Source organism: Mesoplodon bidens (genome assembly GCF_964165515.1).
Source record: "Mesoplodon bidens genome assembly, chromosome: 20".
In the NCBI taxonomy this organism is placed as follows: domain Eukaryota; kingdom Metazoa; phylum Chordata; class Mammalia; order Artiodactyla; family Ziphiidae; genus Mesoplodon; species Mesoplodon bidens.
This window is the reverse complement of record NC_138181.1, coordinates 4,451,839-4,523,927: the sequence shown is the minus strand read 5'-3', so window position 1 is coordinate 4,523,927 and position 72,089 is coordinate 4,451,839.

The following is a 72,089-nucleotide window of genomic DNA, read 5'->3' as shown; positions in this document are numbered from 1 at the left end:
TGAACCCTGACCCTAACTCCTTTCCATAAGCTCACCTGTACCCTAAATGTTACCTATTCGCTAACCCTAACCCCAACCCTACACCTAAACATAACCCTAACCCTACACCTTTCCCTAACCCATACCCTAATCCTAACCCGTACACTAACACTAACCCATTCCCTAACCCGTACACTGACCCTAACACTTTTCCGAATCCTCTCCAGTACCCTAAATCTTACCGTTCGCTAAACCTAGCCCGATCCCTAAACATAACGCTAACACCAACCTTACAGCGTACCCTAACCCATACACTAATCTTAACCCGTACACCAAAATTAAGCAATGCCCTCACATGTACTTTGACCCTAACAAGTTTCCATACCCTCCTGTGTACCGTAAACCTTACCTGTTCGCTAACACTAACCCTAGGTCTAAGCCTAACACTATCCACAACCCTACACAAAATCCTAACCCATACCCTAATCCTAACCCGTACACTAACACTAACCAGTGCCCTGAAACGTACCCTGTCCCTAACACTTTTCCATACCCTCACCTGTACACTAAACCCAATCATTAGCTAACCATAACTTTAGACTTAAACCTAACCCTAACACCAACCCTACACCTTATTCTAACCCGTATCCTATTTTTCACCCCTACACTAACACTAACCCATGCCCTCACACGTACTTTGACACTAACACGTCTCCATACACTCACATGTACCATAAGCCTTAACCGTGCGCTAAGCCTATCCCTAACCCTAACGTCAACCCTAACCATTACTCTAACCCATACCCTAATCCTAACCATACATTAACACTAACACGTTTCCTAACACATAACCTGACACAAACGCTTTTCCTTACCCTCAACTGTACCCTACAACTTACCCGTTGGCTAACCCTAAGCCTAGCCCTAAACCTAACCCTAACCCCAACCCGACACCTTACCCTAAACTGTATGCTAATCCTGACACGTACACTAACACTAACTGGTGTCCTAACACATACCCTGACGCTAAAAGTTTTCCGTACCCTCACCTGTACCCTAAACCTTACTGGTTCACTAACCGTAACCCTAGCCCTAAACATATCACTAACACCAACCCTACACCATACTCTAACCCGTACCCTAATGTTAACCCATACACCAAAATTATGCAATGCCCTCACACGTACTTTGACCCTAACACGTTTCTGTACACTCATGTACCATAAAACTTACCTGTTCGCTAACCCTAACCCTAGCCCTAAACTTAAACCTATCGTCAAACCTACACATTACCCTAACCCGTACCCTAACCCTAACACATACACTAACACTACCCGTGCCCTAACAGGTACCCTGACTGTAACCATTTTCCTCACACTCACCTGTACCCTAAACCATACCGTTTGCTATACTTAACCCTAGACCTAAACGTAAACCTAACCCCATCCCTAAACCTTACCCTAACGCGTACCCAATCCTAACCAGTACACTAACACTAATCCGTGCCCTAACATGTTCCCTGATCCTAACACATTTCTGGACCATCACCTGTAACGTAAACCTACATTTCGCTAACCCTAACCATCGCCCTAAACCTAACCCTAAACCCAACCCTACCCATTACCCTAACCCATACCGTAATCCTAACAAGTTCACTAATACTAATCCATGTCCTGAAACGTATCCTTAACCTAACACTTTTCTGTACCCTCACCTATACCCTATACTTTACCGTTCGCTAACCCGAAACATACCCGTAAACCAAGCCGTAACAACAACCCAAAACCTTAGGCTAACCGTACCATAATCCTAACCGGTACACAAACACTAATCCATGCCCTGACACGTACCGTGCCCCTAACTCTTTACCCTACTCTCTCCTGTACCCTAAATCTTACCGTTCGCTAACCATAACCATAGCCCTAAAGCTAAATCTAACTACAACCCTACACATTACCCTATCACGTACACTACTCTTAATGCATACACTAACACTAACCGATTCCCGCACACTTACTTTGTCACTAAAAACATTACCGTACACTCACCTGTAACCTAAACCTTACCCATTCAACTAAACTTAACCCTACCCCTAACACTAACCATAACGCCAACCCTACCAATTACCCTAAACCATACCCTAATCCTAACCTGTAAACCCACACTAACCCCTGCCCTAACACGTACCCTGACCCTAACACTTTTTCGTAACCTCACATGTACCCTAAACCTTACCGTTCTCTAACCCTAACCCTAGCCCTAAACCTAGACCAAACCCCAACCGTACACCTTTCCCTAACCAGTATGCTAATCCTAAGCCATACACTAACACTGACACGTGTCCTAACACATACACTAACCCTAAAACTTTTCTGTACCATCACCTGTACCCTAAACCTGACATTTTGTTAACCCTAACCCTAGTTATAAAGCAACCCCTAATCCCATCCCTGAACCTTACCCAAACCGTATCCTAATCCTAACCAGTATACTACTACTAAGCCATGCCCTGACAGGTACCCTGACCCTAACACTTTTCCGTACCGTCACATGTACCATTAATCTTATCCATTCGCTAACCCTAACACTAGCCCTAGCCATAGCCCTAAACCTAACCACAACCCTACCACTTACCCTAACCCGTACCCTAATCCCAACCCATACACTAACACTAACCCATGCCCTAACACGTACCCTAACCCTAACACTTTTCCGTATCCTCTACTGTACCCTAAATCTTACCGTTCGCTAACCCTAACCCTAGCCCTGAACATAACGCTAACACCAACCCTACAGCATACCCTAACCCGTACACTAAACTTAACCCGTACAAAAAAACTAACGCATGCCCTCACATGTACTTTGACACTAACACGTTTCCGTACCCTCCCGTGTACCGTAAACCTTACCCGTTCTCTAACTCTAACCCTGGCCCTAACCCTAACCATAACACCAACCCTACCCATTTCCCTAACCCGTACCCTAATCCTTACCCGTACACTAACACTAATCCATGCCCTAACACGTACCCAGAACCTAACACTTTTCCATACCCACTCCTGTACCCTAAATCTTACCATTCGCTTACCCTAACCCTATGTCTAAACGTCACCATATCCCCAACCCTACACTTAACCCTAACCCGTACCCTAATCCGAATCCATACACTAACAATAACCTGTGCACTACCATGAACCCTGACCCTAACTCCTTTCCATAAGCTCACCTGTACCCTAAATGTTACCTATTCGCTAACCCTAACCCCAACCCTACACCTAAACATAACCCTAACCCTACACCTTTCCCTAACCCATACCCTAATCCTAACCCGTACACTAACACTAACCCATTCCCTAACCCGTACACTGACCCTAACACTTTTCCGAATCCTCTCCAGTACCCTAAATCTTACCGTTCGCTAAACCTAGCCCGATCCCTAAACATAACGCTAACACCAACCTTACAGCGTACCCTAACCCATACACTAATCTTAACCCGTACACCAAAATTAAGCAATGCCCTCACATGTACTTTGACCCTAACAAGTTTCCATACCCTCCTGTGTACCGTAAACCTTACCTGTTCGCTAACACTAACCCTAGGTCTAAGCCTAACACTATCCACAACCCTACACAAAATCCTAACCCATACCCTAATCCTAACCCGTACACTAACACTAACCAGTGCCCTGAAACGTACCCTGTCCCTAACACTTTTCCATACCCTCACCTGTACACTAAACCCAATCATTAGCTAACCATAACTTTAGACTTAAACCTAACCCTAACACCAACCCTACACCTTATTCTAACCCGTATCCTATTTTTCACCCCTACACTAACACTAACCCATGCCCTCACACGTACTTTGACACTAACACGTCTCCATACACTCACATGTACCATAAGCCTTAACCGTGCGCTAAGCCTATCCCTAACCCTAACGTCAACCCTAACCATTACTCTAACCCATACCCTAATCCTAACCATACATTAACACTAACACTTTTCCTAACACATAACCTGACACAAACGCTTTTCCTTACCCTCAACTGTACCCTACAACTTACCCGTTGGCTAACCCTAAGCCTAGCCCTAAACCTAACCCTAACCCCAACCCGACACCTTACCCTAAACTGTATGCTAATCCTGACACGTACACTAACACTAACTGGTGTCCTAACACATACCCTGACGCTAAAAGTTTTCCGTACCCTCACCTGTACCCTAAACCTTACTGGTTCACTAACCGTAACCCTAGCCCTAAACATATCACTAACACCAACCCTACACCATACTCTAACCCGTACCCTAATGTTAACCCATACACCAAAATTATGCAATGCCCTCACACGTACTTTGACCCTAACACGTTTCTGTACACTCATGTACCATAAAACTTACCTGTTCGCTAACCCTAACCCTAGCCCTAAACTTAAACCTATCGTCAAACCTACACATTACCCTAACCCGTACCCTAACCCTAACACATACACTAACACTACCCGTGCCCTAACAGGTACCCTGACCGTAACCATTTTCCTCACACTCACCTGTACCCTAAACCATACCGTTTGCTATACTTAACCCTAGACCTAAACGTAAACCTAACCCCATCCCTAAACCTTACCCTAACGCGTACCCAATCCTAACCAGTACACTAACACTAATCCGTGCCCTAACATGTTCCCTGATCCTAACACATTTCTGGACCATCACCTGTAACGTAAACCTACATTTCGCTAACCCTAACCATCGCCCTAAACCTAACCCTAAACCCAACCCTACCCATTACCCTAACCCATACCGTAATCCTAACAAGTTCACTAATACTAATCCATGTCCTGAAACGTATCCTTAACCTAACACTTTTCTGTACCCTCACCTATACCCTATACTTTACCGTTCGCTAACCCGAAACATACCCGTAAACCAAGCCGTAACAACAACCCAAAACCTTAGGCTAACCGTACCATAATCCTAACCGGTACACAAACACTAATCCATGCCCTGACACGTACCGTGCCCCTAACTCTTTACCCTACTCTCTCCTGTACCCTAAATCTTACCGTTCGCTAACCATAACCATAGCCCTAAAGCTAAATCTAACTACAACCCTACACATTACCCTATCACGTACACTACTCTTAATGCATACACTAACACTAACCGATTCCCGCACACTTACTTTGTCACTAAAAACATTACCGTACACTCACCTGTAACCTAAACCTTACCCATTCAACTAAACTTAACCCTACCCCTAACACTAACCATAACGCCAACCCTACCAATTACCCTAAACCATACCCTAATCCTAACCTGTAAACCCACACTAACCCCTGCCCTAACACGTACCCTGACCCTAACACTTTTTCGTAACCTCACATGTACCCTAAACCTTACCGTTCTCTAACCCTAACCCTAGCCCTAAACCTAGACCAAACCCCAACCGTACACCTTTCCCTAACCAGTATGCTAATCCTAAGCCATACACTAACACTGACACGTGTCCTAACACATACACTAACCCTAAAACTTTTCTGTACCATCACCTGTACCCTAAACCTGACATTTTGTTAACCCTAACCCTAGTTATAAAGCAACCCCTAATCCCATCCCTGAACCTTACCCAAACCGTATCCTAATCCTAACCAGTATACTACTACTAAGCCATGCCCTGACAGGTACCCTGACCCTAACACTTTTCCGTACCGTCACATGTACCATTAATCTTATCCATTCGCTAACCCTAACACTAGCCCTAGCCATAGCCCTAAACCTAACCACAACCCTACCACTTACCCTAACCCGTACCCTAATCCCAACCCATACACTAACACTAACCCATGCCCTAACACGTACCCTAACCCTAACACTTTTCCGTATCCTCTACTGTACCCTAAATCTTACCGTTCGCTAACCCTAACCCTAGCCCTGAACATAACGCTAACACCAACCCTACAGCATACCCTAACCCGTACACTAAACTTAACCCGTACAAAAAAACTAACGCATGCCCTCACATGTACTTTGACACTAACACGTTTCCGTACCCTCCCGTGTACCGTAAACCTTACCCGTTCTCTAACTCTAACCCTGGCCCTAACCCTAACCATAACACCAACCCTACCCATTTCCCTAACCCGTACCCTAATCCTTACCCGTACACTAACACTAATCCATGCCCTAACACGTACCCAGAACCTAACACTTTTCCATACCCACTCCTGTACCCTAAATCTTACCATTCGCTTACCCTAACCCTATGTCTAAACGTCACCATATCCCCAACCCTACACTTAACCCTAACCCGTACCCTAATCCGAATCCATACACTAACAATAACCTGTGCACTACCATGAACCCTGACCCTAACTCCTTTCCATAAGCTCACCTGTACCCTAAATGTTACCTATTCGCTAACCCTAACCCCAACCCTACACCTAAACATAACCCTAACCCTACACCTTTCCCTAACCCATACCCTAATCCTAACCCGTACACTAACACTAACCCATTCCCTAACCCGTACACTGACCCTAACACTTTTCCGAATCCTCTCCAGTACCCTAAATCTTACCGTTCGCTAAACCTAGCCCGATCCCTAAACATAACGCTAACACCAACCTTACAGCGTACCCTAACCCATACACTAATCTTAACCCGTACACCAAAATTAAGCAATGCCCTCACATGTACTTTGACCCTAACAAGTTTCCATACCCTCCTGTGTACCGTAAACCTTACCTGTTCGCTAACACTAACCCTAGGTCTAAGCCTAACACTATCCACAACCCTACACAAAATCCTAACCCATACCCTAATCCTAACCCGTACACTAACACTAACCAGTGCCCTGAAACGTACCCTGTCCCTAACACTTTTCCATACCCTCACCTGTACACTAAACCCAATCATTAGCTAACCATAACTTTAGACTTAAACCTAACCCTAACACCAACCCTACACCTTATTCTAACCCGTATCCTATTTTTCACCCCTACACTAACACTAACCCATGCCCTCACACGTACTTTGACACTAACACGTCTCCATACACTCACATGTACCATAAGCCTTAACCGTGCGCTAAGCCTATCCCTAACCCTAACGTCAACCCTAACCATTACTCTAACCCATACCCTAATCCTAACCATACATTAACACTAACACTTTTCCTAACACATAACCTGACACAAACGCTTTTCCTTACCCTCAACTGTACCCTACAACTTACCCGTTGGCTAACCCTAAGCCTAGCCCTAAACCTAACCCTAACCCCAACCCGACACCTTACCCTAAACTGTATGCTAATCCTGACACGTACACTAACACTAACTGGTGTCCTAACACATACCCTGACGCTAAAAGTTTTCCGTACCCTCACCTGTACCCTAAACCTTACTGGTTCACTAACCGTAACCCTAGCCCTAAACATATCACTAACACCAACCCTACACCATACTCTAACCCGTACCCTAATGTTAACCCATACACCAAAATTATGCAATGCCCTCACACGTACTTTGACCCTAACACGTTTCTGTACACTCATGTACCATAAAACTTACCTGTTCGCTAACCCTAACCCTAGCCCTAAACTTAAACCTATCGTCAAACCTACACATTACCCTAACCCGTACCCTAACCCTAACACATACACTAACACTACCCGTGCCCTAACAGGTACCCTGACCGTAACCATTTTCCTCACACTCACCTGTACCCTAAACCATACCGTTTGCTATACTTAACCCTAGACCTAAACGTAAACCTAACCCCATCCCTAAACCTTACCCTAACGCGTACCCAATCCTAACCAGTACACTAACACTAATCCGTGCCCTAACATGTTCCCTGATCCTAACACATTTCTGGACCATCACCTGTAACGTAAACCTACATTTCGCTAACCCTAACCATCGCCCTAAACCTAACCCTAAACCCAACCCTACCCATTACCCTAACCCATACCGTAATCCTAACAAGTTCACTAATACTAATCCATGTCCTGAAACGTATCCTTAACCTAACACTTTTCTGTACCCTCACCTATACCCTATACTTTACCGTTCGCTAACCCGAAACATACCCGTAAACCAAGCCGTAACAACAACCCAAAACCTTAGGCTAACCGTACCATAATCCTAACCGGTACACAAACACTAATCCATGCCCTGACACGTACCGTGCCCCTAACTCTTTACCCTACTCTCTCCTGTACCCTAAATCTTACCGTTCGCTAACCATAACCATAGCCCTAAAGCTAAATCTAACTACAACCCTACACATTACCCTATCACGTACACTACTCTTAATGCATACACTAACACTAACCGATTCCCGCACACTTACTTTGTCACTAAAAACATTACCGTACACTCACCTGTAACCTAAACCTTACCCATTCAACTAAACTTAACCCTACCCCTAACACTAACCATAACGCCAACCCTACCAATTACCCTAAACCATACCCTAATCCTAACCTGTAAACCCACACTAACCCCTGCCCTAACACGTACCCTGACCCTAACACTTTTTCGTAACCTCACATGTACCCTAAACCTTACCGTTCTCTAACCCTAACCCTAGCCCTAAACCTAGACCAAACCCCAACCGTACACCTTTCCCTAACCAGTATGCTAATCCTAAGCCATACACTAACACTGACACGTGTCCTAACACATACACTAACCCTAAAACTTTTCTGTACCATCACCTGTACCCTAAACCTGACATTTTGTTAACCCTAACCCTAGTTATAAAGCAACCCCTAATCCCATCCCTGAACCTTACCCAAACCGTATCCTAATCCTAACCAGTATACTACTACTAAGCCATGCCCTGACAGGTACCCTGACCCTAACACTTTTCCGTACCGTCACATGTACCATTAATCTTATCCATTCGCTAACCCTAACACTAGCCCTAGCCATAGCCCTAAACCTAACCACAACCCTACCACTTACCCTAACCCGTACCCTAATCCCAACCCATACACTAACACTAACCCATGCCCTAACACGTACCCTAACCCTAACACTTTTCCGTATCCTCTACTGTACCCTAAATCTTACCGTTCGCTAACCCTAACCCTAGCCCTGAACATAACGCTAACACCAACCCTACAGCATACCCTAACCCGTCCACTAAACTTAACCCGTACAAAAAAACTAACGCATGCCCTCACATGTACTTTGACACTAACACGTTTCCGTACCCTCCCGTGTACCGTAAACCTTACCCGTTCTCTAACTCTAACCCTGGCCCTAACCCTAACCATAACACCAACCCTACCCATTTCCCTAACCCGTACCCTAATCCTTACCCGTACACTAACACTAATCCATGCCCTAACACGTACCCAGAACCTAACACTTTTCCATACCCACTCCTGTACCCTAAATCTTACCATTCGCTTACCCTAACCCTATGTCTAAACGTCACCATATCCCCAACCCTACACTTAACCCTAACCCGTACCCTAATCCGAATCCATACACTAACAATAACCTGTGCACTACCATGAACCCTGACCCTAACTCCTTTCCATAAGCTCACCTGTACCCTAAATGTTACCTATTCGCTAACCCTAACCCCAACCCTACACCTAAACATAACCCCAACCCTACACCTTTCCCTAACCCATACCCTAATCCTAACCCGTACACTAACACTAACCCATTCCCTAACCCGTACACTGACCCTAACACTTTTCCGAATCCTCTCCAGTACCCTAAATCTTACCGTTCGCTAAACCTAGCCCGATCCCTAAACATAACGCTAACACCAACCTTACAGCATACCCTAACCCATACACTAATCTTAACCCGTACACCAAAATTAAGCAATGCCCTCACATGTACTTTGACCCTAACAAGTTTCCATACCCTCCTGTGTACCGTAAACCTTACCTGTTCGCTAACACTAACCCTAGGTCTAAGCCTAACACTATCCACAACCCTACACAAAATCCTAACCCATACCCTAATCCTAACCCGTACACTAACACTAACCAGTGCCCTGAAACGTACCCTGTCCCTAACACTTTTCCATACCCTCACCTGTACACTAAACCCAATCGTTAGCTAACCATAACTTTAGACTTAAACCTAACCCTAACACCAACCCTACACCTTATTCTAACCCGTATCCTATTTTTAACCCCTACACTAACACTAACCCATGCCCTCACACGTACTTTGACACTAACACGTCTCCATACACTCACATGTACCATAAGCCTTAACCGTGCGCTAAGCCTATCCCTAACCCTAACGTCAACCCTAACCATTACTCTAACCCATACCCTAATCCTAACCATACATTAACACTAACACGTTTCCTAACACATAACCTGACACAAACGCTTTTCCTTACCCTCAATTGTACCCTACAACTTACCCGTTGGCTAACCCTAAGCCTAGCCCTAAACCTAACCCTAACCCCAACCCGACACCTTACCCTAAACTGTATGCTAATCCTGACACGTACACTAACACTAACTGGTGTCCTAACACATACCCTGACGCTAAAAGTTTTCTGTACCCTCACCTGTACCCTAAACCTTACTGGTTCACTAACCGTAACCCTAGCCCTAAACATATCACTAACACCAACCCTACACCATACTCTAACCCGTACCCTAATGTTAACCATACACCAAAATTATGCAATGCCCTCACACGTACTTTGACCCTAACACGTTTCTGTACACTCATGTACCATAAAACTTACCTGTTCGCTAACCCTAACCCTAGCCCTAAACTTAAACCTATCGTCAAACCTACACATTACCCTAACCCGTACCCTAACCCTAACACATACACTAACACTACCCGTGCCCTAACAGGTACCCTGACCGTAACCATTTTCCTCACACTCACCTGTACCCTAAACCATACCGTTTGCTATACTTAACCCTAGACCTAAACGTAAACCTAACCCCATCCCTAAACCTTACCCTAACGCGTACCCAATCCTAACCAGTACACTAACACTAATCCGTGCCCTAACATGTTCCCTGATCCTAACACATTTCTGGACCATCACCTGTAACGTAAACCTACATTTCGCTAACCCTAACCATCGCCCTAAACCTAACCCTAAACCCAACCCTACCCATTACCCTAACCCATACCGTAATCCTAACAAGTTCACTAATACTAATCCATGTCCTGAAACGTATCCTTAACCTAACACTTTTCTGTACCCTCACCTATACCCTATACTTTACCGTTCGCTAACCCGAAACATACCCGTAAACCAAGCCGTAACAACAACCCAAAACCTTAGGCTAACCGTACCATAATCCTAACCGGTACACAAACACTAATCCATGCCCTGACACGTACCGTGCCCCTAACTCTTTACCCTACTCTCTCCTGTACCCTAAATCTTACCGTTCGCTAACCATAACCATAGCCCTAAAGCTAAATCTAACTACAACCCTACACATTACCCTATCACGTACACTACTCTTAATGCGTACACTAACACTAACCGATTCCCGCACACTTACTTTGACACTAAAAACATTACCGTACACTCACCTGTAACCTAAACCTTACCCATTCAACTAAACTTAACCCTACCCCTAACACTAAACATAACGCCAACCCTACCAATTACCCTAAACCATACCCTAATCCTAACCTGTAAACCCACACTAACCCCTGCCCTAACACGTACCCTGACCCTAACACTTTTCCGTAACCTCACATGTACCCTAAACCTTACCGTTCTCTAACCCTAACCCTAGCCCTAAACCTAGACCAAACCCCAACCGTACACCTTTCCCTAACCAGTATGCTAATCCTAAGCCATACACTAACACTGACACGTGTCCTAACACATACACTAACCCTAAAACTTTTCTGTACCATCACCTGTACCCTAAACCTGACATTTTGTTAACCCTAACCCTAGTTATAAAGCTACCCCTAATCCCATCCCTGAACCTTACCCAAACCGTATCCTAATCCTAACCAGTATACTACTACTAAGCCATGCCCTGACAGGTACCCTGACCCTAACACTTTTCCGTACCGTCACATGTACCATTAATCTTATCCATTCGCTAACCCTAACCCTAGCCCTAGCCATAGCCCTAAACCTAACCACAACCCTACCACTTACCCTAACCCGTACCCTAATCCCAACCCATACACTAACACTAACCCATGCCCTAACACGTACCCTAACCCTAACACTTTTCCGTATCCTCTACTGTACCCTAAATCTTACCGTTCGCTAACCCTAACCCTAGCCCTGAACATAACGCTAACACCAACCCTACAGCATACCCTAACCCGTCCACTAAACTTAACCCGTACAAAAAAACTAACGCATGCCCTCACATGTACTTTGACACTAACACGTTTCCGTACCCTCCCGTGTACCGTAAACCTTACCCGTTCTCTAACTCTAACCCTGGCCCTAACCCTAACCATAACACCAACCCTACCCATTTCCCTAACCCGTACCCTAATCCTTACCCGTACACTAACACTAATCCATGCCCTAACACGTACCCAGAACCTAACACTTTTCCATACCCACTCCTGTACCCTAAATCTTACCATTCGCTTACCCTAACCCTATGTCTAAACGTCACCATATCCCCAACCCTACACTTAACCCTAACCCGTACCCTAATCCGAATCCATACACTAACAATAACCTGTGCACTACCATGAACCCTGACCCTAACTCCTTTCCATAAGCTCACCTGTACCCTAAATGTTACCTATTCGCTAACCCTAACCCCAACCCTACACCTAAACATAACCCCAACCCTACACCTTTCCCTAACCCATACCCTAATCCTAACCCGTACACTAACACTAACCCATTCCCTAACCCGTACACTGACCCTAACACTTTTCCGAATCCTCTCCAGTACCCTAAATCTTACCGTTCGCTAAACCTAGCCCGATCCCTAAACATAACGCTAACACCAACCTTACAGCATACCCTAACCCATACACTAATCTTAATCCGTACACCAAAATTAAGCAATGCCCTCACATGTACTTTGACCCTAACAAGTTTCCATACCCTCCTGTGTACCGTAAACCTTACCTGTTCGCTAACACTAACCCTAGGTCTAAGCCTAACACTATCCACAACCCTACACAAAATCCTAACCCATACCCTAATCCTAACCCGTACACTAACACTAACCAGTGCCCTGAAACGTACCCTGTCCCTAACACTTTTCCATACCCTCACCTGTACACTAAACCCAATCGTTAGCTAACCATAACTTTAGACTTAAACCTAACCCTAACACCAACCCTACACCTTATTCTAACCCGTATCCTATTTTTAACCCCTACACTAACACTAACCCATGCCCTCACACGTACTTTGACACTAACACGTCTCCATACACTCACATGTACCATAAGCCTTAACCGTGCGCTAAGCCTATCCCTAACCCTAACGTCAACCCTAACCATTACTCTAACCCATACCCTAATCCTAACCATACATTAACACTAACACGTTTCCTAACACATAACCTGACACAAACGCTTTTCCTTACCCTCAATTGTACCCTACAACTTACCCGTTGGCTAACCCTAAGCCTAGCCCTAAACCTAACCCTAACCCCAACCCGACACCTTACCCTAAACTGTATGCTAATCCTGACACGTACACTAACACTAACTGGTGTCCTAACACATACCCTGACGCTAAAAGTTTTCTGTACCCTCACCTGTACCCTAAACCTTACTGGTTCACTAACCGTAACCCTAGCCCTAAACATATCACTAACACCAACCCTACACCATACTCTAACCCGTACCCTAATGTTAACCATACACCAAAATTATGCAATGCCCTCACACGTACTTTGACCCTAACACGTTTCTGTACACTCATGTACCATAAAACTTACCTGTTCGCTAACCCTAACCCTAGCCCTAAACTTAAACCTATCGTCAAACCTACACATTACCCTAACCCGTACCCTAACCCTAACACATACACTAACACTACCCGTGCCCTAACAGGTACCCTGACCGTAACCATTTTCCTCACACTCACCTGTACCCTAAACCATACCGTTTGCTATACTTAACCCTAGACCTAAACGTAAACCTAACCCCATCCCTAAACCTTACCCTAACGCGTACCCAATCCTAACCAGTACACTAACACTAATCCGTGCCCTAACATGTTCCCTGATCCTAACACATTTCTGGACCATCACCTGTAACGTAAACCTACATTTCGCTAACCCTAACCATCGCCCTAAACCTAACCCTAAACCCAACCCTACCCATTACCCTAACCCATACCGTAATCCTAACAAGTTCACTAATACTAATCCATGTCCTGAAACGTATCCTTAACCTAACACTTTTCTGTACCCTCACCTATACCCTATACTTTACCGTTCGCTAACCCGAAACATACCCGTAAACCAAGCCGTAACAACAACCCAAAACCTTAGGCTAACCGTACCATAATCCTAACCGGTACACAAACACTAATCCATGCCCTGACACGTACCGTGCCCCTAACTCTTTACCCTACTCTCTCCTGTACCCTAAATCTTACCGTTCGCTAACCATAACCATAGCCCTAAAGCTAAATCTAACTACAACCCTACACATTACCCTATCACGTACACTACTCTTAATGCGTACACTAACACTAACCGATTCCCGCACACTTACTTTGACACTAAAAACATTACCGTACACTCACCTGTAACCTAAACCTTACCCATTCAACTAAACTTAACCCTACCCCTAACACTAAACATAACGCCAACCCTACCAATTACCCTAAACCATACCCTAATCCTAACCTGTAAACCCACACTAACCCCTGCCCTAACACGTACCCTGACCCTAACACTTTTCCGTAACCTCACATGTACCCTAAACCTTACCGTTCTCTAACCCTAACCCTAGCCCTAAACCTAGACCAAACCCCAACCGTACACCTTTCCCTAACCAGTATGCTAATCCTAAGCCATACACTAACACTGACACGTGTCCTAACACATACACTAACCCTAAAACTTTTCTGTACCATCACCTGTACCCTAAACCTGACATTTTGTTAACCCTAACCCTAGTTATAAAGCTACCCCTAATCCCATCCCTGAACCTTACCCAAACCGTATCCTAATCCTAACCAGTATACTACTACTAAGCCATGCCCTGACAGGTACCCTGACCCTAACACTTTTCCGTACCGTCACATGTACCATTAATCTTATCCATTCGCTAACCCTAACCCTAGCCCTAGCCATAGCCCTAAACCTAACCACAACCCTACCACTTACCCTAACCCGTACCCTAATCCCAACCCATACACTAACACTAACCCATGCCCTAACACGTACCCTAACCCTAACACTTTTCCGTATCCTCTACTGTACCCTAAATCTTACCGTTCGCTAACCCTAACCCTAGCCCTGAACATAACGCTAACACCAACCCTACAGCATACCCTAACCCGTCCACTAAACTTAACCCGTACAAAAAAACTAACGCATGCCCTCACATGTACTTTGACACTAACACGTTTCCGTACCCTCCCGTGTACCGTAAACCTTACCCGTTCTCTAACTCTAACCCTGGCCCTAACCCTAACCATAACACCAACCCTACCCATTTCCCTAACCCGTACCCTAATCCTTACCCGTACACTAACACTAATCCATGCCCTAACACGTACCCAGAACCTAACACTTTTCCATACCCACTCCTGTACCCTAAATCTTACCATTCGCTTACCCTAACCCTATGTCTAAACGTCACCATATCCCCAACCCTACACTTAACCCTAACCCGTACCCTAATCCGAATCCATACACTAACAATAACCTGTGCACTACCATGAACCCTGACCCTAACTCCTTTCCATAAGCTCACCTGTACCCTAAATGTTACCTATTCGCTAACCCTAACCCCAACCCTACACCTAAACATAACCCCAACCCTACACCTTTCCCTAACCCATACCCTAATCCTAACCCGTACACTAACACTAACCCATTCCCTAACCCGTACACTGACCCTAACACTTTTCCGAATCCTCTCCAGTACCCTAAATCTTACCGTTCGCTAAACCTAGCCCGATCCCTAAACATAACGCTAACACCAACCTTACAGCATACCCTAACCCATACACTAATCTTAATCCGTACACCAAAATTAAGCAATGCCCTCACATGTACTTTGACCCTAACAAGTTTCCATACCCTCCTGTGTACCGTAAACCTTACCTGTTCGCTAACACTAACCCTAGGTCTAAGCCTAACACTATCCACAACCCTACACAAAATCCTAACCCATACCCTAATCCTAACCCGTACACTAACACTAACCAGTGCCCTGAAACGTACCCTGTCCCTAACACTTTTCCATACCCTCACCTGTACACTAAACCCAATCGTTAGCTAACCATAACTTTAGACTTAAACCTAACCCTAACACCAACCCTACACCTTATTCTAACCCGTATCCTATTTTTAACCCCTACACTAACACTAACCCATGCCCTCACACGTACTTTGACACTAACACGTCTCCATACACTCACATGTACCATAAGCCTTAACCGTGCGCTAAGCCTATCCCTAACCCTAACGTCAACCCTAACCATTACTCTAACCCATACCCTAATCCTAACCATACATTAACACTAACACGTTTCCTAACACATAACCTGACACAAACGCTTTTCCTTACCCTCAACTGTACCCTACAACTTACCCGTTCGCTAACCCTAAGCCTAGCCCTAAACCTAACCCTAACCCCAACCCGACACCTTACCCTAAACTGTATGCTAATCCTGACACGTACACTAACACTAACTGGTGTCCTAACACATACCCTGACGCTAAAAGTTTTCCGTACCCTCACCTGTACCCTAAACCTTACTGGTTCACTAACCGTAACCCTAGCCCTAAACATATCACTAACACCAACCCTACACCATACTCTAACCCGTACCCTAATGTTAACCCATACACCAAAATTATGCAATGCCCTCACACGTACTTTGACCCTAACACGTTTCTGTACACTCATGTACCATAAAACTTACCTGTTCGCTAACCCTAACCCTAGCCCTAAACTTAAACCTATCGTCAAACCTACACATTACCCTAACCCGTACCCTAACCCTAACACATACACTAACACTACCCGTGCCCTAACAGGTACCCTGACCGTAACCATTTTCCTCACACTCACCTGTACCCTAAACCATACCGTTTGCTATACTTAACCCTAGACCTAAACGTAAACCTAACCCCATCCCTAAACCTTACCCTAACGCGTACCCAATCCTAACCAGTACACTAACACTAATCCGTGCCCTAACATGTACCCTGATCCTAACACATTTCTGGACCATCACCTGTAACGTAAACCTACATTTCGCTAACCCTAACCATCGCCCTAAACCTAACCCTAAACCCAACCCTACCCATTACCCTAACCCATACCGTAATCCTAACAAGTTCACTAATACTAATCCATGTCCTGAAACGTATCCTTACCCTAACACTTTTCTGTACCCTCACCTATACCCTATACTTTACCGTTCGCTAACCCGAAACATACCCGTAAACCAAGCCGTAACAACAACCCAAAACCTTAGGCTAACCGTACCATAATCCTAACCGGTACACAAACACTAATCCATGCCCTGACACGTACCGTGCCCCTAACTCTTTACCCTACTCTCTCCTGTACCCTAAATCTTACCGTTCGCTAACCATAGCCATAGCCCTAAAGCTAAATCTAACTACAACCCTACACATTACCCTATCACGTACACTACTCTTAATGCGTACACTAACACTAACCGATTCCCGCACACTTACTTTGACACTAAAACATTACCGTACACTCACCTGTAACCTAAACCTTACCCATTCAACTAAACTTAACCCTACCCCTAACACTAAACATAACGCCAACCCTACCAATTACCCTAAACCATACCCTAAACCTAACCTGTAAACCCACACTAACCCCTGCCCTAACACGTACCCTGACCCTAACACTTTTCCGTAACCTCACATGTACTCTAAACCTTACCGTTCTCTAACCCTAACCCTAGCCCTAAACCTAGACCAAACCCCAACCGTACACCTTTCCCTAACCAGTATGCTAATCCTAAGCCATACACTAACACTGACACGTGTCCTAACACATACACTAACCCTAAAACTTTTCTGTACCATCACCTGTACCCTAAACCTGACATTTTGTTAACCCTAAACCTAGTTATAAAGCTACCCCTAATCCCATCCCTGAACCTTACCCAAACCGTATCCTAATCCTAACCAGTATACTACTACTAAGCCATGCCCTGACAGGTACCCTGACCCTAACACTTTTCCGTACCGTCACCTGTACCATTAATCTTACCCATTCGCTAACCCTAACCCTAGCCCTAGCCTTAGCCCTAAACCTAACCACAACCCTACCACTTACCCTAACCCGTACCCTAATCCCAACCCATACACTAACACTAACCCATGCCCTAACACGTACCCTAACCCTAACACTTTTCCGTATCCTCTACTGTACCCTAAATCTTACCGTTCGCTAACCCTAACCCTAGCCCTGAACATAACGCTAACACCAACCCTACAGCATACCCTAACCCGTACTCTAAACTTAACCCGTACAAAAAAACTAACGCATGCCCTCACATGTACTTTGACACTAACACGTTTCCGTACCCTCCCGTGTACCGTAAACCTTACCCGTTCTCTAACTCTAACCCTGGCCCTAACCCTAACCATAACACCAACCCTACCCATTTCCCTAACCCGTACCCTAATCTTAACACATACACAAACACTAATCCATGCCCTGACCCTAACACTTTTCCGTAACCTCATATGTACCCTAAATCTTACCATTCGCTTACCCTAACCCTATGTCTAAACGTCACCATATCCCCAACCCTACACTTAACCCTAACCCGTACCCTAATCCGAATCCATACACTAACAATAACCTGTGCACTACCATGAACCCTGACCCTAACTCCTTTCCATAAGCTCACCTGTACCCTAAATGTTACCTATTCGCTAACCCTAACCCCAACCCTACACCTAAACATAACCCCAACCCTACACCTTTCCCTAACCCATACCCTAATCCTAACCCGTACACTAACACTAACCCATTCCCTAACCCGTACACTGACCCTAACACTTTTCCGAATCCTCTCCAGTACCCTAAATCTTACCGTTCGCTAAACCTAGCCCAATCCCTAAACATAACGCTAACACCAACCTTACAGCATACCCTAACCCATACACTAATCTTAACCCGTACACCAAAATTAAGCAATGCCCTCACATGTACTTTGACCCTAACAAGTTTCCATACCCTCCTGTGTACCGTAAACCTTACCTGTTCGCTAACACTAACCCTAGGTCTAAGCCTAACACTATCCACAACCCTACACAAAATCCTAACCCATACCCTAATCCTAACCCGTACACTAACACTAACCAGTGCCCTGAAACGTACCCTGTCCCTAACACTTTTCCATACCCTCACCTGTACACTAAACCCAATCGTTAGCTAACCATAACTTTAGACTTAAACCTAACCCTAACACCAACCCTACACCTTATTCTAACCCGTATCCTATTTTTAACCCCTACACTAACACTAACCCATGCCCTCACACGTACTTTGACACTAACACGTCTCCATACACTCACATGTACCATAAGCCTTAACCGTGCGCTAAGCCTATCCCTAACCCTAACGTCAACCCTAACCATTACTCTAACCCATACCCTAATCCTAACCATACATTAACACTAACACTTTTCCTAACACATAACCTGACACAAACGCTTTTCCTTACCCTCAACTGTACCCTACAACTTACCCGTTCGCTAACCCTAAGCCTAGCCCTAAACCTAACCCTAACCCCAACCCGACACCTTACCCTAAACTGTATGCTAATCCTGACACGTACACTAACACTAACTGGTGTCCTAACACATACCCTGACGCTAAAAGTTTTCCGTACCCTCACCTGTACCCTAAACCTTACTGGTTCACTAACCGTAACCCTAGCCCTAAACATATCACTAACACCAACCCTACACCATACTCTAACCCGTACCCTAATGTTAACCCATACACCAAAATTATGCAATGCCCTCACACGTACTTTGACCCTAACACGTTTCTGTACACTCATGTACCATAAAACTTACCTGTTCGCTAACCCTAACCCTAGCCCTAAACTTAAACCTATCGTCAAACCTACACATTACCCTAACCCGTACCCTAACCCTAACACATACACTAACACTACCCGTGCCCTAACAGGTACGCTGAACGTAACCATTTTCCTCACACTCACCTGTACCCTAAACCATACCGTTTGCTATACTTAACCCTAGACCTAAACGTAAACCTAACCCCATCCCTAAACCTTACCCTAACGCGTACCCAATCCTAACCAGTACACTAACACTAATCCGTGCCCTAACATGTTCCCTGATCCTAACACATTTCTGGACCATCACCTGTAACGTAAACCTACATTTCGCTAACCCTAACCATCGCCCTAAACCTAACCCTAAACCCAACGCTACCCATTACCCTAACCCATACCGTAATCCTAACAAGTTCACTAATACTAATCCATGTCCTGAAACGTATCCTTACCCTAACACTTTTCTGTACCCTCACCTATACCCTATACTTTACCGTTCGCTAACCCGAAACATACCCGTAAACCAAGCCGTAACAACAACCCAAAACCTTAGGCTAACCGTACCATAATCCTAACCGGTACATAAACACTAATCCATGCCCTGACACGTACCGTGCCCCTAACTCTTTACCCTACTCTCTCCTGTACCCTAAATCTTACCGTTCGCTAACCATAACCATAGCCCTAAAGCTAAATCTAACTACAACCCTACACATTACCCTATCATGTACACTACTCTTAATGCATACACTAACACTAACCGATTCCCGCACACTTACTTTGACACTAAAAACATTACCGTACACTCACCTGTAACCTAAAACTTACCCATTCAAATAAACTTAACCCTACCCCTAACACTAACCATAACGCCAACCCTACCAATTACCCTAAACCATACCCTAATCCTAACCTGTAAACCCACACTAACCCCTGCCCTAACACGTACCCTGACCCTAACACTTTTCCGTAACCTCACATGTACTCTAAACCTTACCGTTCTCTAACCCTAACCCTAGCCCTAAACCTAGACCGAACCCCAACCGTACACCTTTCCCTAACCAGTATGCTAATCCTAAGCCATACACTAACACTGACACGTGTCCTAACACATACACTAACCCTAAAACTTTTCTGTACCATCACCTGTACCCTAAACCTGACATTTTGTTAACCCTAACCCTAGTTATAAAGCTACCCCTAATCCCATCCCTGAACCTTACCCAAACCGTATCCTAATCCTAACCAGTATACTACTACTAAGCCATGCCCCGACAGGTACCCTGACCCTAACACTTTTCCGTACCGTCACCTGTACCATTAATCTTACCCATTCGCTAACCCTAACCCTAGCCCTAGCCTTAGCCCTAAACCTAACCACAACCCTACCACTTACCCTAACCCGTACCCTAATCCCAACCCATACACTAACACTAACCCATGCCCTAACACGTACCCTAACCCTAACACTTTTCCGTATCCTCTACTGTACCCTAAATCTTACCGTTCGCTAACCCTAACCCTAGCCCTGAACATAACGCTAACACCAACCCTACAGCATACCCTAACCCGTACACTAAACTTAACCCGTACAAAAAAACTAACGCATGCCCTCACATGTACTTTGACACTAACACGTTTCCGTACCCTCCCGTGTACCGTAAACCTTACCCGTTCTCTAACTCTAACCCTGGCCCTAACCCTAACCATAACACCAACCCTACCCATTTCCCTAACCCATATCCTAATCCTTACCCGTACACTAACACTAATCCATGCCCTAACACGTACCCAGAACCTAACACTTTTCCATACCCACTCCTGTACCCTAAATCTTACCATTCGCTTACCCTAACCCTATGTCTAAACGTCACCATATCCCCAACCCTACACTTAACCCTAACCCGTACCCTAATCCGAATCCATACACTAACAATAACCTGTGCACTACCATGAACCCTGACCCTAACTCCTTTCCATAAGCTCACCTGTACCCTAAATGTTACCTATTCGCTAACCCTAACCCCAACCCTACACCTAAACATAACCCCAACCCTACACCTTTCCCTAACCCATACCCTAATCCTAACCCGTACACTAACACTAACCCATTCCCTAACCCGTACACTGACCCTAACACTTTTCCGAATCCTCTCCAGTACCCTAAATCTTACCGTTCGCTAAACCTAGCCCGATCCCTAAACATAACGCTAACACCAACCTTACAGCATACCCTAACCCATACACTAATCTTAACCCGTACACCAAAATTAAGCAATGCCCTCACATGTACTTTGACCCTAACAAGTTTCCATACCCTCCTGTGTACCGTAAACCTTACCTGTTCGCTAACACTAACCCTAGGTCTAAGCCTAACACTATCCACAACCCTACACAAAATCCTAACCCATACCCTAATCCTAACCCGTACACTAACACTAACCAGTGCCCTGAAACGTACCCTGTCCCTAACACTTTTCCATACCCTCACCTGTACACTAAACCCAATCGTTAGCTAACCATAACTTTAGACTTAAACCTAACCCTAACACCAACCCTACACCTTATTCTAACCCGTATCCTATTTTTCACCCCTACACTAACACTAACCCATGCCCTCACACGTACTTTGACACTAACACGTCTCCATACACTCACATGTACCATAAGCCTTAACCGTGCGCTAAGCCTATCCCTAACCCTAACGTCAACCCTAACCATTACTCTAACCCATACCCTAATCCTAACCATACATTAACACTAACACGTTTCCTAACACATAACCTGACACAAACGCTTTTCCTTACCCTCAACTGTACCCTACAACTTACCCGTTCGCTAACCCTAAGCCTAGCCCTAAACCTAACCCTAACCCCAACCCGACACCTTACCCTAAACTGTATGCTAATCCTGACACGTACACTAACACTAACTTGTGTCCTAACACATACCCTGACGCTAAAAGTTTTCCGTACCCTCACCTGTACCCTAAACCTTACTGGTTCACTAACCGTAACCCTAGCCCTAAACATATCACTAACACCAACCCTACACCATACTCTAACCCGTACCCTAATGTTAACCCATACACCAAAATTATGCAATGCCCTCACACGTACTTTGACCCTAACACGTTTCTGTACACTCATGTACCATAAAACTTACCTGTTCGCTAACCCTAACCCTAGCCCTAAACTTAAACCTATCGTCAAACCTACACATTACCCTAACCCGTACCCTAACCCTAACACATACACTAACACTACCCGTGCCCTAACAGGTACCCTGACCGTAACCATTTTCCTCACACTCACCTGTACCCTAAACCATACCGTTTGCTATACTTAACCCTAGACCTAAACGTAAACCTAACCCCATCCCTAAACCTTACCCTAACGCGTACCCAATCCTAACCAGTACACTAACACTAATCCGTGCCCTAACATGTACCCTGATCCTAACACATTTCTGGACCATCACCTGTAACGTAAACCTACATTTCGCTAACCCTAACCATCGCCCTAAACCTAACCCTAAACCCAACCCTACCCATTACCCTAACCCATACCGTAATCCTAACAAGTTCACTAATACTAATCCATGTCCTGAAACGTATCCTTACCCTAACACTTTTCTGTACCCTCACCTATACCCTATACTTTACCGTTCGCTAACCCGAAACATACCCGTAAACCAAGCCGTAACAACAACCCAAAACCTTAGGCTAACCGTACCATAATCCTAACCGGTACACAAACACTAATCCATGCCCTGACACGTACCGTGCCCCTAACTCTTTACCCTACTCTCTCCTGTACCCTAAATCTTACCGTTCGCTAACCATAACCATAGCCCTAAAGCTAAATCTAACTACAACCCTACACATTACCCTATCATGTACACTACTCTTAATGCGTACACTAACACTAACCGATTCCCGCACACTTACTTTGACACTAAAAACATTACCGTACACTCACCTGTAACCTAAACCTTACCCATTCAAATAAACTTAACCCTACCCCTAACACTAACCATAACGCCCACCCTACCAATTACCCTAAACCATACCCTAATCCTAACCTGTAAACCCACACTAACCCCTGCCCTAACACGTACCCTGACCCTAACACTTTTCCGTAACCTCACATGTACTCTAAACCTTACCGTTCTCTAACCCTAACCCTAGCCCTAAACCTAGACCGAACCCCAACCGTACACCTTTCCCTAACCAGTATGCTAATCCTAAGCCATACACTAACACTGACACGTGTCCTAACACATACACTAACCCTAAAACTTTTCTGTACCATCACCTGTACCCTAAACCTGACATTTTGTTAACCCTAACCCTAGTTATAAAGCTACCCCTAATCCCATCCCTGAACCTTACCCAAACCGTATCCTAATCCTAACCAGTATACTACTACTAAGCCATGCCCCGACAGGTACCCTGACCCTAACACTTTTCCGTACCGTCACCTGTACCATTAATCTTACCCATTCGCTAACCCTAACCCTAGCCCTAGCCTTAGCCCTAAACCTAACCACAACCCTACCACTTACCCTAACCCGTACCCTAATCCCAACCCATACACTAACACTAACCCATGCCCTAACACGTACCCTAACCCTAACACTTTTCCGTATCCTCTACTGTACCCTAAATCTTACCGTTCGCTAACCCTAACCCTAGCCCTGAACATAACGCTAACACCAACCCTACAGCATACCCTAACCCGTACACTAAACTTAACCCGTACAAAAAAACTAACGCATGCCCTCACATGTACTTTGACACTAACACGTTTCCGTACCCTCCCGTGTACCGTAAACCTTACCCGTTCTCTAACTCTAACCCTGGCCCTAACCCTAACCATAACACCAACCCTACCCATTTCCCTAACCCATATCCTAATCCTTACCCGTACACTAACACTAATCCATGCCCTAACACGTACCCAGAACCTAACACTTTTCCATACCCACTCCTGTACCCTAAATCTTACCATTCGCTTACCCTAACCCTATGTCTAAACGTCACCATATCCCCAACCCTACACTTAACCCTAACCCGTACCCTAATCCGAATCCATACACTAACAATAACCTGTGCACTACCATGAACCCTGACCCTAACTCCTTTCCATAAGCTCACCTGTACCCTAAATGTTACCTATTCGCTAACCCTAACCCCAACCCTACACCTAAACATAACCCCAACCCTACACCTTTCCCTAACCCATACCCTAATCCTAACCCGTACACTAACACTAACCCATTCCCTAACCCGTACACTGACCCTAACACTTTTCCGAATCCTCTCCAGTACCCTAAATCTTACCGTTCGCTAAACCTAGCCCGATCCCTAAACATAACGCTAACACCAACCTTACAGCATACCCTAACCCATACACTAATCTTAACCCGTACACCAAAATTAAGCAATGCCCTCACATGTACTTTGACCCTAACAAGTTTCCATACCCTCCTGTGTACCGTAAACCTTACCTGTTCGCTAACACTAACCCTAGGTCTAAGCCTAACACTATCCACAACCCTACACAAAATCCTAACCCATACCCTAATCCTAACCCGTACACTAACACTAACCAGTGCCCTGAAACGTACCCTGTCCCTAACACTTTTCCATACCCTCACCTGTACACTAAACCCAATCGTTAGCTAACCATAACTTTTGACTTAAACCTAACCCTAACACCAACCCTACACCTTATTCTAACCCGTATCCTATTTTTCACCCCTACACTAACACTAACCCATGCCCTCACACGTACTTTGACACTAACACGTCTCCATACACTCACATGTACCATAAGCCTTAACCGTGCGCTAAGCCTATCCCTAACCCTAACGTCAACCCTAACCATTACTCTAACCCATACCCTAATCCTAACCATACATTAACACTAACACGTTTCCTAACACATAACCTGACACAAACGCTTTTCCTTACCCTCAACTGTACCCTACAACTTACCCGTTCGCTAACCCTAAGCCTAGCCCTAAACCTAACCCTAACCCCAACCCGACACCTTACCCTAAACTGTATGCTAATCCTGACACGTACACTAACACTAACTGGTGTCCTAACACATACCCTGACGCTAAAAGTTTTCCGTACCCTCACCTGTACCCTAAACCTTACTGGTTCACTAACCGTAACCCTAGCCCTAAACATATCACTAACACCAACCCTACACCATACTCTAACCCGTACCCTAATGTTAACCCATACACCAAAATTATGCAATGCCCTCACACGTACTTTGACCCTAACACGTTTCTGTACACTCATGTACCATAAAACTTACCTGTTCGCTAACCCTAACCCTAGCCCTAAACTTAAACCTATCGTCAAACCTACACATTACCCTAACCCGTACCCTAACCCTAACACATACACTAACACTACCCGTGCCCTAACAGGTACCCTGACCGTAACCATTTTCCTCACACTCACCTGTACCCTAAACCATACCGTTTGCTATACTTAACCCTAGACCTAAACGTAAACCTAACCCCATCCCTAAACCTTACCCTAACGCGTACCCAATCCTAACCAGTACACTAACACTAATCCGTGCCCTAACATGTACCCTGATCCTAACACATTTCTGGACCATCACCTGTAACGTAAACCTACATTTCGCTAACCCTAACCATCGCCCTAAACCTAACCCTAAACCCAACCCTACCCATTACCCTAACCCATACCGTAATCCTAACAAGTTCACTAATACTAATCCATGTCCTGAAACGTATCCTTAACCTAACACTTTTCTGTACCCTCACCTATACCCTATACTTTACCGTTCGCTAACCCGAAACATACCCGTAAACCAAGCCATAACAACAACCCAAAACCTTAGGCTAACCGTACCATAATCCTAACCGGTACACAAACACTAATCCATGCCCTGACACGTACCGTGCCCCTAACTCTTTACCCTACTCTCTCCTGTACCCTAAATCTTACCGTTCGCTAACCATAACCATAGCCCTAAAGCTAAATCTAACTACAACCCTACACATTACCCTATCACGTACACTACTCTTAATGCGTACACTAACACTAACCGATTCCCGCACACTTACTTTGACACTAAAAACATTACCGTACACTCACCTGTAACCTAAACCTTACCCATTCAACTAAACTTAACCCTACCCCTAACACTAAACATAACGCCAACCCTACCAATTACCCTAAACCATACCCTAATCCTAACCTGTAAACCCACACTAACCCCTGCCCTAACACGTACCCTGACCCTAACACTTTTCCGTAACCTCACATGTACCCTAAACCTTACCGTTCTCTAACCCTAACCCTAGCCCTAAACCTAGACCAAACCCCAACCGTACACCTTTCCCTAACCAGTATGCTAATCCTAAGCCATACACTAACACTGACACGTGTCCTAACACATACACTAACCCTAAAACTTTTCTGTACCATCACCTGTACCCTAAACCTGACATTTTGTTAACCCTAACCCTAGTTATAAAGCTACCCCTAATCCCATCCCTGAACCTTACCCAAACCGTATCCTAATCCTAACCAGTATACTACTACTAAGCCATGCCCTGACAGGTACCCTGACCCTAACACTTTTCCGTACCGTCACATGTACCATTAATCTTATCCATTCGCTAACCCTAACCCTAGCCCTAGCCATAGCCCTAAACCTAACCACAACCCTACCACTTACCCTAACCCGTACCCTAATCCCAACCCATACACTAACACTAACCCATGCCCTAACACGTACCCTAACCCTAACACTTTTCCGTATCCTCTACTGTACCCTAAATCTTACCGTTCGCTAACCCTAACCCTAGCCCTGAACATAACGCTAACACCAACCCTACAGCATACCCTAACCCGTCCACTAAACTTAACCCGTACAAAAAAACTAACGCATGCCCTCACATGTACTTTGACACTAACACGTTTCCGTACCCTCCCGTGTACCGTAAACCTTACCCGTTCTCTAACTCTAACCCTGGCCCTAACCCTAACCATAACACCAACCCTACCCATTTCCCTAACCCGTACCCTAATCTTAACACATACACAAACACTAATCCATGCCCTGACCCTAACACTTTTCCGTAACCTCACATGTACCCTAAATCTTACCATTCGCTTACCCTAACCCTATGTCTAAACGTCACCATATCCCCAACCCTACACTTAACCCTAACCCGTACCCTAATCCGAATCCATACACTAACAATAACCTGTGCACTACCATGAACCCTGACCCTAACTCCTTTCCATAAGCTCACCTGTACCCTAAATGTTACCTATTCGCTAACCCTAACCCCAACCCTACACCTAAACATAACCCCAACCCTACACCTTTCCCTAACCCATACCCTAATCCTAACCCGTACACTAACACTAACCCATTCCCTAACCCGTACACTGACCCTAACACTTTTCCGAATCCTCTCCAGTACCCTAAATCTTACCGTTCGCTAAACCTAGCCCGATCCCTAAACATAACGCTAACACCAACCTTACAGCATACCCTAACCCATACACTAATCTTAACCCGTACACCAAAATTAAGCAATGCCCTCACATGTACTTTGACCCTAACAAGTTTCCATACCCTCCTGTGTACCGTAAACCTTACCTGTTCGCTAACACTAACCCTAGGTCTAAGCCTAACACTATCCACAACCCTACACAAAATCCTAACCCATACCCTAATCCTAACCCGTACACTAACACTAACCAGTGCCCTGAAACGTACCCTGTCCCTAACACTTTTCCATACCCTCACCTGTACACTAAACCCAATCGTTAGCTAACCATAACTTTTGACTTAAACCTAACCCTAACACCAACCCTACACCTTATTCTAACCCGTATCCTATTTTTCACCCCTACACTAACACTAACCCATGCCCTCACACGTACTTTGACACTAACACGTCTCCATACACTCACATGTACCATAAGCCTTAACCGTGCGCTAAGCCTATCCCTAACCCTAACGTCAACCCTAACCATTACTCTAACCCATACCCTAATCCTAACCATACATTAACACTAACACGTTTCCTAACACATAACCTGACACAAACGCTTTTCCTTACCCTCAACTGTACCCTACAACTTACCCGTTCGCTAACCCTAAGCCTAGCCCTAAACCTAACCCTAACCCCAACCCGACACCTTACCCTAAACTGTATGCTAATCCTGACACGTACACTAACACTAACTGGTGTCCTAACACATACCCTGACGCTAAAAGTTTTCCGTACCCTCACCTGTACCCTAAACCTTACTGGTTCACTAACCGTAACCCTAGCCCTAAACATATCACTAACACCAACCCTACACCATACTCTAACCCGTACCCTAATGTTAACCCATACACCAAAATTATGCAATGCCCTCACACGTACTTTGACCCTAACACGTTTCTGTACACTCATGTACCATAAAACTTACCTGTTCGCTAACCCTAACCCTAGCCCTAAACTTAAACCTATCGTCAAACCTACACATTACCCTAACCCGTACCCTAACCCTAACACATACACTAACACTACCCGTGCCCTAACAGGTACCCTGACCGTAACCATTTTCCTCACACTCACCTGTACCCTAAACCATACCGTTTGCTATACTTAACCCTAGACCTAAACGTAAACCTAACCCCATCCCTAAACCTTACCCTAACGCGTACCCAATCCTAACCAGTACACTAACACTAATCCGTGCCCTAACATGTACCCTGATCCTAACACATTTCTGGACCATCACCTGTAACGTAAACCTACATTTCGCTAACCCTAACCATCGCCCTAAACCTAACCCTAAACCCAACCCTACCCATTACCCTAACCCATACCGTAATCCTAACAAGTTCACTAATACTAATCCATGTCCTGAAACGTATCCTTACCCTAACACTTTTCTGTACCCTCACCTATACCCTATACTTTACCGTTCGCTAACCCGAAACATACCCGTAAACCAAGCCGTAACAACAACCCAAAACCTTAGGCTAACCGTACCATAATCCTAACCGGTACACAAACACTAATCCATGCCCTGACACGTACCGTGCCCCTAACTCTTTACCCTACTCTCTCCTGTACCCTAAATCTTACCGTTCGCTAACCATAACCATAGCCCTAAAGCTAAATCTAACTACAACCCTACACATTACCCTATCATGTACACTACTCTTAATGCGTACACTAACACTAACCGATTCCCGCACACTTACTTTGACACTAAAAACATTACCGTACACTCACCTGTAACCTAAACCTTACCCATTCAAATAAACTTAACCCTACCCCTAACACTAACCATAACGCCAACCCTACCAATTACCCTAAACCATACCCTAATCCTAACCTGTAAACCCACACTAACCCCTGCCCTAACACGTACCCTGACCCTAACACTTTTCCGTAACCTCACATGTACTCTAAACCTTACCGTTCTCTAACCCTAACCCTAGCCCTAAACCTAGACCGAACCCCAACCGTACACCTTTCCCTAACCAGTATGCTAATCCTAAGCCATACACTAACACTGACACGTGTCCTAACACATACACTAACCCTAAAACTTTTCTGTACCATCACCTGTACCCTAAACCTGACATTTTGTTAACCCTAACCCTAGTTATAAAGCTACCCCTAATCCCATCCCTGAACCTTACCCAAACCGTATCCTAATCCTAACCAGTATACTACTACTAAGCCATGCCCCGACAGGTACCCTGACCCTAACACTTTTCCGTACCGTCACCTGTACCATTAATCTTACCCATTCGCTAACCCTAACCCTAGCCCTAGCCTTAGCCCTAAACCTAACCACAACCCTACCACTTACCCTAACCCGTACCCTAATCCCAACCCATACACTAACACTAACCCATGCCCTAACACGTACCCTAACCCTAACACTTTTCCGTATCCTCTACTGTACCCTAAATCTTACCGTTCGCTAACCCTAACCCTAGCCCTGAACATAACGCTAACACCAACCCTACAGCATACCCTAACCCGTACACTAAACTTAACCCGTACAAAAAAACTAACGCATGCCCTCACATGTACTTTGACACTAACACGTTTCCGTACCCTCCCGTGTACCGTAAACCTTACCCGTTCTCTAACTCTAACCCTGGCCCTAACCCTAACCATAACACCAACCCTACCCATTTCCCTAACCCATATCCTAATCCTTACCCGTACACTAACACTAATCCATGCCCTAACACGTACCCAGAACCTAACACTTTTCCATACCCACTCCTGTACCCTAAATCTTACCATTCGCTTACCCTAACCCTATGTCTAAACGTCACCATATCCCCAACCCTACACTTAACCCTAACCCGTACCCTAATCCGAATCCATACACTAACAATAACCTGTGCACTACCATGAACCCTGACCCTAACTCCTTTCCATAAGCTCACCTGTACCCTAAATGTTACCTATTCGCTAACCCTAACCCCAACCCTACACCTAAACATAACCCCAACCCTACACCTTTCCCTAACCCATACCCTAATCCTAACCCGTACACTAACACTAACCCATTCCCTAACCCGTACACTGACCCTAACACTTTTCCGAATCCTCTCCAGTACCCTAAATCTTACCGTTCGCTAAACCTAGCCCGATCCCTAAACATAACGCTAACACCAACCTTACAGCATACCCTAACCCATACACTAATCTTAACCCGTACACCAAAATTAAGCAATGCCCTCACATGTACTTTGACCCTAACAAGTTTCCATACCCTCCTGTGTACCGTAAACCTTACCTGTTCGCTAACACTAACCCTAGGTCTAAGCCTAACACTATCCACAACCCTACACAAAATCCTAACCCATACCCTAATCCTAACCCGTACACTAACACTAACCAGTGCCCTGAAACGTACCCTGTCCCTAACACTTTTCCATACCCTCACCTGTACACTAAACCCAATCGTTAGCTAACCATAACTTTAGACTTAAACCTAACCCTAACACCAACCCTACACCTTATTCTAACCCGTATCCTATTTTTCACCCCTACACTAACACTAACCCATGCCCTCACACGTACTTTGACACTAACACGTCTCCATACACTCACATGTACCATAAGCCTTAACCGTGCGCTAAGCCTATCCCTAACCCTAACGTCAACCCTAACCATTACTCTAACCCATACCCTAATCCTAACCATACATTAACACTAACACGTTTCCTAACACATAACCTGACACAAACGCTTTTCCTTACCCTCAACTGTACCCTACAACTTACCCGTTCGCTAACCCTAAGCCTAGCCCTAAACCTAACCCTAACCCCAACCCGACACCTTACCCTAAACTGTATGCTAATCCTGACACGTACACTAACACTAACTGGTGTCCTAACACATACCCTGACGCTAAAAGTTTTCCGTACCCTCACCTGTACCCTAAACCTTACTGGTTCACTAACCGTAACCCTAGCCCTAAACATATCACTAACACCAACCCTACACCATACTCTAACCCGTACCCTAATGTTAACCCATACACCAAAATTATGCAATGCCCTCACACGTACTTTGACCCTAACACGTTTCTGTACACTCATGTACCATAAAACTTACCTGTTCGCTAACCCTAACCCTAGCCCTAAACTTAAACCTATCGTCAAACCTACACATTACCCTAACCCGTACCCTAACCCTAACACATACACTAACACTACCCGTGCCCTAACAGGTACCCTGACCGTAACCATTTTCCTCACACTCACCTGTACCCTAAACCATACCGTTTGCTATACTTAACCCTAGACCTAAACGTAAACCTAACCCCATCCCTAAACCTTACCCTAACGCGTACCCAATCCTAACCAGTACACTAACACTAATCCGTGCCCTAACATGTACCCTGATCCTAACACATTTCTGGACCATCACCTGTAACGTAAACCTACATTTCGCTAACCCTAACCATCGCCCTAAACCTAACCCTAAACCCAACCCTACCCATTACCCTAACCCATACCGTAATCCTAACAAGTTCACTAATACTAATCCATGTCCTGAAACGTATCCTTAACCTAACACTTTTCTGTACCCTCACCTATACCCTATACTTTACCGTTCGCTAACCCGAAACATACCCGTAAACCAAGCCGTAACAACAACCCAAAACCTTAGGCTAACCGTACCATAATCCTAACCGGTACACAAACACTAATCCATGCCCTGACACGTACCGTGCCCCTAACTCTTTACCCTACTCTCTCCTGTACCCTAAATCTTACCGTTCGCTAACCATAACCATAGCCCTAAAGCTAAATCTAACTACAACCCTACACATTACCCTATCACGTACACTACTCTTAATGCATACACTAACACTAACCGATTCCCGCACACTTACTTTGACACTAAAAACATTACCGTACACTCACCTGTAACCTAAACCTTACCCATTCAACTAAACTTAACCCTACCCCTAACACTAACCATAACGCCAACCCTACCAATTACCCTAAACCATACCCTAATCCTAACCTGTAAACCCACACTAACCCCTGCCCTAACACGTACCCTGACCCTAACACTTTTCCGTAACCTCACATGTACCCTAAACCTTACCGTTCTCTAACCCTAACCCTAGCCCTAAACCTAGACCAAACCCCAACCGTACACCTTTCCCTAACCAGTATGCTAATCCTAAGCCATACACTAACACTGACACGTGTCCTAACACATACACTAAGCCTAAAACTTTTCTGTACCATCACCTGTACCCTAAACCTGACATTTTGTTAACCCTAACCCTAGTTATAAAGCTACCCCTAATCCCATCCCTGAACCTTACCCAAACCGTATCCTAATCCTAACCAGTATACTACTACTAAGCCATGCCCCGACAGGTACCCTGACCCTAACACTTTTCCGTACCGTCACCTGTACCATTAATCTTATCCATTCGCTAACCCTAACCCTAGCCCTAGCCATAGCCCTAAACCTAACCACAACCCTACCACTTACCCTAACCCGTACCCTAATCCCAACCCATACACTAACACTAACCCATGCCCTAACACGTACCCTAACCCTAACACTTTTCCGTATCCTCTACTGTACCCTACATCTTACCGTTCGCTAACCCTAACCGTAGCCCTGAACATAACGCTAACACCAACCCTACAGCATACCCTAACCCGTACACTAAACTTAACCCGTACAAAAAAACTAACGCATGCCCTCACATGTACTTTGACACTAACACGTTTCCGTACCCTCCCGTGTACCGTAAACCTTACCCGTTCTCTAACTCTAACCCTGGCCCTAACCCTAACCATAACACCAACCCTACCCATTTCCCTAACCCGCACCCTAATCCTTACCCGTACACTAACACTAATCCATGACCTAACACGTACCCTGACCCTAACACTTTTCCATACCCACTCCTGTACCCTAAATCTTACCATTCGCTTACCCTAACCCTATGTCTAAACGTCACCATATCCCCAACCCTACACTTAACCCTAACCCGTACCCTAATCTGAATCCATACACTAACAATAACCTGTGCACTACCATGAACCCTGACCCTAACTCCTTTCCATAAGCTCACCTGTACCCTAAATGTTACCTATTCGCTAACCCTAACCCCAACCCTACACCTAAACATAACCCCAACCCTACACCTTTCCCTAACCCATACCCTAATCCTAACCCGTACACTAACACTAACCCATTCCCTAACCCGTACACTGACCCTAACACTTTTCCGAATCCTCTCCAGTACCCTAAATCTTACCGTTCGCTAAACCTAGCCCGATCCCTAAACATAACGCTAACACCAACCTTACAGCATACCCTAACCCATACACTAATCTTAACCCGTACACCAAAATTAAGCAATGCCCTCACATGTACTTTGACCCTAACAAGTTTCCATACCCTCCTGTGTACCGTAAACCTTACCTGTTCGCTAACACTAACCCTAGGTCTAAGCCTAACACTATCCACAACCCTACACAAAATCCTAACCCATACCCTAATCCTAACCCGTACACTAACACTAACCAGTGCCCTGAAACGTACCCTGTCCCTAACACTTTTCCATACCCTCACCTGTACACTAAACCCAATCGTTAGCTAACCATAACTTTAGACTTAAACCTAACCCTAACACCAACCCTACACCTTATTCTAACCCGTATCCTATTTTTCACCCCTACACTAACACTAACCCATGCCCTCACACGTACTTTGACACTAACACGTCTCCATACACTCACATGTACCATAAGCCTTAACCGTGCGCTAAGCCTATCCCTAACCCTAACGTCAACCCTAACCATTACTCTAACCCATACCCTAATCCTAACCATACATTAACACTAACACGTTTCCTAACACATAACCTGACACAAACGCTTTTCCTTACCCTCAACTGTACCCTACAACTTACCCGTTCGCTAACCCTAAGCCTAGCCCTAAACTTAAACCTATCGTCAAACCTACACATTACCCTAACCCGTACCCTAACCCTAACACATACACTAACACTACCCGTGCCCTAACAGGTACCCTGACCGTAACCATTTTCCTCACACTCACCTGTACCCTAAACCATACCGTTTGCTATAGTTAACCCTAGACCTAAACGTAAACCTAACCCCATCCCTAAACCTTACCCTAACGCGTACCCAATCCTAACCAGTACACTAACACTAATCCGTGCCCTAACATGTACCCTGATCCTAACACATTTCTGGACCATCACCTGTAATGTAAACCTACATTTCGCTAACCCTAACCATCGCCCTAAACCTAACCCTAAACCCAACCCTACCCATTACCCTAACCCATACCGTAATCCTAACAAGTTCACTAATACTAATCCATGTCCTGAAACGTATCCTTACCCTAACACTTTTCTGTACCCTCACCTATACCCTATACTTTACCGTTCGCTAACCCGAAACATACCCGTAAACCAAGCCGTAACAACAACCCAAAACCTTAGGCTAACCGTACCATAATCCTAACCGGTACACAAACACTAATCCATGCCCTGACACGTACCGTGCCCCTAACTCTTTACCCTACTCTCTCCTGTACCCTAAATCTTACCGTTCGTTAACCATAACCATAGCCCTAAAGCTAAATCTAACTACAACCCTACACATTACCCTATCATGTACACTACACTTAATGCGTACACTAACACTAACCGATTCCCGCACACTTACTTTGACACTAAAACATTACCGTACACTCACCTGTAACCTAAACCTTACCCATTCAAATAAACTTAACCCTACCCCTAACACTAACCATAACGCCAACCCTACCAATTACCCTAAACCATACCCTAATCCTAACCTGTAAACCCACACTAACCCCTGCCCTAACACGTACCCTGACCCTAACACTTTTCCGTAACCTCACATGTACTCTAAACCTTACCGTTCTCTAACCCTAACCCTAGCCCTAAACCTAGACCGAACCCCAACCGTACACCTTTCCCTAACCAGTATGCTAATCCTAAGCCATACACTAACACTGACACGTGTCCTAACACATACACTAACCCTAAAACTTTTCTGTACCATCACCTGTACCCTAAACCTGACATTTTGTTAACCCTAACCCTAGTTATAAAGCTACCCCTAATCCCATCCCTGAACCTTACCCAAACCGTATCCTAATCCTAACCAGTATACTACTACTAAGCCATGCCCCGACAGGTACCCTGACCCTAACACTTTTCCGTACCGTCACCTGTACCATTAATCTTACCCATTCGCTAACCCTAACCCTAGCCCTAGCCTTAGCCCTAAACCTAACCACAACCCTACCACTTACCCTAACCCGTACCCTAATCCCAACCCATACACTAACACTAACCCATGCCCTAACACGTACCCTAACCCTAACACTTTTCCGTATCCTCTACTGTACCCTAAATCTTACCGTTCGCTAACCCTAACCCTAGCCCTGAACATAACGCTAACACCAACCCTACAGCATACCCTAACCCGTACACTAAACTTAACCCGTACAAAAAAACTAACGCATGCCCTCACATGTACTTTGACACTAACACGTTTCCGTACCCTCCCGTGTACCGTAAACCTTACCCGTTCTCTAACTCTAACACTGGCCCTAACCCTAACCATAACACCAACCCTACACATTTCCCTAACCCGTACCCTAATCCTTACCCGTACACTAACACTAACCCATTCCCTAACCCGTACACTGACCCTAACACTTTTCCGAATCCTCTCCAGTACCCTAAATCTTACCGTTCGCTAAACCTAGCCCGATCCCTAAACATAACGCTAACACCAACCTTACACCATACCCTAACCCATACACTAATCTTAATCCGTACACCAAAATTAAGCAATGCCCTCACATGTACTTTGACCCTAACAAGTTTCCATACCCTCCTGTGTACCGTAAACCTTACCTGTTCGCTAACACTAACCCTAGGTCTAAGCCTAACACTATCCACAACCCTACACAAAATCCTAACCCATACCCTAATCCTAACCCGTACACTAACACTAACCAGTGCCCTGAAACGTACCCTGTCCCTAACACTTTTCCATACCCTCACCTGTACACTAAACCCAATCGTTAGCTAACCATAACTTTAGACTTAAACCTAACCCTAACACCAACCCTACACCTTATTCTAACCCGTATCCTATTTTTCACCCCTACACTAACACTAACCCATGCCCTCACACGTACTTTGACACTAACACGTCTCCATACACTCACATGTACCATAAGCCTTAACCGTGCGCTAAGCCTATCCCTAACCCTAACGTCAACCCTAACCATTACTCTAACCCATACCCTAATCCTAACCATACATTAACACTAACACGTTTCCTAACACATAACCTGACACAAACGCTTTTCCTTACCCTCAACTGTACCCTACAACTTACCCGTTGGCTAACCCTAAGCCTAGCCCTAAACCTAACCCTAACCCCAACCCGACACCTTACCCTAAACTGTATGCTAATCCTGACACGTACACTAACACTAACTGGTGTCCTAACACATACCCTGACGCTAAAAGTTTTCCGTACCCTCACCTGTACCCTAAACCTTACTGGTTCACTAACCGTAACCCTAGCCCTAAACATATCACTAACACCAACCCTACACCATACTCTAACCCGTACCCTAATGTTAACCCATACACCAAAATTATGCAATGCCCTCACACGTACTTTGACCCTAACACGTTTCTGTACACTCATGTACCATAAAACTTACCTGTTCGCTAACCCTAACCCTAGCCCTAAACTTAAACCTATCGTCAAACCTACACATTACCCTAACCCGTACCCTAACCCTAACACATACACTAACACTACCCGTGCCCTAACAGGTACCCTGACCGTAACCATTTTCCTCACACTCACCTGTACCCTAAACCATACCGTTTGCTATACTTAACCCTAGACCTAAACGTAAACCTAACCCCATCCCTAAACCTTACCCTAACGCGTACCCAATCCTAACCAGTACACTAACACTAATCCGTGCCCTAACATGTACCCTGATCCTAACACATTTCTGGACCATCACCTGTAACGTAAACCTACATTTCGCTAACCCTAACCATCGCCCTAAACCTAACCCTAAACCCAACCCTACCCATTACCCTAACTCATACCGTAATCCTAACAAGTTCACTAATACTAATCCATGTCCTGAAACGTATCCTTAACCTAACACTTTTCTGTACCCTCACCTATACCCTATACTTTACCGTTCGCTAACCCGAAACATACCCGTAAACCAAGCCGTAACAACAACCCAAAACCTTAGGCTAACCGTACCATAATCCTAACCGGTACACAAACACTAATCCATGCCCTGACACGTACCGTGCCCCTAACTCTTTACCCTACTCTCTCCTGTACCCTAAATCTTACCGTTCGCTAACCATAACCATAGCCCTAAAGCTAAATCTAACTACAACCCTACACATTACCCTATCACGTACACTACTCTTAATGCGTACACTAACACTAACCGATTCCCGCACACTTACTTTGACACTAAAACATTACCGTACACTCACCTGTAACCTAAACCTTACCCATTCAACTAAACTTAACCCTACCCCTAACACTAACCATAACGCCAACCCTACCAATTACCCTAAACCATACCCTAAACCTAACCTGTAAACCCACACTAACCCCTGCCCTAACACGTACCCTGACCCTAACACTTTTCCGTAACCTCACATGTACTCTAAACCTTACCGTTCTCTAACCCTAACCCTAGCCCTAAACCTAGACCAAACCCCAACCGTACACCTTTCCCTAACCAGTATGCTAATCCTAAGCCATACACTAACACTGACACGTGTCCTAACACATACACTAACCCTAAAACTTTTCTGTACCATCACCTGTACCCTAAACCTGACATTTTGTTAACCCTAAACCTAGTTATAAAGCTACCCCTAATCCCATCCCTGAACCTTACCCAAACCGTATCCTAATCCTAACCAGTATACTACTACTAAGCCATGCCCTGACAGGTACCCTGACCCTAACACTTTTCCGTACCGTCACCTGTACCATTAATCTTACCCATTCGCTAACCCTAACCCTAGCCCTAGCCTTAGCCCTAAACCTAACCACAACCCTACCACTTACCCTAACCCGTACCCTAATCCCAACCCATACACTAACACTAACCCATGCCCTAACACGTACCCTAACCCTAACACTTTTCCGTATCCTCTACTGTACCCTAAATCTTACCGTTCGCTAACCCTAACCCTAGCCCTGAACATAACGCTAACACCAACCCTACAGCATACCCTAACCCGTACTCTAAACTTAACCCGTACAAAAAAACTAACGCATGCCCTCACATGTACTTTGACACTAACACGTTTCCGTACCCTCCCGTGTACCGTAAACCTTACCCGTTCTCTAACTCTAACCCTGGCCCTAACCCTAACCATAACACCAACCCTACCCATTTCCCTAACCCGTACCCTAATCTTAACACATACACAAACACTAATCCATGCCCTGACCCTAACACTTTTCCGTAACCTCACATGTACCCTAAATCTTACCATTCGCTTGCCCTAACCCTATGTCTAAACGTCACCATATCCCCAACCCTACACTTAACCCTAACCCGTACCCTAATCCGAATCCATACACTAACAATAACCTGTGCACTACCATGAACCCTGACCCTAACTCCTTTCCATAAGCTCACCTGTACCCTAAATGTTACCTATTCGCTAACCCTAACCCCAACCCTACACCTAAACATAACCCCAACCCTACACCTTTCCCTAACCCATACCCTAATCCTAACCCGTACACTAACACTAACCCATTCCCTAACCCGTACACTGACCCTAACACTTTTCCGAATCCTCTCCAGTACCCTAAATCTTACCGTTCGCTAAACCTAGCCCGATCCCTAAACATAACGCTAACACCAACCTTACAGCATACCCTAACCCATACACTAATCTTAACCCGTACACCAAAATTAAGCAATGCCCTCACATGTACTTTGACCCTAACAAGTTTCCATACCCTCCTGTGTACCGTAAACCTTACCTGTTCGCTAACACTAACCCTAGGTCTAAGCCTAACACTATCCACAACCCTACACAAAATCCTAACCCATACCCTAATCCTAACCCGTACACTAACACTAACCAGTGCCCTGAAACGTACCCTGTCCCTAACACTTTTCCATACCCTCACCTGTACACTAAACCCAATCGTTAGCTAACCATAACTTTAGACTTAAACCTAACCCTAACACCAACCCTACACCTTATTCTAACCCGTATCCTATTTTTCACCCCTACACTAACACTAACCCATGCCCTCACACGTACTTTGACACTAACACGTCTCCATACACTCACATGTACCATAAGCCTTAACCGTGCGCTAAGCCTATCCCTAACCCTAACGTCAACCCTAACCATTACTCTAACCCATACCCTAATCCTAACCATACATTAACACTAACACGTTTCCTAACACATAACCTGACACAAACGCTTTTCCTTACCCTCAACTGTACCCTACAACTTACCCGTTCGCTAACCCTAAGCCTAGCCCTAAACCTAACCCTAACCCCAACCCGACACCTTACCCTAAACTGTATGCTAATCCTGACACGTACACTAACACTAACTGGTGTCCTAACACATACCCTGACGCTAAAAGTTTTCCGTACCCTCACCTGTACCCTAAACCTTACTGGTTCACTAACCGTAACCCTAGCCCTAAACATATCACTAACACCAACCCTACACCATACTCTAACCCGTACCCTAATGTTAACCCATACACCAAAATTATGCAATGCCCTCACACGTACTTTGACCCTAACAGGTTTCTGTACACTCATGTACCATAAAACTTACCTGTTCGCTAACCCTAACCCTAGCCCTAAACTTAAACCTATCGTCAAACCTACACATTACCCTAACCCGTACCCTAACCCTAACACATACACTAACACTACCCGTGCCCTAACAGGTACCCTGAACGTAACCATTTTCCTCACACTCACCTGTACCCTAAACCATACCGTTTGCTATACTTAACCCTAGACCTAAACGTAAACCTAACCCCATCCCTAAACCTTACCCTAACGCGTACCCAATCCTAACCAGTACACTAACACTAATCCGTGCCCTAACATGTTCCCTGATCCTAACACATTTCTGGACCATCACCTGTAACGTAAACCTACATTTCGCTAACCCTAACCATCGCCCTAAACCTAACCCTAAACCCAACCCTACCCATTACCCTAACCCATACCGTAATCCTAACAAGTTCACTAATACTAATATATGTCCTGAAACGTATCCTTAACCTAACACTTTTCTGTACCCTCACCTATACCCTATACTTTACCGTTCGCTAACCCGAAACATACCCGTAAACCAAGCCGTAACAACAACCCAAAACCTTAGGCTAACCGTACCATAATCCTAACCGGTACACAAACACTAATCCATGCCCTGACACGTACCGTGCCCCTAACTCTTTACCCTACTCTCTCCTGTACCCTAAATCTTACCGTTCGCTAACCATAACCATAGCCCTAAAGCTAAATCTAACTACAACCCTACACATTACCCTATCACGTACACTACTCTTAATGCGTACACTAACACTAACCGATTCCCGCACACTTACTTTGACACTAAAAACATTACCGTACACTCACCTGTAACCTAAACCTTACCCATTCAAATAAACTTAACCCTACCGCTAACACTAAACATAACGCCAACCCTACCAATTACCCTAAACCATACCCTAATCCTAACCTGTAAACCCACACTAACCCCTGCCCTAACACGTACCCTGACCCTAACACTTTTCCGTAACCTCACATGTACCCTAAACCTTACCGTTCTCTAACCCTAACCCTAGCCCTAAACCTAGACCAAACCCCAACCGTACACCTTTCCCTAACCAGTATGCTAATCCTAAGCCATACACTAACACTGACACGTGTCCTAACACATACACTAACCCTAAAACTTTTCTGTACCATCACCTGTACCCTAAACCTGACATTTTGTTAACCCTAACCCTAGTTATAAAGCTACCCCTAATCCCATCCCTGAACCTTACCCAAACCGTATCCTAATCCTAACCAGTATACTACTACTAAGCCATGCCCTGACAGGTACCCTGACCCTAACACTTTTCCGTACCGTCACCTGTACCATTAATCTTACCCATTCGCTAACCCTAACCCTAGCCCTAGCCTTAGCCCTAAACCTAACCACAACCCTACCACTTACCCTAACCCGTACCCTAATCCCAACCCATACACTAACACTAACCCATGCCCTAACACGTACCCTAACCCTAACACTTTTCCGTATCCTCTACTGTACCCTAAATCTTACCGTTCGCTAACCCTAACCCTAGCCCTGAACATAACGCTAACACCAACCCTACAGCATACCCTAACCCGTCCACTAAACTTAACCCGTACAAAAAAACTAACGCATGCCCTCACATGTACTTTGACACTAACACGTTTCCGTACCCTCCCGTGTACCGTAAACCTTACCCGTTCTCTAACTCTAACCCTGGCCCTAACCCTAACCATAACACCAACCCTACCCATTTCCCTAACCCGTACCCTAATCTTAACACATACACAAACACTAATCCATGCCCTGACCCTAACACTTTTCCGTAACCTCACATGTACCCTAAATCTTACCATTCGCTTACCCTAACCCTATGTCTAAACGTCACCATATCCCCAACCCTACACTTAACCCTAACCCGTACCCTAATCCGAATCCATACACTAACAATAACCTGTGCACTACCATGAACCCTGACCCTAACTCCTTTCCATAAGCTCACCTGTACCCTAAATGTTACCTATTCGCTAACCCTAACCCCAACCCTACACCTAAACATAACCCCAACCCTACACCTTTCCCTAACCCATACCCTAATCCTAACCCATACACTAACACTAACCCATTCCCTAACCCGTACACTGACCCTAACACTTTTCCGAATCCTCTCCAGTACCCTAAATCTTACCGTTCGCTAAACCTAGCCCGATCCCTAAACATAACGCTAACACCAACCTTACAGCATACCCTAACCCATACACTAATCTTAACCCGTACACCAAAATTAAGCAATGCCCTCACATGTACTTTGACCCTAACAAGTTTCCATACCCTCCTGTGTACCGTAAACCTTACCTGTTCGCTAACACTAACCCTAGGTCTAAGCCTAACACTATCCACAACCCTACACAAAATCCTAACCCATACCCTAATCCTAACCCGTACACTAACACTAACCAGTGCCCTGAAACGTACCCTGTCCCTAACACTTTTCCATACCCTCACCTGTACACTAAACCCAATCGTTAGCTAACCATAACTTTAGACTTAAACCTAACCCTAACACCAACCCTACACCTTATTCTAACCCGTATCCTATTTTTCACCCCTACACTAACACTAACCCATGCCCTCACACGTACTTTGACACTAACACGTCTCCATACACTCACATGTACCATAAGCCTTAACCGTGCGCTAAGCCTATCCCTAACCCTAACGTCAACCCTAACCATTACTCTAACCCATACCCTAATCCTAACCATACATTAACACTAACACGTTTCCTAACACATAACCTGACACAAACGCTTTTCCTTACCCTCAACTGTACCCTACAACTTACCCGTTCGCTAACCCTAAGCCTAGCCCTAAACCTAACCCTAACCCCAACCCGACACCTTACCCTAAACTGTATGCTATTCCTGACACGTACACTAACACTAACTGGTGTCCTAACACATACCCTGACGCTAAAAGTTTTCCGTACCCTCACCTGTACCCTAAACCTTACTGGTTCACTAACCGTAACCCTAGCCCTAAACATATCACTAACACCAACCCTACACCATACTCTAACCCGTACCCTAATGTTAACCCATACACCAAAATTATGCAATGCCCTCACACGTACTTTGACCCTAACACGTTTCTGTACACTCATGTACCATAAAACTTACCTGTTCGCTAACCCTAACCCTAGCCCTAAACTTAAACCTATCGTCAAACCTACACATTACCCTAACCCGTACCCTAACCCTAACACATACACTAACACTACCCGTGCCCTAACAGGTACCCTGACAGTAACCATTTTCCTCACACTCACCTGTACCCTAAACCATACCGTTTGCTATACTTAACCCTAGACCTAAACGTAAACCTAACCCCATCCCTAAACCTTACCCTAACGCGTACCCAATCCTAACCAGTACACTAACACTAATCCGTGCCCTAACATGTACCCTGATCCTAACACATTTCTGGACCATCACCTGTAACGTAAACCTACATTTCGCTAACCCTAACCATCGCCCTAAACCTAACCCTAAACCCAACCCTACCCATTACCCTAACTCATACCGTAATCCTAACAAGTTCACTAATACTAATCCATGTCCTGAAACGTATCCTTAACCTAACACTTTTCTGTACCCTCACCTATACCCTATACTTTACCGTTCGCTAACCCGAAACATACCCGTAAACCAAGCCGTAACAACAACCCAAAACCTTAGGCTAACCGTACCATAATCCTAACCGGTACACAAACACTAATCCATGCCCTGACACGTACCGTGCCCCTAACTCTTTACCCTACTCTCTCCTGTACCCTAAATCTTACCGTTCGCTAACCATAACCATAGCCCTAAAGCTAAATCTAACTACAACCCTACACATTACCCTATCATGTACACTACTCTTAATGCGTACACTAACACTAACCGATTCCCGCACACTTACTATGACACTAAAACATTACCGTACACTCACCTGTAACCTAAACCTTACCCATTCAACTAAACTTAACCCTACCCCTAACACTAAACATAACGCCAACCCTACCAATTACCCTAAACCATACCCTAATCCTAACCTGTAAACCCACACTAACCCATGCCCTAACACGTACCCTGACCCTAACACTATTCCGTAACCTCACATGTACTCTAACCTTACCGTTCTCTAAACCTAACCCTAGCCCTAAACCTAGACCAAACCCCAACCGTACACCTTTCCCTAACCAGTATGCTAATCCTAAGCCATACACTAACACTGACACGTGTCCTAACACATACACTAACCCTAAAACTTTTCTGTACCATCACCTGTACCCTAAACCTGACATTTTGTTAACCCTAACCCTAGTTATAAAGCTACCCCTAATCCCATCCCTGAACCTTACCCAAACCGTATCCTAATCCTAACCAGTATACTACTACTAAGCCATGCCCCGACAGGTACCCTGACCCTAACACTTTTCCGTACCGTCACCTGTACCATTAATCTTACCCATTCGCTAACCCTAACCCTAGCCCTAGCCTTAGCCCTAAACCTAACCACAACCCTACCACTTACCCTAACCCGTACCCTAATCCCAAACCATACACTAACACTAACCCATGCCCTAACACGTACCCTAACCCTAACACTTTTCCGTATCCTCTACTGTACCCTAAATCTTACCGTTCGCTAACCCTAACCCTAGCCCTGAACATAACGCTAACACCAACCCTACAGCATACCCTAACCCGTCCACTAAACTTAACCCGTACAAAAAAACTAACGCATGCCCTCACATGTACTTTGACACTAACACGTTTCCGTACCCTCCCGTGTACCGTAAACCTTACCCGTTCTCTAACTCTAACCCTGGCCCTAACCCTAACCATAACACCAACCCTACCCATTTCCCTAACCCGTACCCTAATCCTTACCCGTACACTAACACTAATCCATGCCCTAACACGTACCCAGAACCTAACACTTTTCCATACCCACTCCTGTACCCTAAATCTTACCATTCGCTTACCCTAACCCTATGTCTAAACGTCACCATATCCCCAACCCTACACTTAACCCTAACCCGTACCCTAATCCGAATCCATACACTAACAATAACCTGTGCACTACCATGAACCCTGACCCTAACTCCTTTCCATAAGCTCACCTGTACCCTAAATGTTACCTATTCGCTAACCCTAACCCCAACCCTACACCTAAACATAACCCCAACCCTACACCTTTCCCTAACCCATACCCTAATCCTAACCCTTACACTAACACTAACCCATTCCCTAACCCGTACACTGACCCTAACACTTTTCCGAATCCTCTCCAGTACCCTAAATCTTACCGTTCGCTAAACCTAGCCCGATCCCTAAACATAACGCTAACACCAACCTTACAGCATACCCTAACCCATACACTAATCTTAATCCGTACACCAAAATTAAGCAATGCCCTCACATGTACTTTGACCCTAACAAGTTTCCATACCCTCCTGTGTACCGTAAACCTTACCTGTTCGCTAACACTAACCCTAGGTCTAAGCCTAACACTATCCACAACCCTACACAAAATCCTAACCCATACCCTAATCCTAACCCGTACACTAACACTAACCAGTGCCCTGAAACGTACCCTGTCCCTAACACTTTTCCATACCCTCACCTGTACACTAAACCCAATCGTTAGCTAACCATAACTTTTGACTTAAACCTAACCCTAACACCAACCCTACACCTTATTCTAACCCGTATCCTATTTTTCACCCCTACACTAACACTAACCCATGCCCTCACACGTACTTTGACACTAACACGTCTCCATACACTCACATGTACCATAAGCCTTAACCGTGCGCTAAGCCTATCCCTAACCCTAACGTCAACCCTAACCATTACTCTAACCCATACCCTAATCCTAACCATACATTAACACTAACACGTTTCCTAACACATAACCTGACACAAACGCTTTTCCTTACCCTCAACTGTACCCTACAACTTACCCGTTCGCTAACCCTAAGCCTAGCCCTAAACCTAACCCTAACCCCAACCCGACACCTTACCCTAAACTGTATGCTAATCCTGACACGTACACTAACACTAACTGGTGTCCTAACACATACCCTGACGCTAAAAGTTTTCCGTACCCTCACCTGTACCCTAAACCTTACTGGTTCACTAACCGTAACCCTAGCCCTAAACATATCACTAACACCAACCCTACACCATACTCTAACCCGTACCCTAATGTTAACCCATACACCAAAATTATGCAATGCCCTCACACGTACTTTGACCCTAACACGTTTCTGTACACTCATGTACCATAAAACTTACCTGTTCGCTAACCCTAACCCTAGCCCTAAACTTAAACCTATCGTCAAACCTACACATTACCCTAACCCGTACCCTAACGCTAACACATACACTAACACTACCCGTGCCCTAACAGGTACCCTGACAGTAACCATTTTCCTCACACTCACCTGTACCCTAAACCATACCGTTTGCTATACTTAACCCTAGACCTAAACGTAAACCTAACCCCATCCCTAAACCTTACCCTAACGCGTACCCAATCCTAACCAGTACTCTAACACTAATCCGTGCCCTAACATGTACCCTGATCCTAACACATTTCTGGACCATCACCTGTAACGTAAACCTACATTTCGCTAACCCTAACCATCGCCCTAAACCTAACCCTAAACCCAACCCTACCCATTACCCTAACCCATACCGTAATCCTAACAAGTTCACTAATACTAATCCATGTCCTGAAACGTATCCTTACCCTAACACTTTTCTGTACCCTCACCTATACCCTATACTTTACCGTTCGCTAACCCGAAACATACCCGTAAACCAAGCCGTAACAACAACCCAAAACCTTAGGCTAACCGTACCATAATCCTAACCGGTACACAAACACTAATCCATGCCCTGACACGTACCGTGCCCCTAACTCTTTACCCTACTCTCTCCTGTACCCTAAATCTTACCGTTCGCTAACCATAACCATAGCCCTAAAGCTAAATCTAACTACAACCCTACACATTACCCTATCATGTACACTACTCTTAATGCGTACACTAACACTAACCGATTCCCGCACACTTACTTTGACACTAAAAGATTACCGTACACTCACCTGTAACCTAAACCTTACCCATTCAAATAAACTTAACCCTACCCCTAACACTAACCATAACGCCAACCCTACCAATTACCCTAAACCATACCCTAATCCTAACCTGTAAACCCACACTATCCCCTGCCCTAACACGTACCCTGACCCTAACACTTTTCCGTAACCTCACATGTACTCTAAACCTTACCGTTCTCTAACCCTAACCCTAGCCCTAAACCTAGACCAAACCCCAACCGTACACCTTTCCCTAACCAGTATGCTAATCCTAAGCCATACACTAACACTGACACGTGTCCTAACACATACACTAACCCTAAAACTTTTCTGTACCATCACCTGTACCCTAAACCTGACATTTTGTTAACCCTAACCCTAGTTATAAAGCTACCCCTAATCCCATCCCTGAACCTTACCCAAACCGTATCCTAATCCTAACCAGTATACTACTACTAAGCCATGCCCCGACAGGTACCCTGACGCTAACACTTTTCCGTACCGTCACCTGTACCATTAATCTTACCCATTCGCTAACCCTAACCCTAGCCCTAGCCTTAGCCCTAAACCTAACCACAACCCTACCACTTACCCTAACCCGTACCCTAATCCCAACCCATACACTAACACTAACCCATGCCCTAACACGTACCCTAACCCTAACACTTTTCCGTATCCTCTACTGTACCCTAAATCTTACCGTTCGCTAACCCTAACCCTAGCCCTGAACATAACGCTAACACCAACCCTACAGCATACCCTAACCCGTCCACTAAACTTAACCCGTACAAAAAAACTAACGCATGCCCTCACATGTACTTTGACACTAACACGTTTCCGTACCCTCCCGTGTACCGTAAACCTTACCCGTTCTCTAACTCTAACCCTGGCCCTAACCCTAACCATAACACCAACCCTACCCATTTCCCTAACCCGTACCCTAATCCTTACCCGTACACTAACACTAATCCATGCCCTAACACGTACCCAGAACCTAACACTTTTCCATACCCACTCCTGTACCCTAAATCTTACCATTCGCTTACCCTAACCCTATGTCTAAACGTCACCATATCCCCAACCCTACACTTAACCCTAACCCGTACCCTAATCCGAATCCATACACTAACAATAACCTGTGCACTACCATGAACCCTGACCCTAACTCCTTTCCATAAGCTCACCTGTACCCTAAATGTTACCTATTCGCTAACCCTAACCCCAACCCTACACCTAAACATAACCCCAACCCTACACCTTTCCCTAACCCATACCCTAATCCTAACCCGTACACTAACACTAACCCATTCCCTAACCCGTACACTGACCCTAACACTTTTCCGAATCCTCTCCAGTACCCTAAATCTTACCGTTCGCTAAACCTAGCCCGATCCCTAAACATAACGCTAACACCAACCTTACAGCATACCCTAACCCATACACTAATCTTAACCCGTACACCAAAATTAAGCAATGCCCTCACATGTACTTTGACCCTAACAAGTTTCCATACCCTCCTGTGTACCGTAAACCTTACCTGTTCGCTAACACTAACCCTAGGTCTAAGCCTAACACTATCCACAACCCTACACAAAATCCTAACCCATACCCTAATCCTAACCCGTACACTAACACTAACCAGTGCCCTGAAACGTACCCTGTCCCTAACACTTTTCCATACCCTCACCTGTACACTAAACCCAATCGTTAGCTAACCATAACTTTAGACTTAAACCTAACCCTAACACCAACCCTACACCTTATTCTAACCCGTATCCTATTTTTCACCCCTACACTAACACTAACCCATGCCCTCACACGTACTTTGACACTAACACGTCTCCATACACTCACATGTACCATAAGCCTTAACCGTGCGCTAAGCCTATCCCTAACCCTAACGTCAACCCTAACCATTACTCTAACCCATACCCTAATCCTAACCATACATTAACACTAACACGTTTCCTAACACATAACCTGACACAAACGCTTTTCCTTACCCTCAACTGTACCCTACAACTTACCCGTTCGCTAACCCTAAGCCTAGCCCTAAACCTAACCCTAACCCCAACCCGACACCTTACCCTAAACTGTATGCTAATCCTGACACGTACACTAACACTAACTGGTGTCCTAACACATACCCTGACGCTAAAAGTTTTCCGTACCCTCACCTGTACCCTAAACCTTACTGGTTCACTAACCGTAACCCTAGCCCTAAACATATCACTAACACCAACCCTACACCATACTCTAACCCGTACCCTAATGTTAACCCATACACCAAAATTATGCAATGCCCTCACACGTACTTTGACCCTAACACGTTTCTGTACACTCATGTACCATAAAACTTACCTGTTCGCTAACCCTAACCCTAGCCCTAAACTTAAACCTATCGTCAAACCTACACATTACCCTAACCCGTACCCTAACCCTAACACATACACTAACACTACCCGTGCCCTAACAGGTACCCTGAACGTAACCATTTTCCTCACACTCACCTGTACCCTAAACCATACCGTTTGCTATACTTAACCCTAGACCTAAACGTAAACCTAACCCCATCCCTAAACCTTACCCTAACGCGTACCCAATCCTAACCAGTACACTAACACTAATCCGTGCCCTAACATGTTCCCTGATCCTAACACATTTCTGGACCATCACCTGTAACGTAAACCTACATTTCGCTAACCCTAACCATCGCCCTAAACCTAACCCTAAACCCAACCCTACCCATTACCCTAACCCATACCGTAATCCTAACAAGTTCACTAATACTAATATATGTCCTGAAACGTATCCTTAACCTAACACTTTTCTGTACCCTCACCTATACCCTATACTTTACCGTTCGCTAACCCGAAACATACCCGTAAACCAAGCCGTAACAACAACCCAAAACCTTAGGCTAACCGTACCATAATCCTAACCGGTACACAAACACTAATCCATGCCCTGACACGTACCGTGCCCCTAACTCTTTACCCTACTCTCTCCTGTACCCTAAATCTTACCGTTCGCTAACCATAACCATAGCCCTAAAGCTAAATCTAACTACAACCCTACACATTACCCTATCACGTACACTACTCTTAATGCGTACACTAACACTAACCGATTCCCGCACACTTACTTTGACACTAAAAACATTACCGTACACTCACCTGTAACCTAAACCTTACCCATTCAACTAAACTTAACCCTACCGCTAACACTAAACATAACGCCAACCCTACCAATTACCCTAAACCATACCCTAATCCTAACCTGTAAACCCACACTAACCCCTGCCCTAACACGTACCCTGACCCTAACACTTTTCCGTAACCTCACATGTACCCTAAACCTTACCGTTCTCTAACCCTAACCCTAGCCCTAAACCTAGACCAAACCCCAACCGTACACCTTTCCCTAACCAGTATGCTAATCCTAAGCCATACACTAACACTGACACGTGTCCTAACACATACACTAACCCTAAAACTTTTCTGTACCATCACCTGTACCCTAAACCTGACATTTTGTTAACCCTAACCCTAGTTATAAAGCTACCCCTAATCCCATCCCTGAACCTTACCCAAACCGTATCCTAATCCTAACCAGTATACTACTACTAAGCCATGCCCTGACAGGTACCCTGACCCTAACACTTTTCCGTACCGTCACCTGTACCATTAATCTTACCCATTCGCTAACCCTAACCCTAGCCCTAGCCTTAGCCCTAAACCTAACCACAACCCTACCACTTACCCTAACCCGTACCCTAATCCCAACCCATACACTAACACTAACCCATGCCCTAACACGTACCCTAACCCTAACACTTTTCCGTATCCTCTACTGTACCCTAAATCTTACCGTTCGCTAACCCTAACCCTAGCCCTGAACATAACGCTAACACCAACCCTACAGCATACCCTAACCCGTCCACTAAACTTAACCCGTACAAAAAAACTAACGCATGCCCTCACATGTACTTTGACACTAACACGTTTCCGTACCCTCCCGTGTACCGTAAACCTTACCCGTTCTCTAACTCTAACCCTGGCCCTAACCCTAACCATAACACCAACCCTACCCATTTCCCTAACCCGTACCCTAATCTTAACACATACACAAACACTAATCCATGCCCTGACCCTAACACTTTTCCGTAACCTCACATGTACCCTAAATCTTACCATTCGCTTACCCTAACCCTATGTCTAAACGTCACCATATCCCCAACCCTACACTTAACCCTAACCCGTACCCTAATCCGAATCCATACACTAACAATAACCTGTGCACTACCATGAACCCTGACCCTAACTCCTTTCCATAAGCTCACCTGTACCCTAAATGTTACCTATTCGCTAACCCTAACCCCAACCCTACACCTAAACATAACCCCAACCCTACACCTTTCCCTAACCCATACCCTAATCCTAACCCATACACTAACACTAACCCATTCCCTAACCCGTACACTGACCCTAACACTTTTCCGAATCCTCTCCAGTACCCTAAATCTTACCGTTCGCTAAACCTAGCCCGATCCCTAAACATAACGCTAACACCAACCTTACAGCATACCCTAACCCATACACTAATCTTAACCCGTACACCAAAATTAAGCAATGCCCTCACATGTACTTTGACCCTAACAAGTTTCCATACCCTCCTGTGTACCGTAAACCTTACCTGTTCGCTAACACTAACCCTAGGTCTAAGCCTAACACTATCCACAACCCTACACAAAATCCTAACCCATACCCTAATCCTAACCCGTACACTAACACTAACCAGTGCCCTGAAACGTACCCTGTCCCTAACACTTTTCCATACCCTCACCTGTACACTAAACCCAATCGTTAGCTAACCATAACTTTAGACTTAAACCTAACCCTAACACCAACCCTACACCTTATTCTAACCCGTATCCTATTTTTCACCCCTACACTAACACTAACCCATGCCCTCACACGTACTTTGACACTAACACGTCTCCATACACTCACATGTACCATAAGCCTTAACCGTGCGCTAAGCCTATCCCTAACCCTAACGTCAACCCTAACCATTACTCTAACCCATACCCTAATCCTAACCATACATTAACACTAACACGTTTCCTAACACATAACCTGACACAAACGCTTTTCCTTACCCTCAACTGTACCCTACAACTTACCCGTTCGCTAACCCTAAGCCTAGCCCTAAACCTAACCCTAACCCCAACCCGACACCTTACCCTAAACTGTATGCTATTCCTGACACGTACACTAACACTAACTGGTGTCCTAACACATACCCTGACGCTAAAAGTTTTCCGTACCCTCACCTGTACCCTAAACCTTACTGGTTCACTAACCGTAACCCTAGCCCTAAACATATCACTAACACCAACCCTACACCATACTCTAACCCGTACCCTAATGTTAACCCATACACCAAAATTATGCAATGCCCTCACACGTACTTTGACCCTAACACGTTTCTGTACACTCATGTACCATAAAACTTACCTGTTCGCTAACCCTAACCCTAGCCCTAAACTTAAACCTATCGTCAAACCTACACATTACCCTAACCCGTACCCTAACCCTAACACATACACTAACACTACCCGTGCCCTAACAGGTACCCTGACAGTAACCATTTTCCTCACACTCACCTGTACCCTAAACCATACCGTTTGCTATACTTAACCCTAGACCTAAACGTAAACCTAACCCCATCCCTAAACCTTACCCTAACGCGTACCCAATCCTAACCAGTACACTAACACTAATCCGTGCCCTAACATGTACCCTGATCCTAACACATTTCTGGACCATCACCTGTAACGTAAACCTACATTTCGCTAACCCTAACCATCGCCCTAAACCTAACCCTAAACCCAACCCTACCCATTACCCTAACTCATACCGTAATCCTAACAAGTTCACTAATACTAATCCATGTCCTGAAACGTATCCTTAACCTAACACTTTTCTGTACCCTCACCTATACCCTATACTTTACCGTTCGCTAACCCGAAACATACCCGTAAACCAAGCCGTAACAACAACCCAAAACCTTAGGCTAACCGTACCATAATCCTAACCGGTACACAAACACTAATCCATGCCCTGACACGTACCGTGCCCCTAACTCTTTACCCTACTCTCTCCTGTACCCTAAATCTTACCGTTCGCTAACCATAACCATAGCCCTAAAGCTAAATCTAACTACAACCCTACACATTACCCTATCATGTACACTACTCTTAATGCGTACACTAACACTAACCGATTCCCGCACACTTACTATGACACTAAAACATTACCGTACACTCACCTGTAACCTAAACCTTACCCATTCAACTAAACTTAACCCTACCCCTAACACTAAACATAACGCCAACCCTACCAATTACCCTAAACCATACCCTAATCCTAACCTGTAAACCCACACTAACCCCTGCCCTAACACGTACCCTGACCCTAACACTATTCCGTAACCTCACATGTACTCTAACCTTACCGTTCTCTAAACCTAACCCTAGCCCTAAACCTAGACCAAACCCCAACCGTACACCTTTCCCTAACCAGTATGCTAATCCTAAGCCATACACTAACACTGACACGTGTCCTAACACATACACTAACCCTAAAACTTTTCTGTACCATCACCTGTACCCTAAACCTGACATTTTGTTAACCCTAACCCTAGTTATAAAGCTACCCCTAATCCCATCCCTGAACCTTACCCAAACCGTATCCTAATCCTAACCAGTATACTACTACTAAGCCATGCCCCGACAGGTACCCTGACCCTAACACTTTTCCGTACCGTCACCTGTACCATTAATCTTACCCATTCGCTAACCCTAACCCTAGCCCTAGCCTTAGCCCTAAACCTAACCACAACCCTACCACTTACCCTAACCCGTACCCTAATCCCAAACCATACACTAACACTAACCCATGCCCTAACACGTACCCTAACCCTAACACTTTTCCGTATCCTCTACTGTACCCTAAATCTTACCGTTCGCTAACCCTAACCCTAGCCCTGAACATAACGCTAACACCAACCCTACAGCATACCCTAACCCGTCCACTAAACTTAACCCGTACAAAAAAACTAACGCATGCCCTCACATGTACTTTGACACTAACACGTTTCCGTACCCTCCCGTGTACCGTAAACCTTACCCGTTCTCTAACTCTAACCCTGGCCCTAACCCTAACCATAACACCAACCCTACCCATTTCCCTAACCCGTACCCTAATACTTACCCGTACACTAACACTAATCCATGCCCTAACACGTACCCAGAACCTAACACTTTTCCATACCCACTCCTGTACCCTAAATCTTACCATTCGCTTACCCTAACCCTATGTCTAAACGTCACCATATCCCCAACCCTACACTTAACCCTAACCCGTACCCTAATCCGAATCCATACACTAACAATAACCTGTGCACTACCATGAACCCTGACCCTAACTCCTTTCCATAAGCTCACCTGTACCCTAAATGTTACCTATTCGCTAACCCTAACCCCAACCCTACACCTAAACATAACCCCAACCCTACACCTTTCCCTAACCCATACCCTAATCCTAACCCTTACACTAACACTAACCCATTCCCTAACCCGTACACTGACCCTAACACTTTTCCGAATCCTCTCCAGTACCCTAAATCTTACCGTTCGCTAAACCTAGCCCGATCCCTAAACATAACGCTAACACCAACCTTACAGCATACCCTAACCCATACACTAATCTTAATCCGTACACCAAAATTAAGCAATGCCCTCACATGTACTTTGACCCTAACAAGTTTCCATACCCTCCTGTGTACCGTAAACCTTACCTGTTCGCTAACACTAACCCTAGGTCTAAGCCTAACACTATCCACAACCCTACACAAAATCCTAACCCATACCCTAATCCTAACCCGTACACTAACACTAACCAGTGCCCTGAAACGTACCCTGTCCCTAACACTTTTCCATACCCTCACCTGTACACTAAACCCAATCGTTAGCTAACCATAACTTTTGACTTAAACCTAACCCTAACACCAACCCTACACCTTATTCTAACCCGTATCCTATTTTTCACCCCTACACTAACACTAACCCATGCCCTCACACGTACTTTGACACTAACACGTCTCCATACACTCACATGTACCATAAGCCTTAACCGTGCGCTAAGCCTATCCCTAACCCTAACGTCAACCCTAACCATTACTCTAACCCATACCCTAATCCTAACCATACATTAACACTAACACGTTTCCTAACACATAACCTGACACAAACGCTTTTCCTTACCCTCAACTGTACCCTACAACTTACCCGTTCGCTAACCCTAAGCCTAGCCCTAAACCTAACCCTAACCCCAACCCGACACCTTACCCTAAACTGTATGCTAATCCTGACACGTACACTAACACTAACTGGTGTCCTAACACATACCCTGACGCTAAAAGTTTTCCGTACCCTCACCTGTACCCTAAACCTTACTGGTTCACTAACCGTAACCCTAGCCCTAAACATATCACTAACACCAACCCTACACCATACTCTAACCCGTACCCTAATGTTAACCCATACACCAAAATTATGCAATGCCCTCACACGTACTTTGACCCTAACACGTTTCTGTACACTCATGTACCATAAAACTTACCTGTTCGCTAACCCTAACCCTAGCCCTAAACTTAAACCTATCGTCAAACCTACACATTACCCTAACCCGTACCCTAACCCTAACACATACACTAACACTACCCGTGCCCTAACAGGTACCCTGACAGTAACCATTTTCCTCACACTCACCTGTACCCTAAACCATACCGTTTGCTATACTTAACCCTAGACCTAAACGTAAACCTAACCCCATCCCTAAACCTTACCCTAACGCGTACCCAATCCTAACCAGTACTCTAACACTAATCCGTGCCCTAACATGTACCCTGATCCTAACACATTTCTGGACCATCACCTGTAACGTAAACCTACATTTCGCTAACCCTAACCATCGCCCTAAACCTAACCCTAAACCCAACCCTACCCATTACCCTAACCCATACCGTAATCCTAACAAGTTCACTAATACTAATCCATGTCCTGAAACGTATCCTTACCCTAACACTTTTCTGTACCCTCACCTATACCCTATACTTTACCGTTCGCTAACCCAAAACATACCCGTAAACCAAGCCGTAACAACAACCCAAAACCTTAGGCTAACCGTACCATAATCCTAACCGGTACACAAACACTAATCCATGCCCTGACACGTACCGTGCCCCTAACTCTTTACCCTACTCTCTCCTGTACCCTAAATCTTACCGTTCGCTAACCATAACCATAGCCCTAAAGCTAAATCTAACTACAACCCTACACATTACCCTATCATGTACACTACTCTTAATGCGTACACTAACACTAACCGATTCCCGCACACTTACTTTGACACTAAAAGATTACCGTACACTCACCTGTAACCTAAACCTTACCCATTCAAATAAACTTAACCCTACCCCTAACACTAACCATAACGCCAACCCTACCAATTACCCTAAACCATACCCTAATCCTAACCTGTAAACCCACACTAACCCCTGCCCTAACACGTACCCTGACCCTAACACTTTTCCGTAACCTCACATGTACTCTAAACCTTACCGTTCTCTAACCCTAACCCTAGCCCTAAACCTAGACCGAACCCCAACCGTACACCTTTCCCTAACCAGTATGCTAATCCTAAGCCATACACTAACACTGACACGTGTCCTAACACATACACTAACCCTAAAACTTTTCTGTACCATCACCTGTACCCTAAACCTGACATTTTGTTAACCCTAACCCTAGTTATAAAGCTACCCCTAATCCCATCCCTGAACCTTACCCAAACCGTATCCTAATCCTAACCAGTATACTACTACTAAGCCATGCCCCGACAGGTACCCTGACGCTAACACTTTTCCGTACCGTCACCTGTACCATTAATCTTACCCATTCGCTAACCCTAACCCTAGCCCTAGCCTTAGCCCTAAACCTAACCACAACCCTACCACTTACCCTAACCCGTACCCTAATCCCAACCCATACACTAACACTAACCCATGCCCTAACACGTACCCTAACCCTAACACTTTTCCGTATCCTCTACTGTACCCTAAATCTTACCGTTCGCTAACCCTAACCCTAGCCCTGAACATAACGCTAACACCAACCCTACAGCATACCCTAACCCGTCCACTAAACTTAACCCGTACAAAAAAACTAACGCATGCCCTCACATGTACTTTGACACTAACACGTTTCCGTACCCTCCCGTGTACCGTAAACCTTACCCGTTCTCTAACTCTAACCCTGGCCCTAACCCTAACCATAACACCAACCCTACCCATTTCCCTAACCCGTACCCTAATCCTTACCCGTACACTAACACTAATCCATGCCCTAACACGTACCCAGAACCTAACACTTTTCCATACCCACTCCTGTACCCTAAATCTTACCATTCGCTTACCCTAACCCTATGTCTAAACGTCACCATATCCCCAACCCTACACTTAACCCTAACCCGTACCCTAATCCGAATCCATACACTAACAATAACCTGTGCACTACCATGAACCCTGACCCTAACTCCTTTCCATAAGCTCACCTGTACCCTAAATGTTACCTATTCGCTAACCCTAACCCCAACCCTACACCTAAACATAACCCCAACCCTACACCTTTCCCTAACCCATACCCTAATCCTAACCCGTACACTAACACTAACCCATTCCCTAACCCGTACACTGACCCTAACACTTTTCCGAATCCTCTCCAGTACCCTAAATCTTACCGTTCGCTAAACCTAGCCCGATCCCTAAACATAACGCTAACACCAACCTTACAGCATACCCTAACCCATACACTAATCTTAACCCGTACACCAAAATTAAGCAATGCCCTCACATGTACTTTGACCCTAACAAGTTTCCATACCCTCCTGTGTACCGTAAACCTTACCTGTTCGCTAACACTAACCCTAGGTCTAAGCCTAACACTATCCACAACCCTACACAAAATCCTAACCCATACCCTAATCCTAACCCGTACACTAACACTAACCAGTGCCCTGAAACGTACCCTGTCCCTAACACTTTTCCATACCCTCACCTGTACACTAAACCCAATCGTTAGCTAACCATAACTTTAGACTTAAACCTAACCCTAACACCAACCCTACACCTTATTCTAACCCGTATCCTATTTTTCACCCCTACACTAACACTAACCCATGCCCTCACACGTACTTTGACACTAACACGTCTCCATACACTCACATGTACCATAAGCCTTAACCGTGCGCTAAGCCTATCCCTAACCCTAACGTCAACCCTAACCATTACTCTAACCCATACCCTAATCCTAACCATACATTAACACTAACACGTTTCCTAACACATAACCTGACACAAACGCTTTTCCTTACCCTCAACTGTACCCTACAACTTACCCGTACGCTAACCCTAAGCCTAGCCCTAAACCTAACCCTAACCCCAACCCGACACCTTACCCTAAACTGTATGCTAATCCTGACACGTACACTAACACTAACTGGTGTCCTAACACATACCCTGACGCTAAAAGTTTTCCGTACCCTCACCTGTACCCTAAACCTTACTGGTTCACTAACCGTAACCCTAGCCCTAAACATATCACTAACACCAACCCTACACCATACTCTAACCCGTACCCTAATGTTAACCCATACACCAAAATTATGCAATGCCCTCACACGTACTTTGACCCTAACACGTTTCTGTACACTCATGTACCATAAAACTTACCTGTTCGCTAACCCTAACCCTAGCCCTAAACTTAAACCTATCGTCAAACCTACACATTACCCTAACCCGTACCCTAACCCTAACACATACACTAACACTACCCGTGCCCTAACAGGTACCCTGACCGTAACCATTTTCCTCACACTCACCTGTACCCTAAACCATACCGTTTGCTATACTTAACCCTAGACCTAAACGTAAACCTAACCCCATCCCTAAACCTTACCCTAACGCGTACCCAATCCTAACCAGTACACTAACACTAATCCGTGCCCTAACATGTTCCCTGATCCTAACACATTTCTGGACCATCACCTGTAACGTAAACCTACATTTCGCTAACCCTAACCATCGCCCTAAACCTAACCCTAAACCCAACCCTACCCATTACCCTAACCCATACCGTAATCCTAACAAGTTCACTAATACTAATCCATGTCCTGAAACGTATCCTTAACCTAACACTTTTCTGTACCCTCACCTATACCCTATACTTTACCGTTCGCTAACCCGAAACATACCCGTAAACCAAGCCGTAACAACAACCCAAAACCTTAGGCTAACCGTACCATAATCCTAACCGGTACACAAACACTAATCCATGCCCTGACACGTACCGTGCCCCTAACTCTTTACCCTACTCTCTCCTGTACCCTAAATCTTACCGTTCGCTAACCATAACCATAGCCCTAAAGCTAAATCTAACTACAACCCTACACATTACCCTATCACGTACACTACTCTTAATGCGTACACTAACACTAACCGATTCCCGCACACTTACTTTGACACTAAAAACATTACCGTACACTCACCTGTAACCTAAACCTTACCCATTCAACTAAACTTAACCCTACCCCTAACACTAAACATAACGCCAACCCTACCAATTACCCTAAACCATACCCTAATCCTAACCTGTAAACCCACACTAACCCCTGCCCTAACACGTACCCTGACCCTAACACTTTTCCGTAACCTCACATGTACCCTAAACCTTACCGTTCTCTAACCCTAACCCTAGCCCTAAACCTAGACCAAACCCCAACCGTACACCTTTCCCTAACCAGTATGCTAATCCTAAGCCATACACTAACACTGACACGTGTCCTAACACATACACTAACCCTAAAACTTTTCTGTACCATCACCTGTACCCTAAACCTGACATTTTGTTAACCCTAACCCTAGTTATAAAGCTACCCCTAATCCCATCCCTGAACCTTACCCAAACCGTATCCTAATCCTAACCAGTATACTACTACTAAGCCATGCCCTGACAGGTACCCTGACCCTAACACTTTTCCGTACCGTCACATGTACCATTAATCTTATCCATTCGCTAACCCTAACCCTAGCCCTAGCCATAGCCCTAAACCTAACCACAACCCTACCACTTACCCTAACCCGTACCCTAATCCCAACCCATACACTAACACTAACCCATGCCCTAACACGTACCCTAACCCTAACACTTTTCCGTATCCTCTACTGTACCCTAAATCTTACCGTTCGCTAACCCTAACCCTAGCCCTGAACATAACGCTAACACCAACCCTACAGCATACCCTAACCCGTCCACTAAACTTAACCCGTACAAAAAAACTAACGCATGCCCTCACATGTACTTTGACACTAACACGTTTCCGTACCCTCCCGTGTACCGTAAACCTTACCCGTTCTCTAACTCTAACCCTGGCCCTAACCCTAACCATAACACCAACCCTACCCATTTCCCTAACCCGTACCCTAATCCTTACCCGTACACTAACACTAATCCATGCCCTAACACGTACCCAGAACCTAACACTTTTCCATACCCACTCCTGTACCCTAAATCTTACCATTCGCTTACCCTAACCCTATGTCTAAACGTCACCATATCCCCAACCCTACACTTAACCCTAACCCGTACCCTAATCCGAATCCATACACTAACAATAACCTGTGCACTACCATGAACCCTGACCCTAACTCCTTTCCATAAGCTCACCTGTACCCTAAATGTTACCTATTCGCTAACCCTAACCCCAACCCTACACCTAAACATAACCCCAACCCTACACCTTTCCCTAACCCATACCCTAATCCTAACCCGTACACTAACACTAACCCATTCCCTAACCCGTACACTGACCCTAACACTTTTCCGAATCCTCTCCAGTACCCTAAATCTTACCGTTCGCTAAACCTAGCCCGATCCCTAAACATAACGCTAACACCAACCTTACAGCATACCCTAACCCATACACTAATCTTAACCCGTACACCAAAATTAAGCAATGCCCTCACATGTACTTTGACCCTAACAAGTTTCCATACCCTCCTGTGTACCGTAAACCTTACCTGTTCGCTAACACTAACCCTAGGTCTAAGCCTAACACTATCCACAACCCTACACAAAATCCTAACCCATACCCTAATCCTAACCCGTACACTAACACTAACCAGTGCCCTGAAACGTACCCTGTCCCTAACACTTTTCCATACCCTCACCTGTACACTAAACCCAATCGTTAGCTAACCATAACTTTAGACTTAAACCTAACCCTAACACAAACCCTACACCTTATTCTAACCCGTATCCTATTTTTCACCCCTACACTAACACTAACCCATGCCCTCACACGTACTTTGACACTAACACGTCTCCATACACTCACATGTACCATAAGCCTTAACCGTGCGCTAAGCCTATCCCTATCCCTAACGTCAACCCTAACCATTACTCTAACCCATACCCTAATCCTAACCATACATTAACACTAACACGTTTCCTAACACATAACCTGACACAAACGCTTTTCCTTACCCTCAACTGTACCCTACAACTTACCCGTTCGCTAACCCTAAGCCTAGCCCTAAACCTAACCCTAACCCCAACCCGACACCTTACCCTAAACTGTATGCTAATCCTGACACGTACACTAACACTAACTGGTGTCCTAACACATACCCTGACGCTAAAAGTTTTCCGTACACTCACCTGTACCCTAAACCTTACTGGTTCACTAACCGTAACCCTAGCCCTAAACATATCACTAACACCAACCCTACACCATACTCTAACCCGTACCCTAATGTTAACCCATACACCAAAATTATGCAATGCCCTCACACGTACTTTGACCCTAACACGTTTCTGTACACTCATGTACCATAAAACTTACCTGTTCGCTAACCCTAACCCTAGCCCTAAACTTAAACCTATCGTCAAACCTACACATTACCCTAACCCGTACCCTAACCCTAACACATACACTAACACTACCCGTGCCCTAACAGGTACCCTGACCGTAACCATTTTCCTCACACTCACCTGTACCCTAAACCATACCGTTTGCTATAGTTAACCCTAGACCTAAACGTAAACCTAACCCCATCCCTAAACCTTACCCTAACGCGTACCCAATCCTAACCAGTACACTAACACTAATCCGTGCCCTAACATGTTCCCTGATCCTAACACATTTCTGGACCATCACCTGTAACGTAAACCTACATTTCGCTAACCCTAACCATCGCCCTAAACCTAACCCTAAACCCAACCCTACCCATTACCCTAACCCATACCGTAATCCTAACAAGTTCACTAATACTAATCCATGTCCTGAAACGTATCCTTAACCTAACACTTTTCTGTACCCTCACCTATACCCTATACTTTACCGTTCGCTAACCCGAAACATACCCGTAAACCAAGCCGTAACAACAACCCAAAACCTTAGGCTAACCGTACCATAATCCTAACCGGTACACAAACACTAATCCATGCCCTGACACGTACCGTGCCCCTAACTCTTTACCCTACTCTCTCCTGTACCCTAAATCTTACCGTTCGCTAACCATAACCATAGCCCTAAAGCTAAATCTAACTACAACCCTACACATTACCCTATCACGTACACTACTCTTAATGCGTACACTAACACTAACCGATTCCCTCACACTTACTTTGACACTAAAAACATTACCGTACACTCACCTGTAACCTAAACCTTACCCATTCAACTAAACTTAACCCTACCCCTAACACTAAACATAACGCCAACCCTACCAATTACCCTAAACCATACCCTAATCCTAACCTGTAAACCCACACTAACCCCTGCCCTAACACGTACCCTGACCCTAACACTTTTCCGTAACCTCACATGTACCCTAAACCTTACCGTTCTTTAACCCTAACCCTAGCCCTAAACCTAGACCAAACCCCAACCGTACACCTTTCCCTAACCAGTATGCTAATCCTAAGCCATACACTAACACTGACACGTGTCCTAACACATACACTAACCCTAAAACTTTTCTGTACCATCACCTGTACCCTAAACCTGACATTTTGTTAACCCTAACCCTAGTTATAAAGCTACCCCTAATCCCATCCCTGAACCTTACCCAAACCGTATCCTAATCCTAACCAGTATACTACTACTAAGCCATGCCCTGACAGGTACCCTGACCCTAACACTTTTCCGTACCGTCACATGTACCATTAACCTTATCCATTCGCTAACCCTAACCCTAGCCCTAGCCATAGCCCTAAACCTAACCACAACCCTACCACTTACCCTAACCCGTACCCTAATCCCAACCCATACACTAACACTAACCCATGCCCTAACACGTACCCTAACCCTAACACTTTTCCGTATCCTCTACTGTACCCTAAATCTTACCGTTCGCTAACCCTAACCCTAGCCCTGAACATAACGCTAACACCAACTCTACAGCATACCCTAACCCGTCCACTAAACTTAACCCGTACAAAAAAACTAACGCATGCCCTCACATGTACTTTGACACTAACACGTTTCCGTACCCTCCCGTGTACCGTAAACCTTACCCGTTCTCTAACTCTAACCCTGGCCCTAACCCTAACCATAACACCAACCCTACCCATTTCCCTAACCCGTACCCTAATCCTTACCCGTACACTAACACTAATCCATGCCCTAACACGTACCCAGAACCTAACACTTTTCCATACCCACTCCTGTACCCTAAATCTTACCATTCGCTTACCCTAACCCTATGTCTAAACGTCACCATATCCCCAACCCTACACTTAACCCTAACCCGTACCCTAATCCGAATCCATACACTAACAATAACCTGTGCACTACCATGAACCCTGACCCTAACTCCTTTCCATAAGCTCACCTGTACCCTAAATGTTACCTATTCGCTAACCCTAACCCCAACCCTACACCTAAACATAACCCCAACCCTACACCTTTCCCTAACCCATACCCTAATCCTAACCCGTACACTAACACTAACCCATTCCCTAACCCGTACACTGACCCTAACACTTTTCCGAATCCTCTCCAGTACCCTAAATCTTACCGTTCGCTAAACCTAGCCCGATCCCTAAACATAACGCTAACACCAACCTTACAGCATACCCTAACCCATACACTAATCTTAACCCGTACACCAAAATTAAGCAATGTCCTCACATGTACTTTGACCCTAACAAGTTTCCATACCCTCCTGTGTACCGTAAACCTTACCTGTTCGCTAACACTAACCCTAGGTCTAAGCCTAACACTATCCACAACCCTACACAAAATCCTAACCCATACCCTAATCCTAACCCGTACACTAACACTAACCAGTGCCCTGAAACGTACCCTGTCCCTAACACTTTTCCATACCCTCACCTGTACACTAAACCCAATCGTTAGCTAACCATAACTTTAGACTTAAACCTAACCCTAACACAAACCCTACACCTTATTCTAACCCGTATCCTATTTTTCACCCCTACACTAACACACACCCATGCCCTCACACGTACTTTGACACTAACACGTCTCCATACACTCACATGTATCATAAGCCTTAACCGTGCGCTAAGCCTATCCCTATCCCTAACGTCAACCCTAACCATTACTCTAACCCATACCCTAATCCTAACCATACATTAACACTAACACGTTTCCTAACACATAACCTGACACAAACGCTTTTCCTTACCCTCAACTGTACCCTACAACTTACCCGTTCGCTAACCCTAAGCCTAGCCCTAAACCTAACCCTAACCCCAACCCGACACCTTACCCTAAACTGTATGCTAATCCTGACACGTACACTAACACTAACTGGTGTCCTAACACATACCCTGACGCTAAAAGTTTTCCGTACACTCACCTGTACCCTAAACCTTACTGGTTCACTAACCGTAACCCTAGCCCTAAACATATCACTAACACCAACCCTACACCATACTCTAACCCGTACCCTAATGTTAACCCATACACCAAAATTATGCAATGCCCTCACACGTACTTTGACCCTAACACGTTTCTGTACACTCATGTACCATAAAACTTACCTGTTCGCTAACCCTAACCCTAGCCCTAAACTTAAACCTATCGTCAAACCTACACATTACCCTAACCCGTACCCTAACCCTAACACATACACTAACACTACCCGTGCCCTAACAGGTACCCTGACCGTAACCATTTTCCTCACACTCACCTGTACCCTAAACCATACCGTTTGCTATACTTAACCCTAGACCTAAACGTAAACCTAACCCCATCCCTAAACCTTACCCTAACGCGTACCCAATCCTAACCAGTACACTAACACTAATCCGTGCCCTAACATGTTCCCTGATCCTAACACATTTCTGGACCATCACCTGTAACGTAAACCTACATTTCGCTAACCCTAACCATCGCCCTAAACCTAACCCTAAACCCAACCCTACCCATTACCCTAACCCATACCGTAATCCTATCAAGTTCACTAATACTAATATATGTCCTGAAACGTATCCTTAACCTAACACTTTTCTGTACCCTCACCTATACCCTATACTTTACCGTTCGCTAACCCGAAACATACCCGTAAACCAAGCCGTAACAACAACCCAAAACCTTAGGCTAACCGTACCATAATCCTAACCGGTACACAAACACTAATCCATGCCCTGACACGTACCGTGCCCCTAACTCTTTACCCTACTCTCTCCTGTACCCTAAATCTTACCGTTCGCTAACCATAACCATAGCCCTAAAGCTAAATCTAACTACAACCCTACACATTACCCTATCACGTACACTACTCTTAATGCGTACACTAACACTAACCGATTCCCGCACACTTACTTTGACACTAAAAACATTACCGTACACTCACCTGTAACCTAAACCTTACTCATTCAACTAAACTTAACCCTACCCCTAACACTAAACATAACGCCAACCCTACCAATTACCCTAAACCATACCCTAATCCTAACCTGTAAACCCACACTAACCCCTGCCCTAACACGTACCCTGACCCTAACACTTTTCCGTAACCTCACATGTACCCTAAACCTTACCGTTCTCTAACCCTAACCCTAGCCCTAAACCTAGACCAAACCCCAACCGTACACCTTTCCCTAACCAGTATGCTAATCCTAAGCCATACACTAACACTGACACGTGTCCTAACACATACACTAACCCTAAAACTTTTCTGTACCATCACCTGTACCCTAAACCTGACATTTTGTTAACCCTAACCCTAGTTATAAAGCTACCCCTAATCCCATCCCTGAACCTTACCCAAACCGTATCCTAATCCTAACCAGTATACTACTACTAAGCCATGCCCTGACAGGTACCCTGACCCTAACACTTTTCCGTACCGTCACATGTACCATTAATCTTATCCATTCGCTAACCCTAACCCTAGCCCTAGCCATAGCCCTAAACCTAACCACAACCCTACCACTTACCCTAACCCGTACCCTAATCCCAACCCATACACTAACACTACCCATGCCCTAACACGTACCCTAACCCTAACACTTTTCCGTATCCTCTACTGTACCCTAAATCTTACCGTTCGCTAACCCTAACCCTAGCCCTGAACATAACGCTAACACCAACCCTACAGCATACCCTAACCCGTCCACTAAACTTAACCCGTACAAAAAAACTAACGCATGCCCTCACATGTACTTTGACACTAACACGTTTCCGTACCCTCCCGTGTACCGTAAACCTTACCCGTTCTCTAACTCTAACCCTGGCCCTAACCCTAACCATAACACCAACCCTACCCATTTCCCTAACCCGTACCCTAATCTTAACACATACACAAACACTAATCCATGCCCTGACCCTAACACTTTTCCGTAACCTCACATGTACCCTAAATCTTACCATTCGCTTACCCTAACCCTATGTCTAAACGTCACCATATCCCCAACCCTACACTTAACCCTAACCCGTACCCTAATCCGAATCCATACACTAACAATAACCTGTGCACTACCATGAACCCTGACCCTAACTCCTTTCCATAAGCTCACCTGTACCCTAAATGTTACCTATTCGCTAACCCTAACCCCAACCCTACACCTAAACATAACCCCAACCCTACACCTTTCCCTAACCCATACCCTAATCCTAACCCGTACACTAACACTAACCCATTCCCTAACCCGTACACTGACCCTAACACTTTTCCGAATCCTCTCCAGTACCCTAAATCTTACCGTTCGCTAAACCTAGCCCGATCCCTAAACATAACGCTAACACCAACCTTACAGCATACCCTAACCCATACACTAATCTTAACCCGTACACCAAAATTAAGCAATGCCCTCACATGTACTTTGACCCTAACAAGTTTCCATACCCTCCTGTGTACCGTAAACCTTACCTGTTCGCTAACACTAACCCTAGGTCTAAGCCTAACACTATCCACAACCCTACACAAAATCCTAACCCATACCCTAATCCTAACCCGTACACTAACACTAACCAGTGCCCTGAAACGTACCCTGTCCCTAACACTTTTCCATACCCTCACCTGTACACTAAACCCAATCGTTAGCTAACCATAACTTTAGACTTAAACCTAACCCTAACACCAACCCTACACCTTATTCTAACCCGTATCCTATTTTTCACCCCTACACTAACACTAACCCATGCCCTCACACGTACTTTGACACTAACACGTCTCCATACACTCACATGTACCATAAGCCTTAACCGTGCGCTAAGCCTATCCCTAACCCTAACGTCAACCCTAACCATTACTCTAACCCATACCCTAATCCTAACCATACATTAACACTAACACGTTTCCTAACACATAACCTGACACAAACGCTTTTCCTTACCCTCAACTGTACCCTACAACTTACCCGTTGGCTAACCCTAAGCCTAGCCCTAAACCTAACCCTAACCCCAACCCGACACCTTACCCTAAACTGTATGCTAATCCTGACACGTACACTAACACTAACTGGTGTCCTAACACATACCCTGACGCTAAAAGTTTTCCGTACCCTCACCTGTACCCTAAACCTTACTGGTTCACTAACCGTAACCCTAGCCCTAAACATATCACTAACACCAACCCTACACCATACTCTAACCCGTACCCTAATGTTAACCCATACACCAAAATTATGCAATGCCCTCACACGTACTTTGACCCTAACACGTTTCTGTACACTCATGTACCATAAAACTTACCTGTTCGCTAACCCTAACCCTAGCCCTAAACTTAAACCTATCGTCAAACCTACACATTACCCTAACCCGTACCCTAACCCTAACACATACACTAACACTACCCGTGCCCTAACAGGTACCCTGACAGTAACCATTTTCCTCACACTCACCTGTACCCTAAACCATACCGTTTGCTATACTTAACCCTAGACCTAAACGTAAACCTAACCCCATCCCTAAACCTTACCCTAACACGTACCCAATCCTAACCAGTACACTAACACTAATCCGTGCCCTAACATGTACCCTGATCCTAACACATTTCTGGACCATCACCTGTAACGTAAACCTACATTTCGCTAACCCTAACCATCGCCCTAAACCTAACCCTAAACCCAACCCTACCCATTACCCTAACTCATACCGTAATCCTAACAAGTTCACTAATACTAATCCATGTCCTGAAACGTATCCTTAACCTAACACTTTTCTGTACCCTCACCTATACCCTATACTTTACCGTTCGCTAACCCGAAACATACCCGTAAACCAAGCCGTAACAACAACCCAAAACCTTAGGCTAACCGTACCATAATCCTAACCGGTACACAAACACTAATCCATGCCCTGACACGTACCGTGCCCCTAACTCTTTACCCTACTCTCTCCTGTACCCTAAATCTTACCGTTCGCTAACCATAACCATAGCCCTAAAGCTAAATCTAACTACAACCCTACACATTACCCTATCATGTACACTACTCTTAATGCGTACACTAACACTAACCGATTCCCGCACACTTACTATGACACTAAAACATTACCGTACACTCACCTGTAACCTAAACCTTACCCATTCAAATAAACTTAACCCTACCCCTAACACTAAACATAACGCCAACCCTACCAATTACCCTAAACCATACCCTAATCCTAACCTGTAAACCCACACTAACCCCTGCCCTAACACGTACCCTGACCCTAACACTATTCCGTAACCTCACATGTACTCTAAACCTTACCGTTCTCTAACCCTAACCCTAGCCCTAAACCTAGACCAAACCCCAACCGTACACCTTTCCCTAACCAGTATGCTAATCCTAAGCCATACACTAACACTGACACGTGTCCTAACACATACACTAACCCTAAAACTTTTCTGTACCATCACCTGTACCCTAAACCTGACATTTTGTTAACCCTAACCCTAGTTATAAAGCTACCCCTAATCCCATCCCTGAACCTTACCCAAACCGTATCCTAATCCTAACCAGTATACTACTACTAAGCCATGCCCCGACAGGTACCCTGACCCTAACACTTTTCTGTACCGTCACCTGTACCATTAATCTTACCCATTCGCTAACCCTAACCCTAGCCCTAGCCTTAGCCCTAAACCTAACCACAACCCTACCACTTACCCTAACCCGTACCCTAATCCCAACCCATACACTAACACTAACCCATGCCCTAACACGTACCCTAACCCTAACACTTTTCCGTATCCTCTACTGTACCCTAAATCTTACCGTTCGCTAACCCTAACCCTAGCCCTGAACATAACGCTAACACCAACCCTACAGCATACCCTAACCCGTCCACTAAACTTAACCCGTACAAAAAACTAACGCATGCCCTCACATGTACTTTGACACTAACACGTTTCCGTACCCTCCCGTGTACCGTAAACCTTACCCGTTCTCTAACTCTAACCCTGGCCCTAACCCTAACCATAACACCAACCCTACCCATTTCCCTAACCCGTACCCTAATCCTTACCCGTACACTAACACTAATCCATGCCCTAACACGTACCCAGAACCTAACACTTTTCCATACCCACTCCTGTACCCTAAATCTTACCATTCGCTTACCCTAACCCTATGTCTAAACGTCACCATATCCCCAACC